This window comes from Natrix helvetica, assembly GCF_964273705.1.
Source record: "Natrix helvetica genome assembly, chromosome: 2".
Taxonomy (NCBI): Eukaryota; Metazoa; Chordata; class Lepidosauria; order Squamata; family Natricidae; genus Natrix; species Natrix helvetica.
In genome coordinates, this window is record NC_138552.1 from 267,783,077 (window position 1) to 267,855,165 (window position 72,089).

At 41.9% G+C, this 72,089-nt stretch overlaps 1 protein-coding gene across 3 annotated transcripts; it reads left to right on the forward strand.

The window, feature by feature from the left end:
- The first annotated feature begins 17,254 nt into the window (after positions 1-17,254).
- LOC309387859 (uncharacterized protein) lies at positions 17,255-57,603 on the forward strand. 3 transcript variants are annotated; one of them, XM_081944771.1, is made up of 6 exons: positions 17,255-17,710; positions 28,093-28,141; positions 30,715-30,876; positions 32,490-32,556; positions 36,196-36,259; positions 55,197-57,603. In XM_081944771.1, exons 3-6 carry the CDS (start codon positions 30,737-30,739, stop codon positions 55,949-55,951), a joined length of 1,026 nt encoding a protein of 341 aa, XP_081800897.1. In that variant the 5' UTR covers positions 17,255-17,710; positions 28,093-28,141; positions 30,715-30,736; the 3' UTR covers positions 55,952-57,603. The 3 variants fall into 3 exon arrangements, with proteins under 3 accessions (XP_081800897.1, XP_081800898.1, XP_081800896.1); XM_081944770.1 differs by lacking the exon at positions 17,255-17,710 and adding an exon at positions 17,723-18,014; XM_081944772.1 differs by lacking the exon at positions 28,093-28,141.
- The last annotated feature ends 14,486 nt before the right edge of the window (positions 57,604-72,089 follow it).

Genomic DNA, 72,089 nt, shown 5'->3' on the forward strand with positions numbered 1-72,089 from the left:
TTGTAGGGATCACTGCTAACTTTGTAGGTTGTCTGAGTCCCAGGCTTGGTTGAAGCTTGCTGGGTGATGCAATGAAGGGGCTTGTTGTGCCATGAGGTGAGGTAGAGGGCTAATCATATGTCCTGAGGGGTCATGTCTTAATCCCATCACCCTGGAGCTGAAGGTCTTTTGTCTTGTAGATAGGCTTGCCCAGTCCTGCTGGGGCTATAAGGAAAGTTGGGGGCTGCTTTCCAAGATTATGTTTCTCCTTTAGGGAAATATAATATTCTGCCTTTTTTAATATTTCCCAAAATATTTCATTCTTCTAGGAGAGGGGTGGGCGCTAACTTTCTACAACTGGTTAAGTTTAGCAACTGAGTCAAATTATTCCTTTCTCTACTGCAGTGTAACATCTTTCTCATTTATATATACATAGAGCAATCTTTTTTTTTAAACAGTGAAATCTTGCAAGGCTTGTAGGCAGCCCATTTTCCCATCTGTGGAGGAACTCTAGCTTTTCCCTGAGCTCTTGAACTTCAGTTGACTTAGCAGATAGTTTAAGGGAATGATGATTTGTGACTTATCAGGGTGAAATTAATTATGTTAATTCCCCCCTCCTCTGTAGAAGGGAGGACTAGGAAGGAAGAGTGCCAGTATATGTGGGTTTTTTTAATTACTTGTTCCCCTTTTGTATAGAGTAGTTATTGAGGGGATTTTGGTTATTCCAGGGAATGGAAATATGCCATTAGTAAATTATAATCCTGCAGCCTGCATTTTGTTGAGGATGTGTTCCTCCTCTCTTACTATCTCTTAATTTGTTGCTGCAGCAAAGTGTTGGTAAAAGCCCTGGAAAAAGCTGGGAACAAAACTAATATTATAGTGTCCTATCATTTTTGCAGCAGCCACGGGATTTTTAATATAGGAGGAATTAACCACTAGTTATCTAGGCAGCCTAATTCTATTACACAGCCTTCACAATTGCACAATAATTATCATTATTATAAAAGAACGCAGTAAGTGAATACTGCCCTCTGTCCTATCACAGGACAGCTCAGACATGCTTTTAATAAGCACAGGCTGGGAGATAACAGCTTTCTCACTGGGAAGGGGAAGTAAAAAGGATTTTTGATTTGTTGACGGGAAGAGAAAAGAGAGTTAAGACTTGGAGTAGAGGCAGAAGATGAGCCATGTTGGACTAACTAGCTTTTGAAAACTGCTGACGTATCCAGAGCAGTCCAGAAGAAGACCACTTAGTAGCCTGAAAAACATAAAAGGAAAGAGGGCCAAGAGACATGATTTATTTGCTTAGTTGGCCCAATGGAAGGTGAAGAAATAAAGAAGTCAAATCCTGACAACTCCGAGAGATTTCCAGCTGTGAATTTAATGCCCTTACTTAAACCTATGTGATGGGAGGGCAGCTGTAAAACTAATGGCACAGATAATGGATATTGTTCTGCATATATTATATATATATTTTTAAAAAATCACAAGGTTTTAGGGCTAAATGTCTGATTACCTCCCAAGACTCCTCAGAGGCCAAGGTCAGTTGTTATTATTAGGATGGTGCAGATGACCAAACAATCTCACAATTTTTGAAAATGTGGATTGAGGGGAATCGAACTGGTAATTTGTGTAGGATTTCAACTGTGTGGAATGTACTGAATGTCAAAAAAGGGGCATGGATAGCCTTTAGGAAGCTTATAAAGTGCTGCAAAAGGGGGGCAAAAACCGGGCCCTTTTTCGTTCATTTCTGCCCTGCCCAGCCCCCAGGAGCTCTTTGAAAGCCTCCTATAAGCTATGCACAACCATTTTGGTGAAGGAGGCAGAGTTTTGGGAGGCAAAAAAATGCTGTATTCAGTGTATAAGACGCACCCAGATTTTCAGCCTCTTTTTTGAGGGAAAAAGGTGCGTCTTATACTCTGAAAAATACGGTAAATCTTTTTGGGATGTTCCTGTTCCTCAGCTGGAGGAGAAACACTGACTGACTTGTTGTCTGTCAGCATTTCAAGGTGGGCCATTTGAACAGGGCCATTTGAAACAGTCCAATGACAAAGTTCACATGAAGTAAAAGGCAGAAGTTTGTTTGATTTTGGCTTAGTGTGTTGAGAAAACCTTATCTTTCTAATTTGTAAATGATTATTTATTACTTAAGCGTAATGGCAACTAGCCAGTTACTCAATAAAGTATAATTTAAAAATTGTGGTGTAGTGCAATGTATGAATCCGGCCAATACATTTTTGTCTGAGGCCTCTCAGAAATTGTTTAATTGGGCACTACTTTGAATCTTGTATTTTCCCTATAGCGTAGCAAGCAGTGATTCACGCTCTCTGTTCCCCCATTTGTAAATTTCAGAGATATTAAACTCCACAGCTGGGTGTTTGGACAGGGAAGAAAGCATGGGAGGGGACAAGTGGTAAAATATGGATAATAATATCATCACAAAAATATGGCAACTTGCATCAGATCACAGGACACAAGTACACAATAGCAGTGGGATGACATTACTATGCCTGTGTAATCATTTGTCAGTTCTGTGGCTTGTGGTGGATAGTTGGCAGTATTTTGAGGTAAACTTCAGAATTCAACTTTTTACTTTCTCACATAAAATATTCCAGTTTGCAATCTTTCTTCATGAGTGTACATTTGGCTACATATATCAAAACATCATGTAGCCGTAGAACCACATAATTGGAAGGATTACAAAAGAAAACACCCACTTACTTCTACTGTTACCAGTTGCAAACTTCCCTGTTATCCCTGAAGGGACCTCCATGCCAGTGGTGGGTTCTGGATCCCGTTCCAACTGGTACGGTTGGAACGGGCCTGGCGGCATCCACATGGACGCACGCACATGCACTCAGCGTGCACGTGCATCTTACCACCTCTGCGAGCCTCCGCAATGCTCCAGCTGCTCAGCGGACCGTCGCGCAGGCGCTGTATGTGCTGTGTACGTGCGCAGAAGCGCTGAAGACTTAAAAGACTAGTAAGGCACTCAGGCGTGCGGGTGAGCCCTCCAGAGCACCATACCTGAACGGTATCAGGTGCTCTGGGCAGGCTCCGGTATGCCCGTACTGGGGTGTACTGCCTGCAACCCATCACTGCTCCATGCTGATTGTCAGCCTTAGAAGGTATTTCCAGACAGGATACATGACTAGATGAACTAATTCTGACTTTATTGTAATCTTGAAAGTCTGAAAGTACAAACGTCCTCCTGCCACTTGTAACAACTCAGTCCATCAGGGCAGGTTCTTTCTGCCTAAGGTGCTGGGGGCTCCTGCCTATCCTGAGTGATCATTTCCTAGACAGCATCTCTTTCCCTCGTTCCTCAAGGTCGCCCACACGTTCCATTACATCACTACCTCAGAAGGATATTAGAACATCTCTGCTCTATTGTGCATTAGGTCCTAAATTGAAAACAGTTTAGTTGCTACCATTGTTCCAACTGCAATGTTTTTATCTCAATAAATTTTGCTTAAAAGAAGTCTGTGAAAGTTGTGCTTGGGAGAAGAGTCACTTTCAATTTAGGCAGCTGCTAAAGATCGAGGCTTATACTGAAGCTGGTAATTTTAATACTTCAAATTAGATAGAATTGCACATGCCCCATCCCCTGCGAAGTGCACGTGGCTCCCCCACTCGTGCCCCATCCCCCCGCATGTGTGCGTGACCCCCCCCCCACGCCTCCCACATAAGCAGCAGAGATCTGATGACCAGCAGGCCGGTGGGTGTCTGCACATGTGCTGTGGAGCTGAATTAGGGTGATGCCACACGTGTCATAGGTTCGCCATCATGGCTATAGAGCAGTGTTTCTCAAACTTGGCGACTTTAAGTCCTGTGGACTTCAACTCCCAGAATCCCCCAGCCAGCATAGCATGACAGATTTTACATTTTATTATTCAGTAGTTTTTAGCCATGTGCTTTCAGGGGCTGCAAGCCCTGGATAAAATTTGGCATCTGTCATCTAGTGGTAAATTCCTCCCCACCCCAGTTATTCAAATCATGAACAGTGATGGAAACAGAGTAAAGACAGGCAGTTTGAGCCATTGAAGTCAACCTTGTGCCATGCTAAGCACAGGAAATGAGATGAAAGCACCTTCCATGGATAGCTTTCTAACCTTTGCTCAACCATATTTGGAGACTGGAGTTCCACACCTGTTCTTCTGTCAAACTGCTCTTATTGCATAACAATATTCAACCAGAGCTTCTCTTCCTGTAACCTAAACCCAATATTCCAGGTCCTGCTTTCTAGGATAATAAAGAACAGACTTGGCATTCTGTGTGGCATATTTTTAGGTATTTGAAGAGTGACATTACATTCTTCCCATTCTCTCAAGGCTAAAATGCTCTTAGTTCCAATCTCCGGATCAATCTCGTTCCTTTTCTCTGAATTGGTTCCAGTTTATTAGACTTTGTCTCAAAATCTGGTATCCAGAAGTGAGCATGATAGAGAAGTGGCATCTGACTAATGCAAAATAAAATAAAACCTTTGTGTTCTGTGATTTGGAGACCATGAATACAAACTGAAGTTGCCTTTGTCTTTTACATTACATTGTTGACTCAATTGGTGATGATTTGCTGAACGCCCTGAAGATCTTGGACACTCCTTTGAAGCAACACAAATTTAAGCAGGTTGAGCTACTTATTATCAATCCTGAATTCTTATGCACAGTGCTGAGTAGAGTACATCTGCTTCCCCAAGCTGATGTCTCCAGATGTTCTGGGATTATAATTCTCAAACCTTACCCACCAGCATGATGCATGCAATACATATGTGTGCAAGTTGAACACATCTGGAGGGCATCAGATTGGGGAAGGTTATAGTAGGCGATTTGCTTGGCAAATGACAAGGAAGAGTGGGTAGGAAGGCTGCCTCTCTCCCCCTGCTGTTCTTGGCTCTGCAGCTCATCAGAACATCTGGAACTATTTCCTCCCCCCTTCAACTCTGAATGGAATTGAGCAAATCTGTTGCAGATGCACTTTGGAGACAAGAGTCAGCATTTCACTCCAGCCCCTTTCCCTCCCTTCTCTCCTTCCTTTCAGGAGAAATCCCCAAGCTGGCCTCTATGAAAATGAACTTCTGTCACTGGGTTGAAAAATGGAAGGCTTCTGCTCTTTCTATTCCAGAAAGAGAAACTAAGCAGCCTTAGAGAAGTTACAATGTTAAGTTGGAGTTGGATTTACTCTAACCTGCCCCTGATGCTTTTGCAAATCAAACTTCAGTGGTTCCTTTTTTTGCATTTGACCCTTCATTCTTATTTTGACTCCACAAAAAATGCTTGGAGGCATAGGAGGCAGCATATAAATACTGATATATAATGCAATCAGTGAATCTTACAGTCTACAGATTAAAGCAAGCAGTTTCCCCCTTCTTTGGTTTCTTCCCTTGTGGAAATGAAAAAAGTTGGGAGAAAGAAAGCAAAGGAAAAAGCAGATGAAGGAATGGATCCATGTATGCAATTACAACTTGTAGGAAGTTAGCACCCACCCCACTCTTAGAAGAATGAAATATTCTAGGAAATATTAAAAAGGCAGAATATTATATGTCCCTTGTTAGATCAGCGAGAAGCAGCAGGTGAGGTGCACGAGTGAGTTTCAGCACTTTTTATTGCAAGAGTAAGTGGCTGTGCTCTGCCGGCTGAGCTGCTGGAGCTCGCCTTTTAAGGAGCTCCGGCAGACCAGCCGGCCAATGACAGTTGTTTAAACTTCCGGGGTTTGGGCAACCAATTCTTGGTGAGCATGTGAAAACATGTAAATTTAACAACGTCCGTACATACGTAACACCCTTCCCCTCCTAGAATGAACAATTTCCAATCCCCAGCCTACGTAGGTGACATAGTCTTTCAGGTAGGCGGGGCATGCCGGTCTCCTACTTGACCTGTGCAGATCATTTGTCCCTGGGAGCTCAGTCAGTGTGGTCGAACCTGCTGTTCCTCTGGCTGCCTGGGAAGGAACCTTCTGGAGCTCATGGAGCTCTGGCGTGGTTCCTTCGGCTCCTGAAATGCCATTTCTTCGCAGGATGGCTTCGGACGCAGCTACGTGTTCACGGCTCGGCTTGGACGGTCGTCTCTCGATCTCTTGGCTTGGTGGGGCTGGTTCCTGCCCATCTGCTTCCTGGCTAGCAGTTGAGCATGCTCCGCGGGGTGGAGATCTGGGGTTCTCTGGGAGTTGTTCTAAGCTGGCAGGTGCAGTCCAATCGCCGTGGTTCTTTAGTTCAGCATCCCCCAGGCAGTGTCGGAGCTAATTGATGTGCCTCCTCCAGATTTGTCCATCCTCTAGCTCCACTTGGTACAACTTTGGTCCAGTGACAGCCATGATTCGCCCTGCCAGCCAAGTTGCGTACCCGGCAAAGTTGTGGGAGAATACCGTTTATGTTGAACTCCCAGGTTGGTCGAGCGGAATCCAGGGGGTTCTCTGAAAGGTAGTCCGGGTGGTACCGGTCGAGTCTGGACCTCAGTCTTCTCCCCATCAACAGCTCTGCTGGGCTTTTGTTGGTGGTCGCATTGGAGGGTGATGTGTTGGGTGAAAAGGAATTGTTCGACCTTTTCCTGCCAGCTTCCTGGTCCCATTCGGGTGAGGGTTCCTTTTGTGAGCTCATCATTCGCTCGGCCTGTCCATTGCTCGCTGGATTGAATGGGGTGATGAGAACATGCTGGATCCCTTGCTCTGTGAGGAATGCCTCCATCATCTTGGTGGTCAGTTGTGGGCCATTGTCGGAGACCAGGGTGTCAGGTAGGCTGTGGGTCATGAAATGTTTCTGGAGAGCTGTGATGGTGGCTTCTGCCATGGTTGATTGCATAATAATGACCTCCAGCCATTTGGAGTAAGCATCCACCACGATCAGGAATGACTGCCCTTCCACTGGTCCTGCGAAGTCAATGTGGATGCATGACCACAGTCCCTTGGCTGCTTTCCACTCTCACATGGGTGCCCGGAGTGGGGCTGGTTGTGTCTCCTGGCAGGGTCTGCAAGTGGCTACCCACTCCATGATGTCCTTATCCATATTGGGCCACCAGATGTAGCTCCGGGCTAGTGCCTTTATCCATACTATCCCCGGGTGACCCTCGTGGAGGGCTTCCATGGCTCGCCTCCGCAGCCTCTGGGGTACGATGACTCCCCCCCCCCGCACAACAAGCAACCCTTGATAGTTGATAGTTCTGCTTGCTTACTCTGGTAGTTCTGGAACTCCTCACTCAGCTTCTCCTGTGGCCACCCCCTTAACACCCAGTTCAGAACCTTTCACAAGCCCGTGTCCTTTTGTGTGTGCTTGGCAATGTACCAGATGGTGACCAGGCTGGCTGGGTCGACATTGATTAGCAGTACCGTGGCGGTGGGAGCAGGGTCTCCACCAGCTCCAGTAATAGGCAACAGCTGAGTGCATCGGCATGGCTGATGTCCTTCCCTGGGTAGTGGATCAGCTTGTAGTCGTACGCTGTGAGGAAAATGGCCCGTCTGGTCATCCTTGGGGACACGTACGATGGGGTTTGTTGATTCCCAGCGAGAAGCCCCAGCAGTGGCTTATGGTTTGTGATGAGTTCGAAATGTCTGCCATACACATACTCATGGAATCTCGTGATCCCTGCGCCTGCAGCCAAGGCTTCCTTGTCGATGTGGCTGCAGTTGCATTCATCCGGGGACAAGGTCTTGGAGTAATAGGCTATGGGAGCCTCCGATCCATCTGGTAGGCGATAACTGAGGACCACTCCAACTCCGAAGGGGAAGGCATCACAGGTGATCCAAACCAGCAAAGTATGGTTGCACTGGATGAGCACCCTGTTGGAGGATAAGAGCTCTTTTACCGCTGTGAAGGCCCGCTCTTCCTTCTGTCCCCAGGTCCACGGCGCTGTCTTCCCCAGGAGCTTGTGCAGTGGCTCAGTAATGGTGGCCTTCTGTTGTAAAAATATATATTATCAGAGTTCAATAGTCCTAAGAAGGCTTGGAGCTCTGTCTTGTTCCTTGGGGTGAGGGCGTTTCTAATGGCCTTTACTTTGCTGTCAGTGGGGTGGATGGTAGACCCGTCTATGAGGTATCCCAGGAATTCTACCTGCCTCATGTCGATTTTACATTTCTTTGGGTTCACTTTAAGTGCCTTCTCCTTGAACCTCCCCAAAGTCTTGCACACGCATTCCATCAGCTGCTCTATGGAGTCCCCTGAGATGAATACATCATCAAAGTATGGCACCATCCCCTGGATTCCTTGCAGTAGCCATTCCATTAAACACTGAAACAGTCCTGGGGGTATGCTGACTCCAAACTGAAGTCTGGTGCATTTGAACCCCCCCCTTTTGTGGGTCACAATCGTCTGTGCTTCTGTGGTGGCTTCGTCCACAGGCAATTGTTGGTGTGCCTGGGCCAGGTCCAGTTTGGCGAATATTTTCCCACTTCCTAGGGAATGCAACAGATGTTGCACAACTGGCACCTAGTATGCGCTTTGCTGTAAGACCCTATTCAGTGTACACTTGTAATCTGCGTAGAGGTGGACAGAACCATCTGGCTTCATGGGGGTGACTATTGGGGTTTCCCATACCGCGTGGTCAGTCGGCACAAGGATTCCTTGGACAATTAGTTTGTCCAATTGCTCATCCACCTTGGGCTGTAGAGCAAAGGGGACCCTTCGGGATTTGAGCCTGATGGGGGTTACATGGGGGTCTAGGTTAAATGAAATGGGTTTCCCCATATATTTACCTAGGCCCCCGTCAAAGACGTCAGTGAACTCTGCTAGTAGCCGATCCAGGTCGTGGGTTGAGATTCGATGTAGGCCGGTGATGTCTAGCCCCAGGGGCTTCAACCATTGCGCTCCCAGTAGGGATGGTCGGTGTCTGGCGACAACCGTGAGAGGTAGACAGCCCTGGAATTTGTGAAACACCATCTCAACCTCCATTCTTCCTAGGACTTGGATCTGGTTCCCCTGGTAGTTGTTGAGCCAGATGTTTGGTGGTTTGAGGAGCTTCTTGCTTGCTGTCGGGTTCAATTTCTTAATTTCTGCCAGGACACAATTGTAAAGTATGATCCTGTGACCAGCTCCTTCTTGCATGGTCCCCCTTCAATGGTCACCGTGGCTTGGAACTTTTCCCCTTTGTAGGCGTCTGAGTGGCCCACAATGGTGTGATGGATCTCCCTCTGGGCTTAGTAGTACTCCTCTCTCCACCTATTCTGCTGTTGACTGAGTCGTGGGTTGTTTTGTCTCCCCTGCAGAGCCATGGGTCTTGGATGGACAGGGTGGGCTGGGATGCTCTGCACGCCTTGGCAATGTGGCCTTTCCGCTGGCATCTGCGGCAGATGACTTCCCGGAAATGGCACGCTGCTCTTGAATGGAATCCATGCAGCCTGGGCAACATGGCTGCCTGTTCTCTATGTCCCTTGCACTTTGTCTCCTCTCTGGGTACACACGGTGGATGGAGTTGGCATCGTCCCCTTCATTGTCACACTCCGGAACTTCGGATGCCCAGTTGGGTTCCCTGAACATTTGGTGTACCCCACTGGTTTTCCTTATGTTTGCTGCCGAGTTATCTGACAGCTCAGCTGCCTGGGCTTCCTCGACCACATCGAGGAATGAGACTCACTCCTTGAATGAGACACACCTTCTGATTTGTGGCCTTCCCAGCAAGCGTCTGACAAAATCAGTGGGGAAAGCCAGTTCATTTAACAACCACGTGATTCACTTACCATATTTTTCAGAGTATAAGATGCACCTTCCTCCCCTAAAAGAGCATGGAAATGTTGGTGCATCTTATACAATGAATGCAGCCATTTTATTGGTTTCCCAAAGCTCTGCCCCTGCATCCCATTCTTGTAAAAAATGGGCAAAAACAGGCCATTTTTGCCAAAACGGAGGCATTTTTACCTTCCCCCAGCCCCTAGAAGCACTCTGCAGGCTTCAGGCGGGCTGGGGAAAGGCAAAAATGCCCCCATTTTTGCAAAAAAAGGTCCATTTTTGCCTTCCCCCAGCCCTGCTGAAGAGTGCTTCTAGGGGCTGGGGAGGACAAAAACTTATTTTCTTACTTACCTCTTTGAAATCTTGATGCATCTTATACACCGGTGCGTCTTATAGTCTGAAAAATACAGTAACTGCAGTGATCTGCTTAACAACCGTGGCCAAAAAAAATCATAAAATTGTGCACAATTCACTTAATTGTTACCTTGCTTAGCCCCAGAAATTCTAGTCCCAATTGTGATCCTAAATTAAGGACTATTTGCAATAGGCATATACTGTATTTCCTTCATCTTTTCTTCTCTCTACCTATCTTGTTGGATGTCTTTTGAAAACATTTAGGCTTATTATGAACATATTGCTTGCCAGACAGGCTTAGGCATACCCAGAATGGAGAGATACTCTTGCTTATGGTCAAATTAACCCAGTTCCTCCCTCTGCTGAAGATCAGAAAAGTTTGCTCCTTTTAAAACTAGAAAGGTAGACCTCAGGGGAAATCAAGGGAAATTATTTAGCAAATCAGGTTGGTAAAAAATAGGGTCTGCCCATTTTTCCAGTAGCCTTCAAATTAATGTATTGAAGAAAGAAACGCCCAAATAATTGAAGTGTATGTAAGACCTGTTTCAAAAGTCTATTCTTTTCGAAGAAATAAAAACATTCTACCCAGGAATTTGTGCTATCAGGTTGGTTTATGTTCAGTGTGTTCAGTTGTGCTAAGTTTAATATTCTTTATTTCTTTGTACAGTATAAATTAAGCAATTGCATGTAAATTCATTCTTTCAGATATGGTATATCTGAAAAGATAGGCTTTTTCCTTTAAAATATTGTGATTCATAGTAATAATTTTGAAGTTCTGAAGAAACTCTACAAATATTTTGTAGCAAAACAGCACTAAGTTTTTTTCTGCACAGAGCATTGGATTCTCTTCTAGGTTGCTTTGGGTTCCAATTTTTAATATTTTTTTAAATAAAGTTTGCTTTCATTTCATGTGAGATTAATTTATCTCCCAAAGAGGACTGAAATTCTTTAGATTCAAATGTCTATGTTTTGTAGCCAAGAAACTTTCCATATGTTTGCTACTTAATTGCTGGGAAAGCAGTCCTATCACACAAGATGATCGGATATGAAGGGGAGGATGCTACTTGAAATTCCCCTGGGAGATAGATGTTAGCAGCAGAAACAACCAAGGACTACCCCGAAAATAGGAGGGATGGGGCAAGATGTGAATTTCCACAGGGCTTCTGTGCAAGGAGGTTTGAGACCCCCAGCCTTTCACCCTTGGAGTTCAATTGTCTGCTACAAGGTAATAGACATAATTATTTCTAATGAGTTTGCTTCAAAATAGCCCCAGGTGATATGAAAGAACTGTGGGAATTAAAGTGGCAAAGTAGCTGAGTTATCTCAAGTTCACTGAAATACAGTATAAATTATGTACACTACTGTACAAATTCAGTACAGAGCCCATTTGGGTTATTTGATTTGCTTATATTTCATTGGTAAACTAACATCTAGCAGAGTTTTCCTGGGTAGTTAGATCTTTGAATTACTTCCATGTTAATCTTAGTCCTGGAAACTGTCTGATTGTAAAATTTTAATGGGTTCTTGTCTGATATACTATAGTTACATACAGGAGTGAAATTCAGCAGGTTCTGACAGGTTCTGGAGAACCAGGAGTGGAAATTTTGAGCAGTTCGGAGAACTGGCAAATACCACTTCTGGCTGGCCCCAGAGCGGGGTGGGAATGGAGTTTTTGCAATATCCTTCCTCCAAGAGTGGGGAGGGAATGGGGATTTTGCAGTATCCTTCCCCTGCCACGCCCACTAAGCCACCCCCACAGAACCTGTAGTAAAAAAAAATGAATTTCACTACTGGTTATATAGTTATTTAAACTATAACAAAGACTTTAGCCACCCTGAAGTTAGTTGGCTTCTGTGCTGTCAGTTGCTATTCTGAACTGCTGCAAAATGTTGGCTTTTCACAGTCTTCCAGGCTGTGTTGGGGGAGAGCAGAATTAAGAGTCCCTTTGGGGAGAGGGGGCGGTATAAAAGTCCAAATAAAAGTAAAGTAAATGTAAAAGATGCCTGGGATAGCTGTTGGATGTTAGCATCCCTGCTGGAATGGAGGGGCTACTAGGCTCTGCTTCTACTTCTAGCTCTTCTGCTGTTGATTTCCTGGAATTCACACCCACTCCTCCTACACCATCAATCACCTGCTGAGCCACACTTTATCCTGATCCTCTCATCAACAAATTCTGCCTCCCTGATGTTCCACACAAGAATCCACTTCTATCTCATACTCACTCAGCATCTTCCTTTTATCATTGTAAACAGGGCGTGGGCCAATACCTCCTTTCTAGCAAAGGAATACAAGTCATGCTGACCAGAGGTGGTTCCAGCTGCTGCTATTGCTGGTTCGCTCAGGGACATGCTGCATACGCCCGCTGTGCGTGCATGCGCAGTACTTAAAAGAAGTAAAAAACAAGATGTTGCCACCTATGGCACCGCTGAGAGAACCGGTTCAGGGGCGTGGCAGGGAAAGTTACTACCTACTTGGCCAAATCGGTGCGAACCAGTAGGAACCCACCCCTGATGTTGACCACTGGATGGCTTTCCCTCCTGACTGGCCTGAAGTCACCTATGTGGCTTCTGTTCCTAAAGTAGATCTACGACTCCCCATTCCTGGTTCTATATCTTAATCATTCGATCAAACATGTATTTTTAAAATTCCATTCAATCGTGTCCAATTCTGGGAGGCTGCCAGGACAAGTCTCTTGCATGTTTTTTTGGCAAGGTTTTTCATCAGTGGTATTGCTTCATTCCTAAGGCTAAGAGAACGTCACCCAGTTGGCTTTGTACTCAAGGCAGGACCAGAACCCATGGTGTTTGGGTTTCAAGCCTGATGCTTTAACCACTACAGCTCTTGTTATTTAATTACTTAGCATTTTTTCATTGTTGTTTGTGTTCAGGAGCTTATCTTTTCACAAGGGCTCCCGAGGAACTCAAATATCGAACAAGCTGTTATATGGGACTTGTCAGACTTTCCATTAAGTCATCAATGCTTTTTAACATCTCTTGCGGTCATCAAGTGATTTGGTTTGGGTGACTATCAAAATGCTACCAATTCCCAAATTTGTTTTTCCATTGTTCTCAGATTACTTCAATCTGTCTCAAAGTGCCTATCTATGGGCAATAATGGGTTGGATCAGGATAATAAATTAAGATAGAAAGAGATGCTTATCATGGGGAGGGTATTGTTATGGCATTATCTGGTATCTCAGACTGAGGTCATGCCCAGGAGCCCAGCTGCAATTAACCTTAACAGCTCCATTGATTTTCTGAAGACAATGACCTAAAACAATGGTACATCAGCTAGTAATTTTGAGAATGGAGAAGTATTGCAATCTGCTCTATATAAAACTGATGCAATATATAGTTTGGACTTTTCAGTTATTTCAAAAAGTAGTAGCCAGACTCTTAAATAACTGCTCTGGCCGCCAATATGGGTAGTCCTTGAGTTATGAATGGAATGGAGCCTTCAACATCTTCATCAATGATCTGGATGAGGGAATAAATGGGGTACTCATCAAATTTGCAGATGACACCAAACTGGCAGGAATAGCCAACACTCCAGAAGATAGGCTAAAGATACAGAAGGATCTTGACAAACTTGAACATTGGGCACTATCTAATAAAATGAGATTCAATGGTGAAAAGAGTAAGGTTCTACATTTAGGCAACAAAAAAGAAATGCACAGGTACAGAATAGGTGGTACCTTGCTCAACAGTAGTAACTGTGAAAGGGATCTTGTGGACAACCATTTAAATATGAGCCAGCAGTGTGCAGCAGCTGCCAAAAAAGCCAACACAGTTCTAGGCTGCATCAACAGAGGGATAGAATCAAGATCACGTGAAGTGTTAATACCACTTTATAATGCCTTGGTAAGGCCACACTTGGAATACAGCATCCAGTTTTGGTCGCCACGATGTAGAAAACATGTGGAGACGCTAGAAAGAGTGCAGAGAAGAGCAACAAAGATGATTAGGGGACTGGAGACTAAAACATATGAAGAATGGTTGCAGGAACTGGGTATGTCTAGTTTAATAGAAAAAAGGATTAGGGGAGACATGATAGCAGTGTTCCAATATCTCAGGGGTTGCCACAAAGAAGAGGGAGTCAAACTATTCTCCAAGGCACCTGAGGGTAGAACAAGAAGCAATGGGTGGAAACTAATCAAGGAGAGAAGCAACTTAGAACTGAGGAGAAATTTCCTGACAGTTAGAACAATTAATCAGTGGAACAGCTTGCCTCCAGAAGTTGTGAATGCCCCAACACTGGAAGTCTTTGAGAAGATGTTGGATAGCCATTTGGTGCCTTCTGTGGTCATCAGAGGTGGTATTCAGCAGGTTCTGACCAGTTCTGGAGAACCGGTAGCAGAAATTTTGAGTAGTTCAGAGAATCGGTAAATACCACCTCTGACTGGCCCCGCCCCCATCTATTCTCTGCCTCCCGAGTCCCAGCTGATAGGGAGGAAATGTGGATTTTGCAGTATCCTTCCCTGGGAATGGAGATTTTACAGTATCCTTCCCCTGCCATGCCCACCAAGCCACAGAACCAGTAGTAAAAAAATTTGAATCCCACCACTGGTGGTCATCCCAGTATTTTGTGGTTCAGATATAGGAGATATATGGAATGTTGAACTTTCTTTCCCATCCTAGCGAAAGCTGTATCTGGCAAGCTCTTAAATGTTAAGGGTCAAAGATAAGATATCAAACTGCACATGTGTAAAACTTTTGTGGTATCTGTAACCATAAGTTGCTTAAGGTACCTAGCTAGTTGTTATGGTTTCAGACCTTCACTTAATTTTGATTTAAAACCTTTTGTTTAAGCTTTACTATGGGCTGCTGCTGCTGCTGTTGAGGGCCAGCAACACTTCAGGAAATTATTCACACTATTGCCATATGTCAGAACGATGCTTTTTTGCAAAGAAGATTGATAGCTGTTAGGCAGAATGGCCAAGTCTTGCAGAAAAGCCTCAAAGGGAAAGAAACCCTGCTTTTCTCTCTTGCCAAGCATTCACTTATTCCAGGATGCACCTGGGTATTTCCTATTCCAGTCTTGCTTGGCTCACAGTATCATGGGTGTGGTGACTACACATTGATCTAATAAAGTTACATGCAAGATAGCTCTTATCCCTTTTGCCTTGTTATAAAGTACATGAAACTGCTTACTGTTTGTTTAGTTATCATTTGCATTGGCAGCTGTAAATATTACATAATGCAAAAACAAAATAAAATGTGTTCGATACCTGTTATCCAACAATAGGGGGCAGAAATCTATGGCTCTCCAGATGTTCCTGGACCAAAGTTCCCTGCAGCCTGCCATTGATGAATGCTGAAAGTGGTAGTTCAGCACTCTAACCTTGGCAACTTTAAGCCTGGAGGACTTTATCTCCCAGAATTCCCCAGCCAGTTGCTCTAGAGGACCATAGTTTCCCCATTATTGTATGCTGTTTCTTATCTATTAATTTTATAACTCATTAATATGAAATTTTCCATTATACTTTGATTTTTTTAAAAAAAGAATATATAGCCATTTGATTTCCATGATTCACTGAACTATAAAATTATAAACACATAAAGTTGGAATAGAGAGCCAGTTTGTTATAGGGGTTAAGGCGCCAGGTTAGACTGCAATTTCTAGTCCCACTTTAGGCATGAAGCCATCTGGATGATCTCAGGCCAGTCATTCTTTTTTAGCCCCAGGAAACAGACAATGGCAAAACATTTCAGAAATCTTGCCAATAACTGCAGGGACATGCTGTTGCCAGGAGTCAACACTGCTATCATGTCTCCCCTAGTCCTTCTTTCTGTTAAACTAGACATACCCAGTTCCTGCAACCGTTCTTCATATCTTTTAGCCTCCAGTCCCCTAATCATCTTTGTTGCTCTTCTCTGCACTCTTTCTAGAGTCTCCACATCTTTTCTACAGCGTGGTGACCAAAACTGAATGCAGTGTTCCAATATCTCAGGGGTTGTCACAAAGAAGAGGGAGTCAAACTATTCTCCAAGGCACCTGAGGGTAGAACAAGAAGCAATGGGTGGAAACTAATCAAGGAGAAAAGCAACTTAGAACTGAGGAGAAATTTCCTGACAGTTAGAACAATTAATCAATGGAACAGCTTGCCTCCAGAAGTTGTGAATGCCCCAACACTGGAAGTCTTTGAGAAGATGTTGGATAGCCATCTGTCTGAAATGGTATAGGGTTTCCTGCCTAGGCAGGGGGTTGGACTAGAAGACCTCTAAGGTCCCTTCCAACTCTGCTATTGTATTATTGTATTATACCAGTAAATAAAAATTTGCATTCTTCCCTTTCTTCAAGAAATATGGGTAACATACATAAAAGGAAACAGAGGCAGCATCAGTTTAATGATGTGCTGTTTAATTCCTGCCCCCCCCCGCCCCCCAAATGTTCATTTTTATTTCACAACATCACCATCTTTATTTGCTCCAATGCATTTAAGGGAAAAAAAATCAGTGCTGCAAAAATTCCAGTTTTCCTGAATTATTTAAATCATTTTCAATAAGAACTAAAACACTGTATTTTATGGACGTTAATGATAAATAAAGAAGGATCTCTTTTTACTCCATGTTCCACTTTCTTGCATTTGCTATCACTGCCACTTCCTTTTTGTTTGTTTTATCTGTGTGTGTTTGTAGTGTAAAAACATCAAAATCTCTATTTTCTTTTTTGTTCTTTGTGAAAGAATGATGGGTGTCTATTTGCAGACAGATGTTACATTTCTGCCTGATATTTATCCTGCCAAAATAATGGTGACTGTTTTCCAAGATAGATTTTTGGCAAACCGAAAAACTAATGTTAATATAGAAACCTTATCTAGGGGGGAAAGGTGACTGTGGGGGGAAGGAAAGGGGGAAAATACATACACACTACTGGACTAAATGTAAACAGCCCAATAATATTTATTGCTTTAAATTTAGTTCTTCTCCCCATCAGTTTGACTTCACCTGATGAACAATTTCGATAAATTAAAATAAATACATTAATTAATTAATTAATTAATTAATTAATTAATTAATTAATTAAACAGGAAACTCCCTGGGCAAATAACTTGCGGCTTCGCCCCTCCATGGCTGAATTCCAGGGATGACTCGACGGCGGGAAGGAGAACATATTTTTTTTTTTGAACTTTAGCTGAATCACAGATGAAACGAAGACTGCCGATTTCACGCCTTCACAACCAACAGGGCTGGACCCTGGGGGAAAAAAATCAGGGCGGAAAAGTGAAACCGCAATGCAAAGCGCAGCACCTTGCTCGGTCCCAAATCTGCCCGCTCCGTCGGCTGTTAAAGGCCAAGGCGAAGGCTCGCCGGCGAAGTCACCCGTCAAAGGCGCAAGATTCGCCGGCGCCCCGCTGCCTTTAACTCGGCTGCTGGCTGGGACTTTAAGGTGCAGGAGCGCGTAAGTAGCCTCCCTTTCCCTGCGCCCTTCACACGAGAGCGGCCTACGGTACCGGGCCGGAAACGTTTAACCGCTGCTCTTTCATACCTGTCTGGAGACGGACAGGTGGATCCTCGGAGCTTTCCTGAGGTAGAAGTCTAAGTAACCAGGAAGTAACTTCCGCCTTGCGCTTAAGAAGAGGGAGCCTGCTGCCCGCAGCCACAGCCGTCTCTCTGATTGCTGTGGGGAGAAAATTTCAGACGTGGTCCTCGGAAGAAAGCACTTTTTCCTCGCTAGCAAAACGAGACGCTCGGGGAGCCCGGAGAATCCGTCGCCTCCTCCCTCGTGGTGAGTGTGAGTGTTGCCATTTCTTCCGGCACCTGCAGCTTCCAGGGAGATGAATGAACGCCCTGGGTTAACAGCCCCGGCCACTCCAAAGTCAGCTTTTCCCTAACGGGGTCACCCTCTAAATATCTCGGTCAGCTTCCCAACCCGTAAAGGGTTGTGACTAGTTTGGGGAGCGGCTGAGTTGGATAAAGCTCCGTCATGGTCTACTACAGCTTCTGTACCAGCTGAGAGTTGTTGGGAATCCAAAAGTGCTAATTTAGGAAAGATCATGCTGAAAGTTCTGTCTGGATGAGAATGATCTCCAGTGAGCCCAGGAGTTGCCTGAAGCAAAAATAGAAAATTTCTCCTTTCCATTCCACTTCCAGAAGAGTTTGGTCATTTCAGCAATTTTCAACACTGGCAAAATGTTAGAGCTTTCACTGGAGACAAAAAGTTAAGGAGGTAGTTCAGTGAAAAATATTTCAGTTTCTGTCCTTCCAAGAGGCAGGAATGGCTGAAATAACCATGGGACTTTTTAAACTACTTAGTTTAAATTCACTCATTCTGAGTCTGCAGAAAATCAAAGTACAGTAGGACAAATTTGGCTATCCTGGTTGTTGACATCTATCCTGCTTCTTGTTCCAGCCACTACCTGTGGCTTGATTTCTCTCCAAGGGAATCTGTGGTAGAACTCAAGTAACTTTGTGTACTTTGAGTTGGCCCTTAGGCATTACTGGAGCAAAGAGGAAAAGCACTACAGCAAAGAATGACTTAAGCCTGTCTCAATCATGGTTTAAGGAGGAGATGAAGATGTAGGAACAAGCAGGAAATAAGTATTTATTTAAATTAACCTGATTTGCCCTCCCATCTCCTGTTCGTTATTTCCTTTACAATATCTATGCTATAGCAGTTATAACATGCCTCCACTCCCATCCCTTGAGTTGTCCAGTTCCTGGTGAATTATAAGTCAGATGCATCTTGATATTTGGCAATAAATACATTGCCCAATTTTACCTTTTATTTTCCTGTTGGATCAGATGCGGAGTCCATAAAGTCCAAAATTCTGTTTCTTGCAGCTACCAACTGTGGGTAGAGGCAGGTGATACCTTCTAAAGATATACATAATTGTTGTTAGTCGCAAAGTCATGTCCGACCCATTGCAAACCCATGGACAATGTTCCTCCAGGCCTTCCTGCCCTCTACAATCCCCTGGAGTCCATTTAAGCTCATACCGATCGCTTCAGTGACTCCATCCAGCCACCTCATTCTCTCTTGTCCCCTTCTTCTTTTGCCCTCAATCGTTCCCAGCATTGGGCTCCTCTCCAGTGAGTCCTTCCTTCTCATCAGGTGACCAAAGTATTTGAGTTTCATCTTCAGGATCTGGCCTTCTACAGAGCAGTCAGGGTTGATCCCCTCTAGGACTGACTGTTTTGATTGCCTTGCAGTCCAAGGGACTCTCAGGATACATAATAGATATTAGTAGATATGCTGCCAGGGTGTGAAAATGTGGTAGGTTTGGATAGATTCATGAGATATGCTGTTCACAATCTAGCCAACTAATCAGAGTGTAGTTAGTATTTGTATGAACCTGGCCTGGGTAGTTGGTTTACATTTCAGATTGTGCATACTTGGAGTAATTCTATGGCTTATTTTATCAGATTTGGATTAATTTCATGAGAATAAACCTTATCTTGGCCAATTGCTATTAGTCAACTGTTTTTCTGCCTAAATTAATTTTCCAATCTGCCAGGGTATGGGTGGGGTTCAGTACAGAAGACACCAAGTTGTAGTACATTAAACTGTTACTAGTTTTAAAAAAACTAGCTAATAACATGTTTTGGAGGAGGGATTTTCATGCCTAACAAAAATCACAATATGGAAGGGTCATAAAATATACTTCTCCCCCCCTCCTTTTGCAGATGGGTTGCTTTGTCCCATGATTTTCTTAGCCAAAAACTTGTGGAGAATGTGTCTGAATCTTGGATAACTGTCACAACTGATGAAAGCTCCATGGGTTGAGCTAATAAAGAAGTGTAAATGTGCAGTGATTTACAAATAATAAAAATGTAGTTAATCCAAAAATTACTTGCTGGTGTAGAGCAATGAATAACAGCCTGAGTTTCTTATTTTCCTGCAGGTTTAATCTAAATTAAGTTAAATATTCTGTAACTCAACTTTTCTCATATACATAGGGACCAGTTATTCCCAGAATTCCCATGCTGCTTAAGGAATCTTTGAAGGGTTCCTTCAAACAGCTACTTCATGTGCTTTCCTCCAATTGTTAGGTTGTGAAGAAGAGAATATACATGCACCCATAGACTGTGTTTACTGTGATTTAGGAATAGGGCTCTGCTGTTGTCCAAACAAGGTTAGCATGGAACACTGCAATGAGTGTAGTGAGTGGCTTTTTTTGGCTACATTTCCACCCCTGGCTTATGTCATCAAACCAGTTGAAGAAGCTGCCACCGATACATATAGCAGCACTGGCACTGAGCTAAACTAATGTTTTAGCCACAAGATAATTGAACTCCTTCAAGATTGACAATGATGTGGGAAAGTAGAGTAGTCCCATGCAATTCTGGAAAGGGAATCTCAGTTGAAAAACTCCCATCTTGGGGATAGGGATGGGTAAGGAAAGCCTGACATTTTTTACACTATTGTTCAACTGTTGGCTCATCTGTTCTTTCAGAAATTAAGAGGACTGTATCATTCCCACCTAAGGAGTGGAACATTGAGACAATAACTTCTGCATTTTTTTGAAGAATTTTATTGGCTTTTAAACATTTATGGGGAAAGGTAAAAGGGTACATAGAAAATTTTGGCAGCTCCCGTGTTAGTGGTAGAAATCCCTCCAAATCTCACAATTTTTACAATGTTAAAGACAACGTATAAAAGATAAGCAAAAACAGAATCTTGTTCTACATTATATCAACCATGTGTTCAATCATCTCTTTTTTTGTCACTTTCTAGTATATCAACAATTACAATAATATTTCAAATGCATTTATTTTTGTGACCTGAGCCTTTTCGCTATTGCTCCCTCCTCCCTATCCCCAGATGGAGCCACATCCCCTCCCTCCTTCATATCTTGTACATTACTACCTTTTTCACTACCTCCCATATTTTCGTCCTCTATGAGAGAACTGTGTTTTTTAATGAAGGCTTCTGCCTGTATTAATTCTAACTCTATTTCCCTCCCAAAAGATCAACATTCCCTCTGGCAATAACCATCTAAACCAAATTCCTTTAGTATATAATTTCTTTGATAAGGAGGAGTACTTCCTCCTTCTCTCTCTTATTTTTTTTTTGGAATTTGCTTAAGAATGGTAATTTCTTTGTCTTTATATTTTAGAGGTCCCCCCCCCCTTTGAGCCCCTAGCACCTCATCCCTCGTGGTCCTCCCAAGAAATTTAACATGTACCTCCCTAGGAACATTATGTATTCTAACATATGCTGAATTAATCCTGTAAACCAGATCCATTTCCCACCATAACTGTTCTTTGTCTCTCTTAATATATTCTGCTAAAATTGTACTCATAATTTCCTTAAGGTCTTCATTTTCTGTCTCTGGTAGGTTCTGGAATCTGAGAAAAAAGGACATTCTTTGAAGTTCTATTTTTGCCATAAAGTTTTCCAATTCTAAATTCCCCTTCCGGACTGCCTTAACCTCCTCCCCCAGCCCAGCCACTCCCTCCTCCAACACCTTAATTCTTTGTTTGTTTTCTGATATATGGTGTTGTACACCTCTGAGTTCTTCTTTGAGATCTGACACCTCCTTTTTCAACTCATTTTGACCCCTCATAATTTCCTGAAACATTTGGGTAATGGATAAGTCTTTTGAGCTCTCTCCAGCCCCTTCTGGTTGTAACAATGAAGTAATTTTCGTCTGATGCATACTTGGGCTGAGGTGGCAGATTGGGAGCTGAAAATGACTTGCCCATTGGTGGTTTTTTGGGCCCCATTTTTCTGAGTTCAGAGATGGTATAAATCTTTTACAAAAGAAATGGTGTCAGTGGAGTGTGCAGCTGTGCCGATCCAAGGAGATAGGCAAATCCAAAAGTGAAAAGTTAGTTCTGCATCACAGTTCCAAGGCACGGAGGCACACCAGAAAGGGGAAAATCAAATAGTCAATATCGAGGAAGACCATATAACAGGAGAGGTCCAGGGGTCCTTCAGGGGCGGTAATAATACAATGCCAGCAATTTTTTCAACAGTAGTTTCAAAAGGCAGACTTCATTTGCAAGTACAAAGATGAAGACGGAGGGGAACCAGCTTGGCTCCTCCTTTCACAGGGAGAAGAACAAAGGTTTCCATAAAGTTTTTTTTTCCCTTTAAGAAAACAGCTCAGCAATCACCTCTTGCAGTTGTGATGTGAATCTTTCTCACATAGTTAATACAGGTGACAAGACAGCCTTTATTCTCTCTCCATTCCGATGTAGAGAGAGATAATTCAAATGTTGCTTTATCCGAGGGGGTAGAGAGAAAGAACCCCCCCCCTCTAATCTTCCAGCTTCAAATAGATTGAACACGAATTTACAATAGTCTGCTGCTTATCCATTAACGATGTTTAAAGAGATTAGGATGGATCTCCCCCCACCAGCATTCCAGCCGCTCCTCCTAAATTAACTCCTTCCTCCCGGAGCCCATTCAGCGAAAGGGCAGACAGCCAGATGCTGCTCCATGCCCCCCCTCTGCTCCCCGGCTCCTGAGGCGAGGCTGGAACACCCCCCCACCGGCTGCCGATGAATCCTGGGGGGTTCCAGCAAGCCGCCCTGCGGCAGGTGGCCCCTCCGAGGCCCCCTGTGCTCCTAAAAGGAGCCCACCAGAGAGACGAACAGCAGACAACAACGTCCGTCAACTTCAGTGACCGGAAGTCAACTTCTGCATTTTTGTTTTAAGAGTTATCTAAGCTGTTGGAGTCTTTTCCTGAATATTCATTCTGAAATTCTTTCAAATTTCACCAATTCATCAACAAGGGTCACTCTGCATCCTAGAATAGATGGCCTTGCTCATGTTCCTCCATGTCTGTCATACAAATTTTGATATGTAGGAAGGTAGGGAGACTTTCCTCGAACATATTAATGCATCATTGCTATTTAAATATATTAGAATAGAGCCAATTTAAAAAAGATTGCCAATTTTGCATTGCCCTGTGGACTCATGTAAATTAACAATAATCTAGAAAGTTTAATGGTAAAATAATTAAGGTCAGATATTCACGTCTTGGTTTGAAAAACCAGAACCTAAAAAGCTAGCACTTTGGCTCAGCACTCCTTTGAGTTTTAGCACGATGTAAAACCATATCGAGTTCATTCCTGGGGAAATATCAAAAAACAGACTCGGGACAGCCTCCTCAGTAAAGAGGCCTTGAAAGCATAAGCCAAACTGGTCATCATTGTTTCCTGTTTCTTCTGCCTCTCCTAGCATCCCTCTATGACAGGGGTGTCCAAACTTGGGAACTTTAAGACTTGTGGACTTCAACTCCCAGAATTCCCCAGCCAGCCGGCTGGCTGGGGAATTCTGGGAGTTGAAGTCCACAAGTCTTAAAGTTCCCAAGCTTGGACACCCCTGCTCTATGAGCTTCTGTAAGGGTAGATTTAATTGATTAGTTAGTTTATATTTCCGCATACCTGGCAGTGGTGAAAGACATTTTTTTACTACTGGTTCTGTGGGGGTGGCTTGGTGGGCGTGACAGAGGAAGGATACTGCAAAATCCCCATTCCCACCCCACTCCAGGGGAAGGATACTGCAAAATACCCATTCCCACTCCACTCATGGGTGAAGGATATTGCAAAATCTCCATTCCCACCCCACTCTGGGGCCAGCCAGAGATGGCATTTACCAGTTCCCCAAACTACTCAAAATCTCCGCTACTGGTTCTCCAGAACATGCTGAATTTCACCCCTGATATCTGGGGAAATTCATAAGCATCTTAAGATCCCTCCCTTTCTGTATTCATGGTTCCATTTTGGTGTTCAGTTGGGAAGTAGAAGGAAAGATGACTGTATGAATGATGGGGTTTCTCCCCTCCCCCAATGTTGGAGTTCTAACTTATTGTGTTTCTAGTGTCAAGACTGTGTCCAGGTTTCAGGGACTTTTTAGCAGAGTTCCTAGCAAGTTCAATTGCTTAGAGGGATAGACTTTCTGTTGAACTTCTGCCTAATTATATGATGATGCATACTATCACATTTTTTTCATTTACATTTACAGTATATGATCAAGATATTTTATGTGACAGAGCCAGAGGATGTTTACGTAGTGATAGAGTTAGCAAATGGCATTTGTAGACTATGTACCTGTTGGATGAACTTCTGGCAAGACAAAAGGGGAAAGGAGATTGATGTTTTAATCTGAACGTTAAAGGGGAGTAAAGTATTTAAATGTTGTTCTTCTGAAAGCAAGAATAGGAATATACAACTCAATAGTTGCAGTAAGGTTCAATTCAGTGCACTTTTCTTAGAAATAAAGCTTGGTGTCAAGGATCAGCTTGTTCATAGATAATTCTTACTTTCTGTTTTGTATTATAGAATGTTGCATTTGATCTAGTAATAGCAATAGCTATTAGACTTGTATACCACTTCACAGTGTTTTACAACACTTTCTAAGTGGTTTACAGAGTCAGAATATTACCCCCAACAATCTGGGAACTCATTTTACTGACCATGGGAGGCTGAGTCAACCTTGAGCCAGTCAGGATTGAACTGGCAGTCAGCAGAAATTATCTGCAATACTGCATTCTAACCACTGCGCCACCACAGCTCTTATCAATGGAATTTTCTGTTTAGTAAGTCAAAATAACATGGCACTCTACATTTGTAAACTACCTTTCAGCATAAACTGTGGTTCTAGAAGGGAAATTGATTAAATTCCACTTTTTAAAATTATAACTCAATATATAAAGAAATCATCTGAATATTTTAAATGATTGAATTGCTAGTTTCGTTTGGTTATCCATTTTAAACCCAATAGCCATTTATTATTTTTAAAATTCTAATTAGAATACATGTTTGACTGCATTTCTTATCCATTTAAAGTGTACCTCTAAAACATTTAATGTGCATCTTCAAATAAATTTATGATTACCATTAAAAATCTGTACTATTAAGATTCATCATGTGAGTTGACTTTCAAGAAAGCAAAATCAGAAATATTAATCGAAGAGTAAACCCACCAATTGTGTATGACTAAATTTGTTTTTCAGAAACAACAGCTCAGTGAGCATAGGTATGTTTGGTTTAAGGGCTGAGTCTTCAGTTGGTTCAACATTGACAAAACCAGGAAATGAGAGGCTATTGAAACCTGAATGCATATGCCCTCTGGCCAGTAAAGAAATTGTGCAAGTATAAATATATATAGAAGATAAAAGGACTTGTTTCTTGAAGGACTTCCCGTCTTCCATTGTATTTTCTTTCAGTTATACATCTCGGCTGTCAACACCTTCTCCTGTAGCAACACCTGCCCTGTAGAACAAGGTTTCCTCCAAGATGTGAATCATCCTTCTCAGCTGTTGTTTAATGTGCCTTAAAGTCTTAGCTCTTCCCTGGGATTTTTGGCAAAGGAGAGTGAAGACTGTTTGCTAAATTCTTCTCCAGTTGGTTGTCAGTCTCGCCATCTCCTGTTTGTTACATTATTAACATTATTTTAAATTGGTTATTATATTTGCCTTGTTTTAGATATGAGCTATCCAGAGGCATAGGGAATTGGGCAGCATTCAGATTTAATTACTAAATAAAATTAAACTGCCAGATTTATCTTTCCTGTTTAGGAAAGATTGGATTTCCTAGGACGAGTAAAGATGCCATAGATTAAGAGTGTCAAACTCAAGTACTCGTGCTTAGATCTGGCCTTCGGGGCCTCCCTGGAAACAGCAGAGGACCGGCCTGCAGTGCTTCTGCCAGTGAAAACAGAGCTTGTGAGGGCCGCACGCGGCCTCCCAAGTTCCATTTTTGCTGTCAGAGGGTTGCAGGAGGCCGAAACGGAGCTCAGGATCCTGTTTTCACTGGCAGAGTGCTCAAGCCACCACAGGTGCCCCCCAACATGAGTAATGTCATGTTGGCCACGCCCAACCCGGCCTCCCGAGGTCAAACACAACCCTAATGCAGCCCTCAGTGAAATCAAGTTTGACATCCCTGCCCTAGATGACCATTTCTCTCTGCCGTGTGAAATAGCCAAAACTTACTATAGAAGTAGTTGGAAGATAAGAGGCTTGTCAATCTTTTAGAAGAGGAAAATGGGGACTGGGAAATCACCTCAGTAACAATATCTGGGAAGATCTTAGTAGAGATCATCATGCAACAGGAACCTTGACATTTAGTAGATCAAGGGAATAATGTGAATATAGTGCACCTAGATTTCAGTAGGGCATTTGATAAACTTGACTACATTCTCCTTTTTGATACAATAGAATAAATTAATAAACTGGTGGATGATAGACAATATTTCTGAGAAAGATCCAAGGTGTTCTGGTAGATTCTAGATTAAGCATAAGCTGGCATGTTGCAGCTGCCAAAAGAGCAGTGTAATCTTGGGCTGCATCAACAGCCATAATACAAGGATACTGAGGAACTGGAAAGATTGCAGAGAGGAGCAAAAAGGATAATAAGGGGTCTGAAGGCTAAATCCTATGAGCAACAGTTAAAATAACTGGGCATGTTTAGCTAAAAGAAGAGAAGACGGCCAAACAACATAGGCAAGAGGGTGTAGATTTATTCGCCATAGTGCCCAAAAGTAGGACAAGAACTAATGAGCTTTACAGAGACAGATATATATATATTATATATAATCTCCCCGTGTGTGTGTATGTTCCAATATAACTCTGGAACGCCTTGAGCAATTTTAATCAAACCTGTTACACAGATGACTTACCCTCTGAAAACAAATAATGTGGAGGTAAGACACCCCTAAAACCCCTTGGGAGTGTGTTCTGTTAAGATACAGTCTGTTGTGCCTTAAAATGGCTTCTACAGTACTGCCATAAAATGGCTTCTGTACAGCGCACAGTATTGCTGTACAGTACTGTACGGTATTGGCTTCACGCTCCTCTACAAGGGGGCTCCCTCTGGTAAGGGGGAAAATCTATTATTAGAAATTACTTTTGGTCCTGACATTTTCCCCCTATAAATAAATACCCGGGCAATGCCGGGTTATCAACTAGTTCAAAATAAAGAACTTCCTGACTATGAGAGTTTTAAGCAATGGAACAGCTTATCTCCTGGATTCACAGGTGCACTCCATCATTGAAGCTTTTTAAACAAATGTTGGATAGTCTTTTATCTGATCTAGTCTGATGATTCCTGGCCACTGTCAAACAAGATCTGTCTATCCCAAGTCCTTGGGTAGGTGCTAGTATAGAAAGCTGCTCAGAGATCAAGAAGAACAAAAATAGATGCTGCACCATCATCCTGGCTCCTCCATGGGTCATCAGCAAGTATGACCAAAGCTTTCTCAGTATTAAATCCTGGTCTGAAACTAGTCTAGATAATGAGTTGCAAGCCAACCGCCTTCTCAACAACCTTTGTCAAAAAGGGGGTCAAAGACTGATTGATAGTTATTGAAGATTATTGATGCTATTCAAACAGAGACTAGATCGTAGGTGTCAAACACTCTGCATCATGTTGCCATCACATGACATTTTGTGACATTTTCCCCATTTGCAGAGGTGGGGTGGGTGTGGCCTGTGAATGACGCATCTGACCCATGGACCACCCCTGGACTAGATGATAATCTATGAGAAATACACCAGTGAATCCTGCACAAGCAGGGGATTTGACTAGATAACTTCTAAAACCCCTTCCATTCCTGCAATCCTAACTTCTAGCAGCATTTAGCTCCATAGACCTGATTCCACTTCCTCTTACTGACCTTATGTTTGTGAAACAGGAAAGAGATTTTGAGAGCGTGCAGGGTGCTGAAAAGTTGATATCTCAGTACACAAGTTCTGTCATGGGATTTCCAATTCCATCCTGTTTGCATTAAAGGTAAAGGTAAAGGTTCCCCATGTACATATGTGCTAGTTGTTCCCAACTTAGGGGCGGTGCTCATCTTCCTTTCACAGCCGAAGAGATCTATCCGAAGACATCTCCGTGGTCATGTGGCCGGCATGACTAAACGGTAAAGGCGCACAGAACGCTGTTACCTTCCCACCAAAGATGGTTCCTATTTTTCTACTGTCATTTTTACATGCTTTCCAACTGCTAGGTTGGTAGAAGCTGGGACGAGTAACCAGAGCTCACTCCGTTATGTGGTGCTAGGGATTCGAACTGCCGAACTGCCGACCTTTCTGATCGACATACTCAGCGTCTTAGCCACTGAGCCATGCACTCTTTGCATTACATTTTGCTGTTCCTTTGATCCACCTTGTCATCTTTCTGAGTGGAAATATCTCTTTCTTTTTTTCATCCCAGATTGCAGAGAAAGGGGTAAACCAACAACTGCTGTCACTCTTGGGTGCAGGTATGTCAGGGATTAAAACAGAATTATTTTCTGAAACAGAAGGGATCTTTTTTTAGTGTTAACTTTACTCATTAGTCACACAAAGGATGCCTACTTTTCTACTAAGTTTTATGGCATAGAAAGCTTCATTTGATCAAGTCATTCTAGTGGATCATTTGACTCCAGATTTTCAACACTGATTAGTAGCAGCTTTCTAACTTTACTTAGCGCTAAGCAGGGTAGAGTATGAGCCATTCTCTTCTAAAGTATTTGTTTTTCCACTGAGCTATAGCCATCTATAAATCTAATTGATTAATTTGCACTGGATGCCAATAAAAAGTTCCTTCTCTTCCTTGCACTTTCCTTCCTTCTCAGCTTGCTGCTCAGCAAGCCACAACTGGGAGGGACAATTAAATCAAGTCTGTCCTGCTGGGGTTCCTGCATTGCTCCCTCTGGCTCAAACCCAAACTGGATTGTCCTGTTTGTCATTTACAACACATGCCATTAGGGTGACTCCAGCAGCTTCTTCTTGGTGGTCTCTCACTATTGTACTGCATTCTGGCATGGAACATTTGGACAAAAAGTGCCTCCCCCCCTTTTTTTAAAAAAAGAAGAGCTTTTTAAAGCAATGCCACTCCCCCAGGAATGCTGCTTGCCCTAATGTATTACATCTGTGTTGCCTTGTTTCCATTATACTTCCAGTACTAATTTTCTTAATTGTCATTTTTAAATTAAAATGAAGAAAGCTAGCTAATGGAGTGTTTAATCTCTTTCTTGGGAGAATATGCCACTATTTTTGAACAGACCAGTGGTGGGACTCAAAGATCATCTTCCTAGCATTGTCTCCTGGGTCTTTTTCATCCTGATCTCAGGTGTGAAACTCTAGGATCCTGTTACTAATTCCTGACCATGAGACTGGAAAAGTCTCATTCTTTCATCACGTCCATGCCTTTCTTTTTCATTTTAAGTGGATGGGCATACGGGCACACACATTTCTCCAGATTGCTGTAAAATCTCTGCAGTCGCATATATTCTAGGCAGCCCTGATTTGCTGGGATTGAAGTTTTGCTGGTGGATCCCAATAAAACATTGTTCTTATGTAGTTCCATATTTACCTTGTGGGGAGATCTTTAGGAGAAGTGGGTCCCCACCCCCATATATAAAAATGAGCATTAGGTAAAGGTAAAGGCTCCCCTCGCACATATGTGCTAGTCATTACTGACTCTAGGGGACAGTGCTCATCTCTGTTTCAAAGCCGAAGAGCCAGCGCTGTCCGAAGACTTCTCTGTGGTCATGTGGCCGGCATGACTAAATGGTAAAGGCGCACAGAACGCTGTTACCTTCCCACCAAAGTGGTCCCTATTTTTCTACTTGCATTTTTTATGTGCTTTCGAACTTCTAGGTTGGCAGAAGCTGGGACAAGTAATGGGAGCTCACTCCATTATGCGGCACTAGGTATTTGAACCGCATTGCTGTAAGTGAGCATTACTGCTTTGTTAAATAACAGTATCTCACCACCCATACTGCAACTACCATTCATTATTCATTCAAATCACAGCTAGAATAATATCATTATAGAAAAGAAGGAAAAATAGTACTTTTAAATCCAGGGTAGGAAATAAATGAATAGGGGATACAGAGAAAATAAATTATCAGTGGATAAGAGGAAGGAGCCCATCAGAACTTTTGGTGTTAGAATTGAATTGGAGAAAGATGCTTTACAGGTAATCCTTGATTTACAACAATCCATTTAGTGACCGTTCAAAGTTATAGCAACACTGTAAAAAGTAAGTTATGACTTTTTTTCACACTGACGAACGTTGCAGCATCCCTGTGGTCACGTGATCAAAATTCAGATGTTTGGCAACTGATTGACGACCGTTGCAGCCTCCTGAGGTCATCTTTTGCGACCTTCTGACAAGCTAAGTCAGTGGGGAAGCCAGATTTACTTAACAACCATGCTACTAACTTAACAGCTGCAGGGATTCACTTAGCAACTGTGGCAAGAAAGCTCGTCAAATGGGGCAAAATTCACTTAACAAATGTCTCACTTAGTGTGAGATTTAAACTTCTCAGTTAAAAACACCAGGAGACTCCACGAACAATAAAAAGAGCTTTTTTATTACTTTTGCAATAGTAAAAGGGTGTTCTCTTGTGAGCAATAGGAGGGAGTGAATAAGCCATATGAATACATGATTTAAATACAGTTTCAAAGCAAAAAACAACCACCCCTACCTGAATATCCATCTCGATGTTTTCTCTGTTGAGCCCAGGAGTGTATCCTGATTGGCAGAAAGCTCTTTGTCTTATGTGTAGCAGTGACTGTTATCAAGTCCTTTTTCATGAAGGTGCCAGGAGCTGAATCATACCTTTCTGTGTGCAAATGATGCTGTTCAGGAGACATGGGCCTCCTGAAAACTGCAATGGGGAAGGTCTTAATTTGTGATCCTTACTGTGAGAATAAATTCTGCAAACATACAATAGTGGATTTCTATGAATTTCATTTGTTCTTGTAAAATGCACCATGTACTCCCATACACACACATACTGCCATACAAATCCTTTTGTTTATTTTATTGTTTTCTTTCTTTCAGTTTCACTTCCCTCTGTGGATTTATGGCTGCTCATCTGACAGAGAACATGGAGCTCACATCATTCTTCAAACTCCCATCTTCCCAACTCATTGGAAGTTTAGGATCTGTTGCTCCCATCGTACTCATGATCCTTCTGCTGCTTCTCTGTTTTCCCTTTAAAAAGTATGTGACTTTCTTGGGATGTCCTGGGTGGAGAAGGGAGAAAGAGACAATTGGCAGGCAGGATGTACATTACTGAGATAATGGGTAGGTTATTTGCTTCTTAACTTGCTTTCATTTTTTTCCCCTTACCAGACATTCATTCAGCTTAGAAGCATGGAATGGGCATGCATAATCACTCTTTGGTCCCATTCAGATATTCATATCATGAGTGAAACCAATTTTGACTCAGATAATTAGTTCCGTATTCTCTGCTTACCCCAAATTACAAACTAGAGGACTCTCCCTTCTTGTAACAATTATTTGTATACCTTATTAATAATATTGTTCCAGTCCATTGAAAAGACCCCAGGAGTTGAATTCCAAGCAATAAGAGTGCAGCCTAACAGCAAATCAGTTGGAACATCCAGAAAAAAACAAAAGCAAATACACATGTCAATTGGCAATTATACTATAATGCGACAAATGTTGCATTAAACATATTTTGTTGCATTAATATTTCAATAGTGGTCTGAATGAAAATAAATGTCCTTAATTGTTAGTTAAAATAAATATAAAACCACTGCTGGATGGTCCTCTCCTCAAGACACTGCATTTTCGACCATGTTTTCTGAGAGTTCCATAATTAGAATCCTCTTGTTCATTCAGGTGATGTGGAGATAGGAACTGTATCGCCTTTCCCAATAAAATTATTGTACAGAGTTTGTGCATTCTGATGTGTATCCCACAAATAAGGAGGGTTTAGCCCATTAAGAAGCACACTTCTTTGGGCCACATTTTACATTAGAAACAGCATGTGACCTTAAAGACCAATGAATTGTGGTATAAGATATTGTAAAAAGATGTTGCATCTATGATAAAATAGATCTTAGCACAGTTTTTTGTTTTCTCTGAATGTGTTGGATTAATGGGCCATGCTGACTGGTAATTGTGGAATCTGCACTTGTAGAAACCATTAGATTGGGAAGTTTTGCTCCAGACTATGTAACTCTTAAAAGTCTTAACAAGACCACAAGAGTCACTTGAATATTCATGTGTATACACTGAAGACACTTTAGTGCAGAGGTCTCAAACTCACGGAGTCACATTGTCATCACGTGACACATCATGACTTTCCCCCTTTCGCTATACCGAGGGTGGGCGTGGCCAGTGCGTGATGCATCCCGCGGGCTGCAAATTTGAGACCTCTGCCTTAGTGGATTGCCACTGAGATGAAGTATCTGCCATTTGGTTTTGCTAAGCATTGTTAGCACACTTTCCAGAATTCTTTTTGTGGGCATCATGCAATTGACTAAGCCTGTACAGTAAGTAGCCCCTTATTTAGTTGCTGGATATTCTGAGTAAGACCAAAATGCAGCAGTAGGGGGGACTCTTTGCATGGAGAAAGTCTGTACTTCAGTTCCTGAATCTCTTGTTAGGCAGTAAAATATTCCAACCTCAAATTATAAATTTAAATTTAAGTAAGTACATCAAAGATTCACTGTTTGCTCAAGAAACAAGTTGGACCAGTGCTCTGACTTGTATATTACAGCTTCTTATGCTAAGGTCTGAAGTATATTTTCTCTGTAATTATGAATGCAGTCCCTTCGCAATCAAACTTTTGTGTTTTTATTCAGGAAAAAGCATCGCTTCTCAATCAGAACCAGGAAGAAGGACTTAAATACGTCTGAACTCATCGATCTGGTGAGTGTTTCTGAGACTGGTGTTAAAAAGCTGATTGAACAAATCAACCAATTACTTCTAACCAGTGTAAGATGAATTGGGGTATTTATACTTATAAAATGATGACAGCTGATTCTTACATTTATTTTACTGATTGGGAGCTGTTCTCCATAGTGAGGGGAGGAGTATCCTGGATGGGTTAACTTCGTCCTTGTTGATTCGACTGAGTCCAATAAGCTCTTTAGACCACACCCTAGTCACCAGGTAACACCCAGTTATCGACTCAGTCCCCAACTGGACAGCTGTGTCATCCTGTTTTCCTTGAAAAATTGCTAGAAAGAAAGAAAGACTGATTTAAAGTGCAACTTGCTATTCCTCAGAGACGTGAGTACTTTGGCGGCCAGCAAAAAACCCGGCGGGGGTAGCGCCTATCGCCATTAGCCTGCAAAGGCGGCGGACATTTCTCAATGCATTTCTTATATATCTATGAGTGGAATGAAAAAAAATCCTTCAGAATAAAATCATAATAAAAATTCTTTGCAGAATAAAACCTCAATAACAAGAGTTGGATGAACCAGTTCAGCAGATACATTTTAAAAATTGTGGAGAACTAAAATATACATATGGCTAGCAAATATATTTGGGGAAAGGATAGACCCGTGATGGCGAACCTATGGCATGCGTGCCAGAGGTGGCACACAGAACCCTCTCTTGGGCACATGCGCCATCGCCAACTGCTGTTATGGTTTCAGGCACGCATATGCATGCCAGCAAGCTGGCCTTCAAGTGCACCAGAATGCCAAAAAATGGGAAGTCAGCTGCCCAGTGCACATGTGCACCCAGGAAACACAAAGATCAGCTGGCTGGGATGTGCATCATCCAGCTGGCCTTCGAATATGCCGCAGCACCAGAAACCCAAAGACCAGCTGGCCAGTGCGCATGTGCACACAGGAAACCCAAAGACCTGCTGGCCAGCATGCGCATCAGCCAGCTGGTCTTCAGGTTTCCAGTGCTCGGTGCGCGTGCATTCCGATCTCGGTGCTCAGTGCCAAAAAGGTTCGCCATCACTGGGATAGACCATCGAAAAGGCTCCTTTTTTAATAACCATTTTTGTAACTCCAGAAAATAAAAACATCTGGAGAAGGTTTCTTGGTGGAAATTTTATTTCCAGGTCTCTTAAGGAAAGCACCAATCACATACCTGTGGATATTTCAGTATTACAGTATACGTACTGTAGATTCTTAATTAATTTTGTAAGCTGATCTTCCCTTTGGAGCATATGGCCGTATATAGTGAAACTGTTCAGTTGTTCCTTTGATCAAAACAGTAGTCCTGATAGCTCTTGTCTTCAGAGGTTATGGATGCTTCATCACTGGAGGCTTTTAAGAAGAGACTGGACCGCCACTTGTCTGAAATGGTATAGGGCAGTGGTGGGTTCCAGATCCCGGTGCAACCGGTATGGTGCAACGGGGCCTGGCGTCTACCACATGAATGGGCACATGTGGCCTTACCTCTTGCAATGCCTCCGTGATGCTCCAGCTGCTCGGGGGAGCGTCACGCACATGCCGTGTACTCCGTGTGCGGATGCGCCGAAGAGCTCAAATACAGGTAAGGAGCTCGGGCAGGCGGGTGGGCCCTCCAGAGCACCATACCGGAACGGTACACAGTGCTCCGGGCAGGCACCGATATGCTCGTACTGGGGCGCACCGCCTGCAACCCACCACTGGTATAGGGTCTACTGCTTGAGCAGAGGGTTGGACAAGAAGACCTTCAAGGTCCCTTCGAACTCTATTATTATTCTGTATTCTTAATAGTAAATTCAGGCTTCATGGACAGCATTCCCTGTTATTCTTTACTACGAGCCTGCAATCTGTGCAGTCCTGTATTTATAACATGTTAAATGAAGAGAAACATTTATTTCTCCACAATGTTTTGGTATATCCAGTGAAATGCATGAGCCAAGAAGGTCTCAGAGGTGACCTGGGTGTTGCTAAGACTAGTAAGCTCTCTAACATAAGGTGGCTGTGCTCAATTTCCAGGATGCTCCTCTCATTGGCCGAGTAATAGCCAATGTAGACTCTTCTAAAAGTTGCTCTACTCTTCAGAAAGGCATGTTGGAACTATTAGTAGCCTCTAGATGGCAATAGAAACTCAACAATATGACCATCCTGCTTACATCAGAGCACAGGAAGAAAGCCTCCAACTTTTTAAAAGATATCATAGGGATATGTGCAACTAGCCAACTAGCTTATCACCATGTGACTCTGGAATAAAACAGCAACATATCCATTTCAATTTTATAAGGGCCATCACCTCTTCTTTTCACAATTTCATTGTTCTCATACTTGCCACTTGTCCATAGGGAGCATAGTGGTAAAAGAATGGATGTATAGAATGCAGCAATCATGGGAAATGTTGTTGGGTTCACTGTGGTTTGTCCTGATAGATGTTGGCCAGAAGAATTCTAAGCTGATCTATCTTGGGCTCAAAAATGCTTCCCAATTAATTTCAGGTAGAATTCTGTCCTACTATTTTTTACTGAATAATTGTTCTAGGATGGGGTGCTCTTGACCAGCAGTTGACCAACTGCTTAGCACTTCCTCATTGTCTAAACATCTAAATATTATCATTGTTATCTCCTCTTACATTCTTGCAACTATTAGCAGCAAAGGAGTTGGTGTCCAAGTTCTCTTGATGCTGCTGTCAAAAAAGGCTGGAGTGTGATTAGGACTTAGACTTTTTCGCTCGGGTAGCAGTCCAAAAGCAATCACAAGAAGGCTTTTTTGACTGTTTCTTGCAGAGCTGCAGTCCCACTCAACAAACCTATTGGGATTTATTTATTTCCTTAAAAAAAGGAAATGTTTTGTATATATGGCTTTGTTAAGCCCTTTGTTTAGCCAGACTGTTGCTTGGCAATGTCCTCTTATTTTATTGAGTCTGTCATCTGTACCTCTATAACTGTCTGGTTTGGCTCTGCAACCAAACAAGACAGACAAAGATAATGTCTGTCAATGGATAATTAGAACTGCAGAAAAAACAATTGCTACCAATCTGCTTTAAATTGGGGACGTATATACTGCACGAGTCAAAAAGAGGGCTGTGAAAATATCTAGAGACCCCTCACATCCTGGACATAAATTGTTTCAACTTTTACCCTCAAAATGACATTATAGGGCACTGCACACCAAAACACCTAGACACAAGGACAGTTTTTTTCCTGAATGCCATCACTCTGCTAAACAACTAATTCCCACAACACTGTCAAATTATTTACTAAGACTGTATTACTCTTATTCTTCTCATCCTTCCTAGTACCTATCTCTTCCCACTTATGACTATAACCATGTAGCTTGTATCTTTACAATTCAGATTGTTTTATTTGTTTCCTAGTATGATTTGATTGCTTATTAGTAACCTATGACTATCACTAAGTGTTGTATCTTATGATTCTTGGTGAATGTATTCCATTTTATTTTTCTTTATGTACACTGAGAGCATATGCACCAAAGACAAATTCCTTGTGTGTCCAATCACACTTGGCCAAAAAAGTATTCTATTCTATTCTATTCTATTCTATTCTATTCTGTTCTATTCTTTTCTTTTCTATAGGAGCTGAGCATCTATACCTTGACTCATCAGTCTGTTTGGTTTCTTATGTAGACAAAGCTGGAAGATGGGTTGCCTCCAGAAAGGGAGTCTCTTTCAGATCAACGTTTACACAAAGGTAAGGTGGCTGGACATGGACTCCTTTGGATACTTAAAATAGGCTGTGTGTGTAAATAAGTACTTTTTTTTGTAATACACATTGCACAAGGAATCTCGTTGACTTTCAACTTCTCTCCGAAATTATTGTTACGATTCAAACATAAGAGGTATCCACATTTTTTCTCTTCCCAACAGGTAAATAAGTATCCCCCATTTTCTCAGGAGTTTTATTTTTCTCTATATTAAGCCTTCCTTAAAATATAATAAGAGGATTGTGAGCTTTGTTGAAGTTGGTCACCGGAAAACAGACAGTAACTTCCCCTGAGTGAACTTTGTCCCTTATATGAGTAGATGTCATTCACTCAGGAAAGCACAATGTTGCAAATTTCCAAAGATTTATTTCTGATAAAAAATGAGTGTCTTCCTTCTCTAGGCTACAATCGGGAGTATTAAGTTAAAATTCCTGTGTGTTTTGAAACAGTTACTCCTTTTCAGCCTGAAGTTTTTAAATGCAAATGAAAAAGGCAGGCACTAAACTGAATGTGGGTGTGTCTTAAGGAAGTGAGGATTAAAATAACAAATCAAAGATTGCAACAAAAACACACGTGATAGATTTACTTCTGCATTAAGCATGCCTGGGATTGAACTGCAGGTGGGAATATTTTGCAATGGCTAGAGCAAGAATAGATGCCTCGCTCTGCTATCTAGTTGTACACAAACCTCAGTTTTATTATGATGGAGGGGATTTTGATAATTTTAGAAATCTCTATGAAGTTGTTGCACACAGATAGTGCCTGGGTTATGATGGCAATTGGGACCGGGAGCACTGTCACTGAGCAAGGTAAAGTGTAATATTACAAGACCAAGTTGCTTAGCAACAGCTGTTTCAGCATTTCCCAATTACCAACCTTGAGCAAGGATGGGAGGCTGTTACACGAGGCCCTCACATGACCGCAGCTTTCTGCTGGCTTCCCCATTGACTTTCCTTGTGAAAGTCACAAATTATGATCATGTGACTGGAGCTGCAACAATCAGAATTCTGAGCTGGCGACAGAGTGCTTGCTTCACAGTCATGTAATTGTGGGGTGCAGTCACAGTCAGCACTTTGAGGACCCGTTGTAACTACCACTTATTCAAGCTGCAAGTTTGAATGGCTGCTGAATGAGTAGTCATTAAACGAGGAACATCTGTACTATGCTTCTTACTGAGTTAAAGGCATACTTTTTCTTGACTACGAAAGACGCTAGGAGCCCCATGTAGAATATTTTGGTCCGTGGCAATGCAAAGAACGTAACATTAAACTAGTTGTACAGATCAAAATTATTTTTGGTAGAGAATGTGTGATTCTTCAGAATAGCCAGAAGTGTAATTTTCTGAAAAATATTGGGCCATCTGAACCGTGATCTCCTATAATGGGGGTTCACATGAATCTTCTCTTAATTGGTTGGACAGCCTCTGTGCCGTTTCCATGCATACCACAAGCATGACCTGTCCAGAGAATTTTCTCCTGTTTAGCATATTTGTGCTCCTGAGATGTCTTCAGCTTCATTATATGACTCCCAGGAGTCATACAATGAATAGGCAAACCATACAGGAATATAGGAATAGACATACCCTTTATTTGCAACTGCAAGGCAGCGGACAATTGGAATGTGCCTGAGCCTTGACAGAGGATCAAGATTGATTATCTCTTCCTGTTGTTTAGCAAGCAATTGTCCTTTCTATTGTTAATCAAGTGTAATCTCTTTATAATGTTTGTAAAGTACAAAACAGTAAAAATGGATTAGAGTTTGTGTTGGGTTTTGTTGTGCTGTTGTAATTAGGGCTTCTTCCCCATGAGCTCTGGAAGTGGAGGATCCAGAGTGGGCAGGAGGAGAGTTAGACCTCTCTCCGTAACAAGAGGCAGTCTTTTGGCCACCTGAATGAAAGGTTACTTACCCTTTTGGTGTCTAACTATGACTTTTACTGAGTTGCTCACATGTTTGGAATCCTTGTGCACTGTGTGGCTGGTTTTTTTGAAGGGAGATCTGCTAGAATTTAAATTCAAATGGCCTCTTCTCAGAATCTTTTTGCTCCCTTCCCTTCTCCCACCCTTCCCCCAAAGTCATTGGGATGCAATTCTTCTATCTCCATGATGGCAAAACTATGACACGCGTGCCACAGGTGGCATGCAGAGCCATTTGTTAGGGCATGCAAGGTATTGCCCTGTCAGCTTCAGCCTTCATTTTCAGCCATTTTTCGCCCTCCAGAGGGAGAAAAACGGTTCTACGGGCAACCCAAAAGTTCAGGAATGGATAGAATTGTGATTGTGGGCATGCCCGTGCACGACCCCACCGTGCTCCCCCCACTTTTGGCACGGGATGGCAAAAGGGTTAGCCATCACTGGGAAGTAAGATCAGGATAAATATGTGCTGCTGTGGACTCAGCCATGCAAAGGCTTAGTAAGGAGTTGAAAACTAAAACACTGAAGATTAGCAGGCTGAGTTATCTCTGTATTAGGAACTGCCCACTGCTTTGGCAGAGTTTCAGACTCCTCCATTTAATCTCCCTAAGGGCTTTTCTCTCTTTGTTTCTTAGCATCATGCAAACATCTTCTGGCAACGTCTTTATTCTGCCACCATGCCTTAACTATCACAAGGAAAAGCAATCCCTCCTGTTTTATCATGCAGTACCCAATACCTGCAAACCTAGCACTTGATTTGTGTGATAGGTTGGTTCCCCTCACACATATATGTTAGTCATTCCTGACTCCAGGGGGCGGTGCTCATCTCAGTTTCAAAGCTGAAGAGCCGGCACTGTCCAAAGACGTCTCCATGGCCATGTGGCCGGCATTACTAAACACTGAAGGCGCATAGAATGCTGTTACCTTCCCACCAAAGGTGGTTCCTATTTTTCTGCTTGCATTTTTTACATGCTTTCAAACTGCTAGGTTGGCAGAAGCTGGGACAAGTAACGGGAGCTCGCTCTGTTATGCGGTGCTAGGGATTCGAACTGCCGAACTACCAAACTTTCTAATCGACAAGTTCAACTTTGTGTGGTAAAGGAGGCCAACTAGTGAGGAAGGAGTGTTGGTTTAGTGGTCTAGTGGTTTGAAAATCCACTGAAAAGCCCACCCAGCAGCTGTTAGGCTGGAAAAGCTGTCTATTAAAAACTAAAGCCATTCTGGCTTTACAAACAGCCCTGACACTACATATGTCAACTATCCAATGCCTGTAGCTCTAACAGAGTATGATAGCTGGCAAAACTGAGGTAGCTAGGCATTTGCCAAGCCATCCACTAATCACAGCAGTGTTGTGATGTTTCTTTCTGGCTAGTGATAGTGATATTAAGAAAAGGGGAGGGAAGCAAAACCACATTTTAACCAACAGCTGCGCTCAACGTGCTCTGGCACACCCAAGACACTGTTATTTGGCAGTAAGTCAGAACCATAGATAACGACGGGCAGCGTAGAGAGTAGATTTTCATGCTGGTTTAGTTCTTTAGGCTCAAGGATGAGCAGAGAGCAATTTAAGTGATCTGTGGAAAAAAGCTTTCTGAAAGTTCACCAAGAATAGTTGGTGACCCAGAGGGTTTTGGTGACGCTTCCCCAAATTGATTCCTTTTATTGGCTTCTAAAATAAATGTTGGTTGTGTTGGACTTGTATGACATTTCACTTTCCATAGGAGCGTGAGAAAGAATTGTTTTCCCTCCTTGCCTTTGGCCAGCAGTGCAAGCCAGCAGTGAAAGGGGAAATTCACTTTCCTGCTGAAACAATAGCTTTTCATCCGTGAATAGCCTTATGCCTTTAAGGCAATGCTCCACAGAGATATGTATCCTTCCCTTCCAGGTCTCAACTGGGTGTTCAGTTTATACGCTTGCCAACTTTTGGAAAATGAGAAAGTATGATCTTTAGGAGCTTTCCTCCACTATTGTTGCTTGAAGCAAAACTCCTACATAAACAAGGTGTGTGTGTGTGTGTGTGTGTGTGTTTCATATTTTTAATGGAAATTAAAAGCAAACACATTTGAAGGCACACTCAAATCTCCAGGCTAGTCAGTTGGTATGATCTAAAAATGAAGGCATCTCCTATTAAAGCTTTCAAGGGGAAAAAATTTAATTAAATTAATTCAAAAGAAAGAAAGATGGCTAAACCAGAGCCACAAGATAGCTGATCTATGTAAGTAAATAGATCTGAACTATTTTAGATAAACTTTGTGGTATCCTTGTTGCTACATGAAATGCTTAACTTTACAGCTCATGTTTTACAATGCTATTTTTATAGCATTGACCGAGGCTGCAGCCCTCTGAATCTCTGGAAATAAATTCTGTAGTATCCACTGAATAAATACGACATATAAATTACATTGCTAACTTGAACAGTGGTCTGCTTTGATTGGACAGGTTTTTCAATAAGAATGAATAATTCACAGCTTACAGATACTTTGATGCAACATTCCTACTTTTTCTTCTGTCCTATCTGCAAACAATATTGTATAGCATTCTTTTTCAGTATAGTGGAGAAACGCAAAGGATTATAAGACAAAATACAATGGAAAAACAGTAAAGTGAAAGCAATGCTAAGTCAATAAAAAACAACAGCAAAAACTAAAAGCAACCAGCAGGTTCTTTTAACCTGTTATTGAAGAGCAGGTGGCAGTTGTGGCTAGGAGAGCCTTTGTGCAACTTCATGTTTTGAACCAGTTACATCCTTTCCTGGATTGTGAGGTTCTGTGCAGAGTCACTCATGCCCTGGTCATCTCCCAGTTGGATTTCTGCAATGTGCTCTTCATGGGGCTACCCTTGAAGAGTATTTGGAAGCTACAACTGGTACAGAACTCAGGAAGATGGAGAGGTCCGGAGGCTCCTTGGGTGGCACATGTGACATTGCTATTCTTCACTTCATGAATATGTTACAGCATCCCCACCATCATGTGATCAAAATTCAGACCCTTGGCAACTGGCATGTATTTATGACCGTTGCAGTGTCCTGAGGTCACGTGATCACCTTTTGCAACCTTCTGATAAGCAATGTCAATGGGGAAGCCAACTTAACAGCTGTCTTGTTCAGCCATAGAAATTGTGGGCTCAATTGTGATAGTAAGTCAAGGACAATTGTATTGGTCATCACCTTTAATGCCCTTTATGGCATGGGTCCAGAGTATCTGAGGAACCTCCTTATCGCTATGGAACTAACCTGCCCCACTCATTCTAGCAGGAAAGGCCTACTTCAGATCCCGTCAGTCACAACATTTCAACTGGCAGAGTCCAGGAGAAGAGCCTTTTCTGCTGTGGCTCCCATCCTCTGGAATATTCTCCCATCAGGGGTGAGGTCTGCTCCTATACTCCTGACCTTCCAGGAGAGCCTAAAAACGTGGCTCTGCTGCTTGGCCTGGGGCCCTGACAGTGGTCTGCTACATTTGGGGTGGCCAATGGAGAAGAGTAAATTCAACCAAGAACCAAGATGGGGGCTGCCCATCATCTTGGTTCTTAACTTTTAATCTTTTTATTCTCATTTTAATGGGTTTTTTTTAGCACTTTTTAACTTCTGATTATATTGTAAGCTTCCCAGAGCTGTTGTGAGATGGGTGAGATATTTAAATGAATAAATAAAGTAATTTTTTTCATGCTTCCTTATACTAGGTATAGGGATGATCTGGATATGTACTTAAATGTGTTTGTCAAGCCTTCTTAACACCTTTAGGCCTTGACCACATGGCATGGTACTCTTCCTCTCCACACACACACATTCCCCTGTTTGGTTATTTCAGCAGTATACTAAAGGAGAGGCCACCACTTGAATCCCTAATGCCACCATTAGCCGGTTCTATTTCCTGACTCTTGACTAATGGCAGAACTGATTCTGAGACCTGCATTCCTTTATGGAAGAAAACCTGATGCTGTAGCATGCCAAATACTTTGTTAGTAGTAGAAGAAGGATAATTTCAAAATGTGTCGCTGGTTTGATGTTGCTAGAGAAGAAAGTCATCAAGAAGGTAGGAGAAGGTTTACTCCTTTGGTAAGCCTTTCCAATCAGTTGGAATCTGGGAACTGATTTATGTCTCTAACCCTGCTACTCTGATTAGATCTAAGCTGTGGAGTTATAACTCTGGCTCAATATCCCAAAGTCCTGCATTTGAACTTTGTCTGGGCCGGAAATACAGAAATTAAGTAGTTCCCCTTTCTCAGGTAAAAGAGAAAAATACAACCTAACCCTAGGCATTACTTGGGAGAAAGTCTTGCTTTCAGTGAGGTTTATCCTTTAACACATACAGTATATCACAGAAGTTAACATTAGTGGCTGTGTGTTGCGTTATTTTGAAGGGACAGCACATTTACACTGTTATACAAGCTGTCTACTCACTACTTTACATTGTAGCCAAGTGTCATTTCTTCAGTGTTGTCACATGAAAAGTTATACTTAAATATTTACAAAATGTGAGGGGGTGTACTCACTTCTGTGATATACTGTATGTATGAAACACATTTACTGCAGTTTTAATAACATCCTAATTATTCTGTCTGTTGCATCTGCCATGTTCTGCTTATCTATTATTTTATTTATTGCATTTCCATTCAACTTCTCTAAAAGTTCAAGGCAGAATGCTTGGATATCTCCCACAATGTTATCTCTATGATTAGAATAGGTTAAGGGAGTATAACTTACTAAACTCAATTATCAGGCAGAGAATTGTGGGTGATTGTTGTTCCACAGGGGATCTGAAAGCCATTTTAAAAAACAAAATTTTACAATGTAAAATTGTAAAATTTAAAATTGTACAATTTAAATTCTCATCCTGCAGATGCCTTTCAAAAACAACTTAACCTAACCCATTTCTCCAGCTGCTTCCCTAAGCTGGAAGTCAGAGCTGTTTTGCCCCCCCCCCCATCTCTCATGAACTCTAAAATTAGTTTGCCACCTTAGGTGCAGTAAAGAATCCAAAACCATCACTAGTTTTGAAATTAGATTCATCTTCCAGTTCAAATATTAAGTGGAATATACAAAGTCCTTCCTTCCTTTTCTTTCCTTCCTTCTTTCCTTCCTTCTTTCCTCTTCCTTCCTCTTCCTTCCTTCCCCTTCCTTCCTTCCTTCCTTCCTTCCTTCCTCTTCCTTCCTTCCTTCCTTCCTTCCTTCTTTCCTTCCTTCCCCTTCCTTCCTTCCTTCCTTCCTTCCTTCCTCTTCCTTCCTTCCTTCCTTCCTTCCTTCCCCTTCCTTCCTTCCTTCCTTCCTTCCTTCCTTCCTTCCTTCCTTCCTTCCTTCCTTCCTTCCTTCCTTCCTTCCTTCCTTCCTTCCTTCCTGGATAGAAAGAGTTAATGTTCTACTCCAGGGCTGAGCATGTTTCTTTCTTTGCTACTGTTTCCCCAGAGACTTCTACATGTCCAGCGTAACTTAACACCAAACTGCTGTTGGCTAAACAGCACAAGGCCTGTGAGACCAGGTTTGCAGCCAGCTCAATTCCCAGCCTTAAACTACAAGCACGGACAGCTACTCCGCAGCAGGGCAGAATCCCCAACTCCTTGTTCTGCATGTGAGCAGGGCAGGGAATGGGAGAGAAGTAGGAGACAGGGTGGCTCCAAAGCCTGAAACTGTAGTGTGTCATTTGTGAGATTCAGATGTGGGGTGGACTCTGTCTGTGTATGCGTGTGTGTGTGAGCGTGCGCTTGTGTGGATTTGGACACCCAAGGCACAAAACTCTGCCAAGTCTGATGAGTCATTGCGGTTTTCTTTGCAACTTGGCTGAGAAGACACCAGGTTGTTGGGAGAGTTAAAACGGCAACAAATTTAGGGCAAATAGTCCTGGCTTGGACCAGGTGTTGTGTTTTGACATGACTTCCCCACCCTGGCTGCAGAGCAGGAATGAAGACTTGGCACAATGCACAGCTCACCCCTTTTAACTGAAGAGGAAAAAGTGCAAGCAAAACCAAACACCCCACTTGCTGCAGGAAAATGAAGAAAAAAATCCCATTGCCATAAAGAAATATAAAGGATACCATTTGAGTGCAAACAGGCAGAGGAAAGAAGACAGGCTGATACTTGTGATCCTAATAAAGGGAGAGGCACGATTCATATGGAAGGGCTTAGATGGAGCTGCACTGTAGGGACTGTTCCAGAAAGGAGCCAGGAAGGAACTGAGGCAGGAAGTCAAAGTCAAGGAAGAGATCAAGGCGGAGAGCTGAGGGAGATTCAAAAACTGGCATCAAGGATCAAGGCAGGAGTCAGAGCTGAGGTCAAACCAAGAAGAAAGGACACCCAGAAAAAAACCCGCTTGGAAAGATTTTGCTCCTCAGCAAAAGTTAATTCATACTGGAAGCCCTTTAGGTATTCTGGCTTGTCCAAAAAATCCACGGGCCAAACTGGAGAAGAGTTGAGGGCTGGATGGGAGCTGAGGAGATTTAATAGTGCGTTACTCTTCCCTTAAGCCAGGGGTGTCCAAACTTGGCAACTTTAAGACTTGTGGACTTCAACTCCCAGAATTCCCCAGCCAGCTGGCTGGGGAATTCTGGGAGATGAAGTCCACAAGTCTTAAAGTTGCCAAGTTTGGACACCCCTGGCTTAAGCTCTAACGCTCGCGGCATAGGGAAGTTACAGATTCAGAAGTTTCCGGTTTGAATGTTAACTGTTCCTGACATACACCGGTTTGGGCTTTATTTTGGCAGATTAAACCTCTGCAGAGAAGTTGGTGCTAATAAAGAAAGATTGATAAAATAACAAACAGCATGGGAAAAATTGTTCAAAGACATCTTTATTATGCATGGGCAGTAAAGGAGAAGACTGAATCAGAGGTGGGATTCACTTCCCTGCTGGTTTGCAAATGTGAGCGCGCTCGCGTGCGCACTGCCTTCTGCGCATGCGCAGTGCTCGCACATTATGTTGGGGCGGGTGGGTGGAGCCTCCTGCAGCCGCCGCTACCGGTTCGCTCGAACCAGAGAGAACCGGCTGATTACCACCTCTGGACTGAATGGTATGCTTCAGCTTTCACAGAACAAGTGATTGAGGTAACAGAGATGCAATGAAGAAAGGGCTGATTTGTACAAACAAGGCATTATGCCAGTGTGTATTGTTTATTTGTTGTTTATTTATTAATTTAAACCCCCGTCTTGTTGTTTAGGGCAACTCTGGGTAGCTTGTATTGTTGATCTTGGTTTTACAGACTTTGTGAATCCAGCCACTGTGGATTATCAACAATGATTTTATGGTTTAGCAATATATATGAGAGTCAGCTTGGTGTAGGGGTTAAAGCACCAGGACAGAAACCGGAAGACCATGTGTTCTAGTCCCGCCTTAGGCTTGAAGCCAGCTGCGTGACCTTTGTGAGTTGCTCTCGATCAGCCCTAGGAAGGAGGCACTGCAAGCCACTTCCGAAAACCTCTGCCAAGAAAACTGCAGGCACTTGGCCAGGCAGTTTATACAATAATACAATAGTAGAGTTGGAAGGGACCTTGGAGGTCTTCTAGTCCAACCCCCTGCCTAGGCAGGAAACCCTATACCGTTTCAGACAAATAGCTATCCAACATCTTCTTAAAGACTTCCAATGTTGGGGCATTGACAACTTCTGGAGGCAAGCTGTTCCACTGATTAATTGTTCTCACTGTCAGGAAGTTTCTCCTCAGTTCTATGTTGCTTCTCTCCTTGATTAGTTTCCACCCATTGCTTCTTGTTCTACCCTCAGGTGTCTTGGAGTATAGTTTGACTCCCTCTTCTTTGTGGCAATCCCTGAGATATTGGAACACTGCTATCATGTCTCCCCTAGTCCTTCTTTCTCTTAAGCTAAACATACCCAGTTCCTGCAACCGTTCTTCATATGTTTTAGCCTCCAGTCCCCTAATCATCTTTGTTGCTCTTCTCTGCACTCTTTCTAGAGTTTCCACATCTTTTTTACATCGTGGCGACCAGAACTGAATGCAGTATTCCAAGTGTGGCCTTACCAAGGCATTATAAAGTGGTATTAACACTTCACGTTTCCAGGAGTCAAGATTAACCTGAAAGGAGAACTCAACAAATTGTAATGTAGTGAAAAGCCATGGTTAAAACAAACTGTAGCCTAGTGCAATATGCGAACCTCCCTCCATGTCTTGTAGCTGTTTGTGCATAATTAATTTATAAAAATCAGGTCGTGCTTAATCCAGTGTAAATGGACATAAACATCATTTTGAACAATTACATTTTGTTTAATTCCATCTTCTTTTAAGATCTAGAAGGGGAGTGGGCAGGAGGGGTTAGGGAGAACCTCTAGCTAAGATTCTGTGCAGTTCGGAGAATCCCCAAATCCCACTTCTGGCTGGCCCTGCCCACCCCACCCAGGAGTCCTCATGCGGCCCATTTTGGATGCATGTAAGTGCAGGACCCAAGTGGAGGCTTGGGGAGGGTGAAAAACGGGCCTACCAGAAGTTCAGGAAGGCTGGAAATGGGCTTGGAACATGGGGAGGCCACTTTTGTCCTCCAGGGAAAGCCTCCAGAGCCCGGGGAAGGCAAAAACACCACCCGCCCCCCGGCCATGGTGCAGGAGGCCGACTAGGCCACGCCCACCATGGCCACGTCCACCCAGCAACCGGGCAGAGAACCCCTTGCTAAAAATTTTGAAGCCCACCGCTGTGAGTGGGTCTCCTTATTTTGAAGGTTGCTGGAAGAGAGGGACTAGTTCAAAGTCATTTAGAAGAAGAGTAAGGTTTGCACTTGTATCTGCCCAATACTATAATGTAGGGCTCCTCAGCCCCCAGTACGTGTCCCAGCACTGGGCCACAGCATGCCAGAAACCAGGCCACGCAAACACACAAAGCCCCATCTGGATTCTGGCAGCACATGAAATCACGCTCCCTCCAGTCCACAGAACAACCTCTCTCCACAGAACCAGTCCCTGGTCCCCAAAAGGTTGGTGCGGGGGCACTGCTATACATTATCAGCGTGCTTAGCCATAGGACCAAGTGAACCTCAGTTTCGAACCTAAGCAATAGCACTTATAGGTTTCAGTTCTTGCAGCAATAAAGCAGTTTTGGAGCAGGAATTTTCCTTCAGGAATGTTTCACAGTGATGAGAAGGGGACATTTAGTGAGCAGGCAGAGGGGAGACAATGATGTTGGCCAGTTGGCACAACTACTTCTTGGCCTTCAAGGAAGCTTCTGAGCCTCTTGGCCTCTCTGCCTTCCTTCCGACATGGACATCCGTCTCCTGTTTATATTCTTAATAACGAGCTGGGTCAATCAGATGGTGGGAATCTATTTTGTGTTCCTCTCTTTAAACCTATGAAGATGGTTTGTGAATTCTAGGGCTAGTGCATTCTCATTCTGCTGCGCAGCAAGTAGTTCTAGATTTTAAGAGCCTTGCTCTCCCAAATTTTATCATTTGTGCACAGAATATATTATTAAGTAAATGATTAGGCACAAGTCCTAAGGGTGGGAGACAGATCATCATCACCTATAGAATTTGTGTAGCTGTTACTCATATCAGTGGTGAAAGTTAAGAGATAGGATTGGGCTCCCTACTAAAATTAGGAGTTTTTTTTCATATTTGTTTGTGTCTTGGCAATTAACTTTTTTTTAAACTATTCAAGTGTATAAGTGTTCTAAGTAGTGTACAAGTTTTTAAAAGTGCAAAAAACAAAATAGCATTATACAGTCTAATATTGTGATAGAATAAGATGCTGTGATTTGGAAGAGAATTGTAACATTTGTCTGTTGTCCAAAGCATACAAATCCTGCCTAATTATGATGCTGAGGAGTGGGCCTAATTGCCTTTTTATAAAAGCAGATTAAAGTACAGATCTTCCAGATAATGGTAGAGGTTGTTGGACGTAGCTGGTGCTGTATTTGTGCTATGCGGACTGAAATGCTATGTGAATTCAGGCGCTGTTGGAGGAGAAATCTGCAGCTCAAGATCTGATAGGCACAATCTGGTTAAATACAGATTAAATACATTCAATATATTTATTTATTTTATTAAGAAACATAAAATACACACAAACAAAACTTAGACGTACAACACATTTACACAATTTTTTAGAATAAATAAAAAAGAAGATACCTCAATTCAAAATCTCTGGGACACTATGAAAGCATACATAAGAGGCCTTACGATTGCCTATATGGCGAGAAAAACGAGAAGACAAAAAAGAGCAACAAGAATGTATGCAAAAGGAACTTATGGAAGCCGAAGATGAACTCCAGAAAGACCCAAAGAATAAAATTAAAAAAGAAAAAAGAGAGATAATTAAACATTAGATTAACTTAATAAATCAAAAGGAATTAGCGCAGAAAATTAAAGCAACCAGACAAAATTACTTTGAACAAGCCAACAAACCTGGACGATGGCTGGCATACAGACTGAAGAATGAAAGAGAAAAAAGGATGATATATCAATTAAAAGATGATGAGGGAAGAATTCAACAAAAGCAGAAGAAAAGAAGAATATTATTCATAAATACTTTACAAAACTATATGCACAAGATAGTATGGAGAAAAACAAAATAAAGCATTATTTAAACACAGAAAAGATAACACCAATCTCAAAATAGCAAAGGGAGGCGATAAACAGGCCAATAAAGTTAGCTGAAGTGGGACTAGTCTTGAAAAACCAGAAACATTAAATATATTTATATTAAATATGTTAATATATAAAATTAACACATATTCAATTAATAGATTAAATATAGATTAAACCTGCCTCTTGGAGGCGGAGCTTGGAGTCCTAGTGGACAATCACTTGAATATGTGTGGCAGCAGCCAAAAAAAGCTAATATAATCCTTGGTTGTACAAACAGAGGCATAGAATAAAAATCACGTGAAATATTGGTACCACTTTATAAAACCTGAGTAAGACCACACCTGGACTACTGCATCCAGTTTTGATCATCATGTTACAAAAAAGATGTTGAGGCTTTGGAAAACATGCAGAGAAGAGCAACTAAAATGATTTAAGGAAACTAAAACTTATGAAGAATGGTTACAGAAACTGGTATGGCTAGCCTAGAGAAAAGAAGGACTAGAGTGACATGATAGCAGTATTCAAAAATTTCAGGGGCTGCAACAAAGAAGATGGGGGTCAAGTTATTTTCCAAAGCACTAGAAAGCAAGGCACACTAGAAGACCTCCAAAGTCACGTGAAGTGTTGATGCCGCTTTATAATGCCTTGGTAAGGCCACACTTGGAATACTGCATTCAGTTCTGGTCGCCACGATGTAAAAAAGATGTGGAGACTCTAGAAAGAGTGTAGAGAAGAGCAACAAAGATGATTAGAGGACTGGAGACTAAAACATATGAAGAACGGTTGCAGGAACTAGGTATGTCTAGCTTAAGAGAAAGAAGGACTAGGGGAGACATGATAGCATTGTTCCAATATCTCAGGGGTTGCCACAAAGAAGAGGGAGTCAAACTATTCTCCAAGGCACCTGAGGGTAGAACAAGAAGCAATGGGTGGAAACTAATCAAGGAGAGAAGCAACTTAGAACTGAGGAGAAACTTCCTGACAGAACAATTAATTGGTGGAACAGCTTGCCTCCAGAAGTTGTGAATGCCCCAACACTGGAAGTCTTTAAGAAGTTGGATAGCCATTTGCCTGAAACGGTATAGGGTTTCCTGCCTAGGCAGGGGGTTGGACTAGAAGACCTCCAAGGTCCCTTCCAACTCTGCTATTGTATTGTATTGTATTGTCCCTTCCAGCTCTATTCTGATTGATTGAAGGTTCAAAAGGGAAGCTCTATAGAGGGAATTGGCTGATGAGAAAGATTGCAATATGTGGGGGGCGGGGAGAGAGACTGGGAATGAAATGAAGAAAGCTTGACTAAGAGGCAGGAATTCCAAGGAGCTCAGGAAAGAGTTATTTTTTCTTCCTCCTCTGTAGGCTTCAAAGCAGGCTTGAGAAGCGAAGGTATTGAAGCTGCCAAATGAAATGAGCATATCAAAGTAATGTTAGACAGACACACATTGAGTCAGAAAAGGTGAGACAGCTAAGAAACTACCAAAAAACTCCATATTGAAATGCCTGTCTAGTTTGTTCAGCTAAGACCATTATATATTTTAGAAATAAACACAAAACACAAGTGGGAAAAGGACTTTTGGCTTTGGCTGGTTTGCATGGTGTCCTGTATTTGTCCGTGGAAAGAAGCCCAGAGAAAACAAATCTTTTCCAGTCAAGTAAGAAATCGGATTTGGAGGAGAGAGAAGAATCCATACACACAAAGGAAACAAATGAAAGGGGGGGGGGAGTAGAAAGTAAGAAATATGATCTTGACAGAAATGTGCAAGAATCATTACCTAGGCAAAAGGGATTGAAATGTGCTTTTTTTTTAAGGCCAGAGCAACAAGTTACATGCCTCCTTGATTCACTGGAGTATAAGAAGGGGGGAGGAAGTAAAGCCAGTCAGACTGGCAAAATTTTGTTGTCATAGCCCAGGGGTGGCGAACACGCGGCTCTCGAGCCGCATGCGGCTCCCGGCCAAAATGAATGCGGCTCTTTGCCTCTTATCATTATTTTGTATACTGTGGCTCTTTGCCAAGTTTGGATTTTGTTATGCTGCTTCTGAGGAGGGACCTCTGAGGAGAGATCTCCGAGCGCTTAGTCCCGCCCCCAGGCTGCGTCATCACGTCTCCCATCCCTCGGAAACAACTGCACGGGCCAGAGAGCGGGGGGACCCGTGTGCAGTGGTGGGTTCCTGCCGGATCGCACCGGATCACGCGCGCTCCCTTTCGGCACTAAACCCGGATCGCGCGCTCCCTTTCGGCGCTAAACCCGGAAGTACGGTCTTGCCCCGCCCCTGGCGACGCGACGACGCTTGCCTGCGCTCCACCAGCTCAGCTGGGAACGGAGACGTTTCTCTGCTCAGCAATGTCTTCAGTGGAGTGGTGGCAGCCTGGCAGGCTGAGCCTGCGTCCCTTTCAGGCGCTCCGCTCTGCTTTTGTGTGAGTGTTTGTCTGTTTTGGCAGGTCACTGTGTGGTGTGGCTCTCTGACTCTCACAGTTTAAAATTTTGGCTCTTTTTGTCGAACTTGTTCGCCACCCCTGTCATAGCCAATCTCAATAAAAGTAGCTTAGCCTTTATGTAGAGTTGATTATCTAGTCTGATCTCCCAAGTAGAGCTGACAACAACAAAAGACATTCAAGTATAAAGTTTGAATGGACTTTTCAAGTCTTAATTTAAGAAAAGGTGTTTGTATAGGGGGGTGAGGTACCCTGATTGATAAAGCTTTAAATCTCAAAATTAATTTTTTTGGGGGGGGGGGTCTGTTTACCAAATCCATCCAAAGTGTCACATAGACCTCTAGAACAAGGGTCTCCATCCTTGACAACTTTACGACTTGTGGACTTCAACTCCCAGAAGGAATTCTGCGAGGTGAAGACCCAAAGTCGTAAAGTTGTCAAGTTTGGAGATCCCTGCTCTAGAAGCTTCCTGCTCTAAAAATGAATAAAAGGCAGACATGTTATGAATAAGTTGTTGGCTATTACTAATGTTGCATTTGTGCTGTGTGGACTGGAGGTGTGATGTGAATCTGGAATGTAGAAGTGTTCCCCCCCTCCTCTATTCTGGATTGAGGCCCCCTCTCAAGATGGCCCCCACCTGTCTATTTGTTTACAAGACTGGCTCTTCACTGAGGCATTCAGTGTGAGAGCATGAGATCCCTTCCTTCATCACATTTGCCATCTTTTATCTTTTATTTTTCTATGTTTTAGTGTTTTTATTAGAATTTATTTGATATTGCCTCCCAGAGCCATTGAAAGGTGGCCTATGTACACTCTAGAAATTCCAAGATATTATAAAGGCCTTTCAAATACATGCTGGAAATGCAAACAATGAGAAGAGACATTGTACCATGCTTGGTGGATGTGTAAAAAAAAAACCCGCTAAAAATTCTGGATTCCAATGCATACATTCAGAAGATTTTAAAGATTAATATACAATTGAAACCAGAGGTCATTTTTACTTTTACTTTTTTTCCCTTGCACTTTTAACTTTCTCTTTTTTTCTTTCTTTATATCAGTTTGTATTATTGGTTTTTAATGTTCTTTCATAAAACGTTTAATAAAATGATAAAAAGTTGGGTGACATAAGTAATATATTTGTATTATTAAAAAATAAAACAGCATTTTGTAAAGTCTCAATTGCTACACGAAGACGGGATATCTGATGTGACATTTTGCCACAGTATCTGTTTTTAGGACACTTAGAAACCTGTATGGTGCAACATTATTTTACCTTTTTTTTAAAAAAAAAAAGCCACCTGTGATTTCCAGCACAAATAAATATATGAATTTTTCTTTTTGTATCTTACTGTTTAAGATACCTTTTATGAAAGGCAGCTAGCTACTGCGTTCGCCTCACATAATAGTTTTAACAGTTTGGGAAGAAGGACATTTTTGACATTTGTGGAGCAAAATATAGAAATGCTTGCCGCCTTTGATGTACTGGGGTGTGCGCGTGAAATCTAAGTGTTAAGTAACTAGAGTCAGAATGACAGTAGAAGAGTTTTACTATGCTTTTGCGTTTTCACTGTTTCACACGTAAAAATCAATATTATTATCAAAGATAGAAAACAAGATACCGTCCCAGCAAAAATGACGCATGGTAGAATCTTCTCAAATGTTGTGTTGACTTAAGGAAATGTCAAATTCTGATTTTTATCGGAGCTGCTGGACTGGAACAGAGGGTTAAGCTTTCCCCTTGCACTATTTCCCTATTCCACCCCCCACCCCACCCTCCACCCCAGGCCAGCTGCTGTAAGCTTGTGGGGTTGAGGGGGGTGGGGAAGGAATACAGGAACAGCCTTTAAAGTCTTACTGGTTCAAGGCCAGCCTGCTAGACACAAATGCTCTTAGTTGTTTTATCTTTAGGAGAGGAAACCTGCTCAGCAAGTCTCTTGACAGCTTCTGCAGACAGTGTTGAAACCTGCTCTTTCGCTTAAGTACTTAACAAAAGGAACAAACTCATTACAAGTGTTGGCATTCAGCCAAATGTGCTTGGCCGCTGTAGCGCAGGGAAAATTGACAACCTACAAAAGGTGCCCAGATTCTGCCCTGTGCTGATTCTTTTGCGTGCCTCCTGAAGCATGTGTTAACTGGCACAGAAGCAAAATGTAGGCAAGACCCCCTCTCAAGTTGGGAAGGATCACGTGGCTTGCCTCATTGGATTTTAATCCCCCCCCAAAAGCCCCTTAAATCATGCTGCTCCTCTTCTCAGTGGGAGAAAAGGTATATGATACTTTACAAGTACATTAGTTTAGAGGTCTTCAAACTTGGCAACTTTAAGACTTATGGACTTCAACTCCCAGAATTCTCCAGCCAGCTCTGCAGAATTCTGGGAGTTGAAGTCCACAAGTCTTAAAATTGCCAAGTTTGGGGGATCCCTGCATTAGTTGTTCCCAGTGGTGAAATTCATTTTTTTTACTACCGATTCTGTGGGTATGGCTTGGTGGGCGTGGCAGGGGAAGGATATTGCATTTGCCGGTTCTCTGAACTACTCAAAATTTCCAGTACCGGTTCTCCAGAACCTGTCAGAACCTGCTGAATTTCACCCCTGTTTGTTCTGATCTGAGCTTCCCTTCTACAGTTATGCTCTGTGCCTCAGTTTCCTGGATGATGCCCATCAGAACAGTGCTTTAATGTTTTTTCCCCCTTAAGGGCCATTGTTCGCACCTCCCTATGCATTGCTAATTATTTATAGGTACCTAAACAGAAAGTCAGTCAGGAAGGAAGGGGACACTGTGGCTCAGTGGCTAAGACATTGAACTTGTCGATCGAAAGGTCAGTAGTTTGCCGGTTCGAATCCCTAGCACCGTGTAACAGAGTGGGCTCCCATTACTTGTCCTAGCTTCTGCTAACCTAGCAGTTCAAAAGCATGTAAAAATGCAAGTAGAAATACAGGAACCACCTTTCTGTGTGCCTTCAGTGTTCAGTCACGCTGGTCACATGACCACGGAGACGTCTTTGGACAGTGCTGGCTCTTCAGCTTTGAAACGGAGATGAGCACTGTCCCCTAGAGTCAGGAACGACTAGCACATATGTGTGAGGGGAACCTTTGCCTTTACCTTTAAACAGAAAGTCAAAATGTATATATCTATTTTTGATAGTAGCTAACTATTTAAATGGCATAGAAAGAGGAAGACTGGTATCAATTTGAAGATTAATTATTATTTTTTATTTGTTTCGATATTGTAATTTCCATAAATTCCTGGTAATTTCTATTTTAAAATAAACTTGTAAAACACATTTAAATAATCCAAAAAATAATTACATGAAACAGTATGATAAAAATGTAGACAAGATTTAAAATAAAAGTAAAAGCACAGTTGGTGGATATTTCTATATCTGTCTATAACCACTGATTGTGCTGCCTCTTCTCCTGTCTTACTACTATGGTGACATTACTAGGCAGCGTTGTAATAATATAATTTCCATCCTTGTCAATTTCAAGCTCTTTCTGCCAACCTCAAACCTTTCCTTATAGCTTCCTTCTTCTAAGCATTCCATCCTTTCCTCGTGTATCATCAACCTATCAACATAGTCCATATCTGTCCACATTCCTCTTCTCTATCCAGTTCTCTAACAGAATCCATATAAATCCATCCCAACTGACTCTGAGCCTAAAAATCAAAATCTTATACTTGGGGATTAGTCATCTTTTGAGAAATGCTCTTAGAAATTACAGCTTGCTGAGACTTTGTAGTAGGAGGTCAGTTCTCATCCACTTTACTGCTCCCTCCTTTTACTTTGCCCGTGCCATATCCTGAAGCTTTTCTCGTTCATGGCAGCAGGACTCTTCTGGAGCTTATCCTACTGGACAGCCTAACAAGATTTTTATTCATTTTGTACTGATCTCTTGAATGTGTTTATGAGAGCCAACCTGCACATGTCTGCTGACTGGGTTTGTTGCAAGAGAGATCGATCCTTTGGGACAGAGGACAGTGCCCTTCTAATGTGTATTAAATTGCCTAACCAATCTCTTGTAAAAGCATCTCAAGCAATGTATAATTAAAGTAATATTTTTTCTGTACAGGTAACACTTTGCCTAGCCGCCAAGCACAGGAGCAATCAAATGGATTTTCTTCAGAGCTTCAGCAAGGAAATGCAGACTCTCCAAAACAGAAACAGGTAGTTAACTCAAGCCAACAAACGATGGAGAAACTGAACATCAACCAACAAAGAAACTTGAGTCCACAAGCACCAGGTTCCAACGTACCATCCCCAAGCCCAATGCAGTTCAGGAGACTCCCAGTGACTCCCAAAGAAGCCTGCCTATCTAGAATGTTACCCTTGACACAGAACCTGGACAACCTAGTTTATGAAAGCATCGGTATTAAAGAACAGGAATTATATAGCAAGGATGGGTTGGAAGGAAGGACAGGCTGTCAGATGGCAGTGAATGATAATTTGATCATTGCCGTGACCCATGGATCTGGAGCAGGGCCTGTGGCACTTGTTGGGAAAGATTCTGAAGTTGCAGGATCCAACAATGTGCATGTGCCGTTGTCTCCAGCTCAACCATGCCAGGAGTCATATGGCCAGTTGCAGGAAATGGCACCTGAGAAAGAGGCCCTCCAGGCTCAGCTTGAGCCTGACTCAAGGACACTAAGTGCCATGTATGCTCGAGTGTGCAAGCGAACCAAGGCATCTCAGCCAATGCAACCTGAAAATCGTGATGAGCCTAAGGAGCAAGAAGAAGAAGAACCCCCACCCATTCCAGAAAAATGTTTTGAGCACATCTATGAAAGCCTGAAGGTTTATGACAAGCTGCACGATGGGGGCTTGTAGATGCATCTCTTTCTAAACTGGAAGGTGTACTGTATGTTCTAATCGGGCAACTTTAAATGTCATCCATTGAGCAGAAAAGTCAGTTATGTACATTCATATGGTATTCATGAATCTCTGTGGGATATATGTGCTAGTAAAGAATTGTCTGAAATGTAAGTTTTTTTAAAAAAAAGAAATGTTCAAACTGCTACTATTTTCCATCTTCCCCAAAATCCCGGTACTGGAAAATTCTAGCCTTTTCTTCTGAAGTGTTTTGTAGCAAACACTCCCCCCCCCCCATTCTGACATCAATTCTGACTTCCCTGGGCCTTTTTTCATTGCCCAGCCAATTTGGAAGCACTCTTCTGGCAACGGCAGGGCCAATGTGAGCTGGCAAGATGGTGTCCACCAAAAAAGATGAAGAGGTCTTTAGAGTTGATAAACTCAAGACTTCAGTTGGTTACAAAAAGTGTTAAATATGTACTTGTATATAAACACTCTGAAAATGATTTTTGGCAGGGCAAAGCCAAGTTAGTTATTCTAATCAATAACTGCCCTGCTTTGAGAAGGTCAGAAATTGAGTGCTATGCTGTGTTGGCCAAAACTGTTGTGCATAACTACAGTGGCAACAATATTGAACTGGGAACAACTTGTGGGAAGTAGTGCAGAGTAGGTGCACTTGATATAATTGAACCAGGTGACTTTGACATCATTAGAGGCATGCCGGAACAACAGTGAGAAGTAAAATTAATAAACTTAAATTCTGTATAATAAAACTGGCTATGAATCTATGGTAAAATGATGTCCATCATATGATAATACCCCTGAACTTATTTCAACCCCTCATTTGATGGATGTGCAAATTGTGTTTTAGAAGAAAGTTGACAAAGACTGAACAACTATGTGCATAACTGACTATATGGTCTTGATTCACCTGTCTTTTATCTTGCAATTAAGCAGGATTGTTATCAGTAGTGGGTGGGACTTACAGCTTCATAGAAAACAAAAGTGAACTGTACATTTAAGATGGGAAGCAGTCAATTTAAGGTTTTTTTTAGCAGCTTGGTACTTTCTGTGACTACAACCCTCTATCATTTCCACAAGGGAGGATGCTGTGAAGGATAACATTAGATTTTGGACTTCCCAAAATCTGGGTCCTTTCTTGGAGAATACACTGGGAATGATAGGTTTTATAATCCCAAACCTTCCATAATCTGTAAACATAACCCGGGTGATGGCACTGGCATACAGAATGCCCCCAAAACATGGGAAAAGTAGTTTTAAGTAACTCTAAACTGGGGTTTTTAACGTGGGATTTTACATCACTATTCAGTTGTGGCTCTCCTGTTTGAATATGTATGCTCAGAATTGTCCTACACTCTGCCACAATTTAATTCCCAGAACTCTTAAAGAGGGGAGAGGGAAGAAATCATTTCTGAGTCTTGGAACATACATTCAACTAACTACACCTTTGGGTAATTATTTTGCTCAAATGAGAAACTGCATTATACAAATGATAGGGGACATTTTGCATTCTGTCAAATTGTAATATTCAAGATACACCAAATCTATTACATGTGTTTTAAATATGTATTTAATCTATTTTTAAAAATAACTTATCTTCACTTCTTGCATTGACAAAGGAATCAAGGCAGCTAATAAAATTAAAATGGACTTGTTTTCCAGCATCAGTAACTTGATTGTTGCTTGTTTATTCATACAGTTTAAAGGCCACACAATTCCCAATTATTATGGGGTGGGGGGGGGGTGGTATCACCAGACCAAGGAATTCATAAGTGTTCCAAAGTCCAAATATACCTACTGCACAGGGAAGGCACATTGCTTAATTACTTAATGGGACCTGAAGTACATCCACTTTGTCCAGTGTCACTGGATCATCAGAAACAACTGGAGACAATTGGTTGCTCTATCAGGCCATTAAAAGCTTTATGGGAGAGAAGCAGCTCCCACAATGTGACAAAATTTTTAAAATTGGCAGTATTGCAAAGACTCCGCTACCCGAATCCCAAGGGCAAAACCAACAGGTAAGTGTTCAACCACAGCACAGAGAGCAACTTTCCAGCACCAGTATGGTTTTAAGATAGATGAAGGAGTCCCACAGATGTCTCCACCCAGCCTGGTAGTGCTGCCAGGTCACTGGAAGTCTCCAGCTCCTTTTCAGGGACCTCTTCACTGCCCCCCCCCCAGACAAAAGAGTTAAATCAACTACCTCTGGCCAAATATCCTGACCTGGTACCAATGGAACAATAGAAAGCCCTCTTAAGTCTCAGATAGACCCACATCTCACAAAACTGGCAATCCTGCTGTAACCAGCCACACAATTCCAGTTGATGGCCGGGAACCTTGTCTGATCTTTTCAACTGTAGCTCACCATATATTCAGCTGGCAGGGAAACCAAGCCATCCTCAGCTTTAGACCTCAAGCCAGTGGCTCACCAGCATGCTCCCTGCTCAACTTCACAAAGTGGCTGCAGTCCAGTGCAAACCCAAGCATGGTCTCTGGCATTACATGCTGGTTTCCAACCCATCTCCTTAGTCTTTCTGACTATCCATACCGAAGGTGCTTTTTCAAGAGGCAACTGGGCTTTCTGTTTTTTTTTCTTTGAAAACGTTTTGCTTCTCATCCAAAATACTCGCTTCTTGGATGAGAAGCGAAATGTCCTCAAAGAAAAAAACAAAGTCCAGTTGCCTCTCGAAAAAGCACTTTTGGGAGACTACTTCCGGTCCCCAAAGGCGATGGATGTGCGCGTCCGCTGCTCGCTCTTTTGGTGGGCTCCCCTTAAGTTTGGGGGGAGCACAGGGTGCCTTGGAGGGGTGCCCTGCCATAGGGGCGGCTTGCTGGGACCCCCTGGAATGGCGGTGGCCGCGGGGGGGGTGTCTCCAGCTTTGCCCCAGGAGCCGGGAAGTGGGGGGGGGTGCACGGCGGCGCTGCATGCTGCTGCACGTCTTCACCGAGCGGAGCCTGGAAGGAAACGATTAATTAGAAGGATAGAGCTGAAGTGCGGTGAGGTGGGAAGTCTCTCCAAGTCTTTTACCGTTTTATTCAATTAATGAACTGCAGTTTTCTTAGAACTTTATTTCAACCTTTGGAAGAGTTAAGATTGGAGGGGGGGAATTCCACCCCCCTCGGAAAAGCGGCACTTGCAAAATTTCTCCCTCTCATAGGAGCGAGAGAAAGTTAAAAAAAAAACTTACTTTCACTTCCTCTAAACAATGGAAGAATAATTTTTTGACCACAATTGCGGGAGAAAGAATGGTTGAACGGACTCTTCCTTAAACTATGTATGGGAACTTTGGACTTGTTGTTTCCTGACCACCTGTAAAGGCTGAGCCAAGATGGCCAACTTCCTCCTTCTTCTTTGTCTTTATGAATGAAATTCCTCCCTTGGAAGATTTTATGGCTCTGAACTAGTCTCCACCCCAGAGATCTCCAGGAGCCTCTCTAAATACGCTTTTCCCTTGGATTTGGAATATTTTGATTCACCTATTTGATCTAGTCCTTTATTAGAAGATTTATTCTCTCTTGGATTTGCCTGCCTTGTGATCTCTACCAGCTGTGCTTCTGCACAGACACCATTTCTTTGCACAGATTAATAACTATCTCTGAGCTTCATGATGGGTCCAAAAAAATTACCGCCTGGCAAGGCTTCATCAGCCCCAACATCTTCTACGTCTAGTCCGATTACTCAGCAGTCACAACTGGGGTCATTTCTACAACCTAAAGCCCCTGAAGAGAGTACAAAGGACTTATCTATTCACCAGATGCTTCAATCTATCTTAAAGGGACAGGACAAAATGAAAAAACAACTGAAAGACTTAAATGATCAACTCAGAGAAACGAAACAACAAGCCACATGGAATGAACAGAGAATAGGTGTTCTGGAGGAGGGTACGGTCGGGATGAGGGACGAGGTTAAGACAATCCAAAGGGGGAATGTATTCCAAAATTTGCCAGAAGTTGAGAACGAAGATCTTAAAGAGATTATGACCACAATACTAGCAGAATACATTAATAGCGATAAACAACAGCTTTGGTGGAATATTGACTTGATTTATAGGATTAATTCAGCATATGCAAGAACACACAATGTTCCAAGGGAAGTTAAATTTCTTAGAAAGACTACAAGAGATGAGGTTCTAGGAGCTCAAAGGGGAGGACCACTAAAATATAAAGATAAAGAAATAACCATTCTTAAACAGATTCCAAAGAAAGAGGGAGATAAGAGGAAGAAATATTCCTCTTTAGCAAAAAATATATATAATAAAGTGGTCTGGTTTAGGTGGTTATTACCAGAAGGCATGTTGATTTTCTGGGAGGGCAGCAGAATTAGAATCAACACAGTTGTGGAGGCGGAGGCTTTCACTAAAAAACATAGTGCTCTCCTAGATGAAATGGGGGATGGTACACAAGAGATGAGGGAGGGAGGGACTGAGGCTCTGCCAATAGACGGGGGGGGGGGAGGATGCAACAACTAGAAGACTCAGGTCACAAAAGTGATTTGAAACATTATTGCAATTGTTGTTATAATGTACCTTTACGGAGTGATACAAAAAAATGATTGAAATATATTGATGACTTAGTGTTAAACTTAAAACTGCTAATATCTATTCAAATGTTGATGTATTTCTATTCTTGTCTGTAAATGTTGCGAGACTTGGGGGGGACTGCTCTCCCCCGCACGATGTAGCTGTCAAAATTTTTTATACCCTTTTTAACCCTTTACAAAAAAATTTGTAAAAACCAATAAAACTTGTTTAAAAAAGAAAAAAGCACTTTTGGGACAACCATGACCTGGATGACTGAGAATCTCCATAGAAATCCATATTGATAGTTACCAAAAGAAAGGAAGCTCTATGTGCACGAGAGTTCAAGCATTATGGTTCTAAAGAACTGGTTCTTTACTGGTTTTTCTTGCATATAACAGCACTCCAGCATGTTCCTGGTGGTGCTTTTGATTAGAGCAGGATATTGGCTAGTCCTCTTCAACTAAAGAAGGTGACCCAGATTTTGTAATTTGAGAATTGCAAGGACTAAGGGTGTGATTTATGCTTTCTCAGAAAGCCTAGGTCAGAAAATTTTGGGGAGTGAAAGAGAAGACCATGCTTTCTCAACCATAGCAAGATATGCCTTATTCTATGATCTTCTCACATTGAATTGGCAATGTGATTCCAATCTAGCAGAGGTGTGGAACCTATTGTAATTTCCAGAGTGAGTTGCACAAATGTATCTAGAAAACAAGAACAGCCTGGTTTTAACAACTTCAAGAGACTGGATGCCTTTTTATCTCCCTCCCCCTTTTCCCTCAGTGCTTAGACATATAATGTAATTCTTCTAATATCATGACTAATTCATAATGTGGAAATTAAATAGCAGCCAGCCAAATATTCATCTTTGTCGGCCATGTATTTGGGAATTAATGTTTTTAATATGACTAATCTCCTGAGCTTTGTGTACTGATGTACTCTCACAACAGGTGTCAGCGATCAGCTGTTCGAGGACTAATTCTCATTGATGTCCTGGTGACCTGTCTTTGAACTGCACCACTTCAGATTATAGGTGGGGGCTTATGTAATTAATTGAATCATGAATTTTTGGTCATGGTTTTATTCCTTTCGAATAAAACTTCTCAGGGAAAATCCTTCTCATTCAACATGCTAGGTCTTCTATTATTTGAGAAAAAAGGCTACCTCAGAAGGCCTTTGGAAATACGTTAGCACTGGCAATGAATGTGGGTCATTTTTATGGAAATGCTGACATTTTACGTACTGTTTTATTGAGATTTGCATTGGTAACCTGTTACTGTTGCTCAGAAGCACCGTTTGCCATTTTGAGCCAATCAGACTGATGAGCTACATAAATCTTACAAATAAATAAAACACGGCATTTTACTTGAACATTAATCTTTGGGACTAGTACCTGAAATCTGCAGTGATACACTGCAGAGAAAAAATGACTTTAACGAGGATTAGAAAATTAAAAGGGAAGAGCTATTTTCAATGAAGAATTTAATCTTTCTTTCAGCTGGATAGCTAACTAGAAGATGTCTGGCTAGATTCATGCATAGGTCAATCGAAATACTTTTAGTAGAAAAGAGATAACTCAGTATCTCATGGCTATAAAAATGAAGAGTTTTGCTCTTCGTATTGCTATGGTACTATGCCTCCTAAAGCATAATAAACTGGCTCCTTGCTTAGTTTTCCTGAAATAGTGCATCACATGTAATTCCATTTATAGAAAAGCAGAACTGATGAAAACTAGATTATGTATTTGTAATTCCTCCAAAGTCATAAGGAAGGTGCGGTTAGTCCCCAAATAATTTTTGTTTTGTTGGCCAGACCCAGGGCAACACAGACAAGTGCAATTGCTATAAGACAGTGAACAGTCACTCTTCCCCAAAATGTTGCCTTACATTTACATCCTTCTCTTTATATAAAATGGTGGATTCATGAAACTGTGGATAAATATTCAAGAGGAAGAAGGAACATGGAAGATCTACCTAGAAATATACAACCAGGAAGTCCAAGAGATTAATCAAAGAGGTAATCAGTAATTAGTTTAGCTAATTCTGTGTGATTTTTTCCCCCTGTGATTATTTTCCCTATTGCTAATGAAATTTGTCTTTGGCTCCCTTGATTTTAGAAGGGAATTTTGGTCTTTTTTGCTTGTGCAAGACTACATGGTCATACAGTTATCTTTTGGGTTTCATGATTTTTAAGTTCAGTATTTCTAAGCTCAATATAGGAAGACCACTATCCTTTCTATTTTCTAGAGCTGTGCTGGAGGGACAAGTCTGGAGTACAAAGTTCAAGACGCCTCCAACTTGGAGGGTGAAGAGGATCTTTTCCCTAGCACTTTTGGAAGAAGGAATGTGCCTGAGAGATGTTAAATAAGTCCTTACCAACTTGGGCAGCTTCAAGATGTGTGGACTTCAATTCCCAGAATTCCCCATCCACCATGGCCATTGTTAAGAAATCTGGGAAGAGGCTTCCTTCATTATGCACCGTTAGGCTAGAGATCTACTGGAAATCATAAGGAGACCTCTCATGCTAGAAAACAGTGTGGGATTCATTTTTTTTTACTACCGGTTCTGTGGGCGTGGCTTGGTGGGCGTGGCTTGGTGGGCATGGCAGGGGAAGGATACTGTAAAATCTCCATTCCCTCCCCACTCCAGGGGAAGGATACTGCAAAATCCCCATTTCCTCCCGATCAGCTGGGACTCGGGAGTCAGAGAATAGATGGGGACAAGGTTAGTCAGAGGTGGCATTTACCGGTTCTCTGAACTAATCAAAATTTCCGCTACCGGTTCTCCAGAACTGATCAGAACCTGCTGAATACCACCTCTGCTAGAAAGCCTCAAGACCTCAAGATCCCACACAAAAGGGATTCCTATAATTTTAACAAATGCCACAATTGTTATAATTGGCCAGTAACAATGATAAAGTTCTGGGAATTGAAGCACACACATCTCTAAGTTCACCAGGTTGGGAAATACTGTTTTACATTACACATGCCCCTCCCCCATGTTATAGGAGACTGAAAAATAGCGCCCATTATTACTTCATTATTATGTAAAGTCTATAATATCTGGGTACTTAGAATTTGAGAAAAATACAATGAAAAAAAAAAGTAAAAAGGATTCACCATTACCCTTTCAGTGGCTAGATGGACTTCAGGAATAAAATGTGTGTAGAAAAACAAACTGCTTTCAATTTGCAGTGTTACCCTTGTCCCATCGCTCTGAGATCAAAGAGGACATTGTCTTCTGCCCTAATTCCCCTTCTCCCTCCCAACACTTCTGAATACTGGCTGCTATCTGTCTTCTAAAGCAACAAAAGAACACGATGTTAATGTACTGGCCAGCCCTGGGCTAGAACAAAGGGAGATCATTTAGAATTAGGGCTCCGGGAATAACCCCTGGTTGGGGGCTGGCTGGCATTGAGAATGGAAGAAGAACTGAAAGTGAGACGAGAGGACAGCCTCTTCACCTCTGCCCTAAAGGTTGGGTCCCACCCCCACCCCCTACTGTTTTTCTCTGATTAAAACAGACTTTGCAGGTTTGGGAAAGCGTACAGAAAATTCTATCCCCTCCCCATGTTCTGACAATGACCATGGGACAAATACTCATATCCAGGCAATCTTTGTCACTCTGCAAAACTTTGGGCTAAATCTCCTGCTTCTAATGGGAAGAATCCTATCTTTATTTCACACGACACTCTTGAAGTCCACTGCTTTGACAATAAAGTAAGATTGGATGAGTTTACACACGTATACCTGCAAGAGGTATCTTTGCCTACTGTTTGCATTCTAGCCTTCTGAGTCACAATTCTGTCCTGATTGAACAAGGAAATGACTCCTTCCAGTTGTGCTCAATAATTGTTGATTTCATGGGGCCGGTCCATGCAGTGTTCTTGGAAACAATATGGAAGGTGGTTTTTTTTAAATTGCCTTTTTTTCAGGCTGTTTTTCAACTTCCCATTTTAGCCTACAGCCTTAGTATCCCCTGATAGTCTGACTTCTGAGTATTAACCAGACCTGACTCTGCTTAGATTCTGAGCTGAGAAAAAAACCCAGCCTCTCAGAGATCAAGTAATTAGTCCATTTTCCTTTGATGTGCACATGCAGCAGAATTTGATACTTTGAGTAAGAAAGAGATTGGGAAGTATTCAAAGATGCAGTAGAACATCATCTCAGTGTGCTCCACTATTCGGGAAGTATTAGAGACCCCTCAATAAGTCACAAAAGTCCTTCAAAGTGCAAATGCAGTCCATCCGTCTGTCCCCCCCCCCTACCCCCGCCCCCCGTCCTATCCTCACAGTCTATGGAGCAGAAAAATGATGTTGTGTCTCTTATATTACTTCTGTCTGAACAGATCCATTGAAGTCATGAAACCCAATATCAGGGCAGGAATCCTGATTAAAACATCCTTGTAAATTAGCTTTCCAACCACTTCTTAAACAGATCCAGTCAAGGGTTGCTTACCACCTCTTTCTATTCCAATAAGAAAGGTTGCAGGAAAGATCATTGGGCCGCAGCTTCAGCACTGGGAATAATACTAAAGATAGTAGAATAAACTCTGTTTCCATCAATCAGCCTGAAATTTTATTTGGTTCTTTAGCAATCCATTCAATTTGCCAGCTGCCATTCAGTCTGTGAATCATCACAAATCTAATCACCTTTATACAGATACTATCCCTGAGTCAGGTTTCCTGTATCTTGATTTCTTTTTTAAATGAAGAAATTTGTATTTATCTCTATTAAATTTCATTCTGCTATTTTCAGCCCATTTTTGTAATACTTTTGTAATTATATTTTGTAATATAAAAATATATTTCTGAATGTTATTTTTGTTTCCGGGTATTAATTATTCTTATAGTTCTTATTAGCATTCTCTTGAGTTCTCCATCAAGAAATGTCCATGAAGAAATGTTGAAGAGTACCAGACCCAGATCAGAATCCCAGGGCATCATACTTTACCTTACTCCAGTTTGATGAATAACACGATAGGTTTTCTTTAAACATATTTTTTCTGCTAGTTATGGTTCCACTAAATCTACATACCATCTTCCCTATAATTAAATAGGTTGCAAATCAGAATGTTTTAAACTTTTTATTTTATTAAATGCTTTGTTAGTCAAGATATATTACATCTACAGAATTCCAACTATCTACCTGTATTAAAAGTGAAATAAAATCAATTTGACAGTCTTGTTCTTGACAAATCCATCATTGAATTGTTTCTGAATGCTTACAGATTAATCCATTTTATGATATAAGGTATCAATCCTCTGAGTTATCAAGACTGACTGATATTTCTAATTCTCTTCTGGAGATAGGAATAACATTTGCCCTACGCAAATATTGGTACTTCACCTGTCATCCAGTACTTATTATAATTATTTAATACTTTATTCTTTGACATGTATATGCAATATACCAGGGGTGTCAAACTCAAGGCCTGAGGGCTGGATACGGCCCACGATGTCGGATTAGGCCCACAGGGCCACCCTTGAAAATGTAAGGGGCCAGCCGGTGTCGCTTCAGCCTGGTCTACTCATTGCGAAGAGGAAACATGCCACCAGTTTGGGGAGTGGTGTCAAGCTCGCCACATCCACCCAGTTCATCATGCCTGTCCAGTCGGCCATGCCCAGTGAGTGGCATCAAGCTGTCCACACCCACCTGGGCCCCCAAGGTCAATCCCAGCCCTGATGTGGCACTCAATGAAATTGAATTTGACACCACTGAAATAACCTAATCTTTCTATGATCAACATTTTCAAGAGGCAGATAATTCCAAAAAAAGAAGAAATATAATCTCCGCAGAATTATCTACTTCCTGCAAATGTTGATCATAGAAACATTAGATTGCATCAGTATATTGAATGTACATGTCAAAGATTGTATTTCTTCTTTTTTAAACAGATTCTAGAAAGTGAATGGGGCATGATAGATATGACTTCTAGAAAGATTATGTTATGTTTTTTTCTGGCTTGCCAGCTTTTGAGCAGCACATATCAAAAACTGAACATGACTGTATATCAGTCATCACTTTCTGCAGGTGAGTTGGGTAAGCATGCTGCAGCTGATGATTGAAGACAACTTTCTGAGTGGTGACCACTAACATACCTTGCTAGCCATACTGTATTTCTCTCTTTGCTACGAAGCTATAAAAATAAAATATTATTATAGGAAGCACTATTACACCAATCAATTTAAGAATTCTTAATCCCCCAGGTTGTTTGGCTGCTTTTCATTTGCTGCTTCTATATTATTGCCAATGTTTCTTTTCGTAATGGATTCAGCTACTGAGTGCTAAGTGGATTGTGATGCTTCAGAGATACAGAAGGAAAGATACATTAAAAGCTGCTGAGAGGAATTCCCGACTTTGCAGGACTACGTCTCTGTGAATCGTAACTTGTCTCTTGATGACCTGAAGACAATGAGAACTGAACATGCTTCCCTCGTCAGAGAAATCTGGAGAGAGAGAGAAAAGAACAAAAGAAAATGCAAGCGAAGAAGAGTCTGGAGAAGAGCAGGTAGTCACACCTTCTCAACAGAAGCATGTCATACACGAGCAATCTTTTGCAGCAGGTTTAGACCTGCTTCTGTTAATCATTTTATTATTATATTTTACCCTGTCAGCGAGGTATTTTTTATTTCTAGGGTGGGAATTACAAACACATATAAAAACAACACGACATTAATTTGAGTCCTCTTTCATTCATACATTTGCAACATAATTCAAACTTTGGAAAAATCCTATTGCCCTGCAATTAAGATTGGCCAACAAGTTGCTGAATAATGAAATAGGAAAAGAAGATGATATTCAGCCATGGCCAGTTCTGCATTTCTTGTCACTGCCCATGGCTTTTGCCTTCAATCTGCCCTTCAATTTGCTGGATCTAAGGCGATGGATCACAGTCAATTGCTTATATTAGATATCAGTGGTGATTTTGTATGCATATGTATGCTCTGTAAAACAATATTTGCTGGGCTTCTATTTTTGATGGCAGGTGCAGGCTCATTGTCTGATGGATAATTTTTCAAATAGATAAACAGCACCTCAGGAAATGGGAGGGGAAAGCCAATGAAATTTGAAGTGAGGCAATATTAAACTAGTGTTTCTTAAACCACTTTAAGACATGTGGTCTTCAATTCCCAGAAGTCCCATCAGCATGTTCAGGAATACAGAAGGGGAAATTTAATTTACAATATTAAACTCCTTGGGGATTCTTTTTTCTTACAATATCTTTCTCAATGTGTCCCTTCTGGGTGTGCTGAATTGCAGTTATAGATAGCATTGAAGGCCACAAACATGAAAAAGATGGCTTAGGATCATTGCTATACCTCCAAGTTTGTCTTCCCAACAAGACCGTTTCCCCTTGCTTGGATGAGACATACTACTATATCTGGAATATCTGGTCTTTCCTAGCATTGCTATAGTCCTTGGCCAACCACTTGCTCTCATTATCTGCTTTAGCTTTCTTGCTCCATACAGACTTGGGATATATTGAGAAAACACAGTCAGGTTTGTTTAAGAGCTTTGCCCATGAAAACATTACGCAAATATGGTAAAATAAGCAGTTATGTGGGGAGCTGAGACAGCAAAACACATGCAAGAGCGTTGAAGTGTATGTGGGCTGCCCATTTGCACAGTTTCCTCAACTCAAACATGAAAATGTGCAGAATGTGACAAGAGATTGTTGACTGGCTGCAATCATATGCACTCTTACAGGTAGTCATTGACTTACAATCATTCATTTAATGACAGTTCAAAGTTACAAAGGCACAGAAAAAAATGAGTTATGACCAGTTCTCATGTTTATGACATTTATGATTTATAACCCTAACTCTAACAAATCCAGGTATGTTCAAAATACATAGAACCCCCCTCCCCAGCAAAATGTTCATCTCTCTCTCTCTCTCTCTCTCACACACACACACACACACACACACACACACCGCAAGTATTCATATCCTTTGGCTGAGTCTTCTCTCCAAATCAGGCAGTTGACTGAGGAGGCAGGATTGTGGCTTGAGGTTAAGAGAAATATAATTGGGAAATACTGCAAGTTTAAAACTACATCCTGGAGTAGCTGAAGCCACTTGCTGATGGTCTACTAAAAACCTCTGAATGTTGTTGTTAAGAACTATGGGGAACTGGTGAAATGACAGTTAAATGGAAGGAATCAAATATCCCTATTTTCACAAAGATGTTGACTTCCCGGTCCACATTATAAAGTAATCAGAGACCTTGAAAGTAGTATAATATGATGATTACCAGAAATCAGCATTAATTTTTTGTCAGATTCATCTTGCATCTTCCTTAGTAGATTATAGTAATGATGTGGACATACTAAATTTCGATTTTAGTCAAAGATTTGACAAAGTACGTTTGTCTGATTAGCATGCTAGTTAAGTATGTGCTGAATGATATAACAATTGTACATCTAGGTGACTAGAAATATAATGAACATTAATGATTTAGAAATGGCTGAAAGTAATAGCATTATCAGTAATTGTAATAGAGATAATAATGTATTAATACAAAATGAGGGATGTTTGGCTTGACCAAGTATATATGTGAAATATCTTGGAATTTGAGTTGATGAGTAGGAGTCGATGAATTTGCATAAAACGTCATATGGAATTTTAAGCTGTGTCATCACAGTATCGTTTCCATACGGGGAAGTAATCACTCTGTTTGCTAATAAAACAAATATTATGTCCACTTCTAGGCATTATACTTTAAGAATGATCCAGGCAACTAACACAATGCAGAGAAAGATAAAGAAGGTAATCAAGATGTTAGAAATAAAGTCTTCTAAGAAGACATTGAAAGAAAAGAGAAGTGGCATATGAGGTCTATTTATTTCACTTAAAATATTACAGGCTACCCAACGCATTGTTGTTGTTTTTTTGGGGGGGGGGGGGAAACCTCTTTGGAAGCATCTGAAGGGATGTCATGCAGAAAAAGGTTGAGACTAGTTCTTGATCATCCAAGAGTATCTAGAATAGAACAATGGATTCAAAATTACCAGTAGGTGGCTTCCAATATAATGTTAGAAGAACTTCCAGATAGAAATAACACAATAGGTTGATAATAGTGACCGAGAAAGGTATTAATAAATGAAGCACTGTGCAAAGAAAAAAGCTGTTATGGGAAAAGCTTAAATTTGTATTCCAGCAGAAAGCTGGATTTGACAGCTTCAATGTCCTCTTCCAATTTTGTGATGATGATGCTTGTATATCAAACCCGGAAGGCAGAGAGGTACCTACTATATTCTTTGGACATGAATACCCATCATAATTCATGTGGAAATGCATAGTTTTGTATAAAACTATATTTGGCCTTTTGAAATGTTTCACTTGGCACAAACAGACCTGTATTTACTCTGGACAGAAGATGTATTTTGTACATATTGCCAGCTGCATGCCAAAGGTTTTGGCAATGGAAACCCTGAATGGGGTTTAATTTGCAAACTTTTACCAACCATTGAGTTGCAAATGAAGAAAGGTATTGAATACAAGTTAGGCAATCTGAGTTATGTTATTGCAAGGACGGAAAACATAGCCCTGTCATACAAACAGAGATGGCAAGGATGTCTTAGCCTGCTGTTTTAGAGATACGTTGTGCCAGAGGTGGTATTCAGCAGGTTCTGACCAGTTCTGGAGAACCGGTAGTGGAAATTTTGAGTAGTTCGGAGAACAGGTAAATACCACCTCTGACTGGCCCTGCCCCCATCTATTCTCTGCCTCCCGAGTTCCAGCTGATCGGAAGGGAATGGGGATTTTGTAGTATCCTTCCCTTGTCATGCCCACCAAGTCACGCCCACCAAGCCATGCCATGCCCAAGCCGCACCCACAGAACCGCTAGTAAAAAATTTTGAATCCCATCACTGCGTTGTGTCTACAATTCCCAGAAAAATCCAAGAATAAGTGGGGCTTTCCCCACCCTTCTCAGAATGCTCACATGAATACATGTGGTTTTTCTCTCCAAGACAAGATTCTTTGTTTTGAAAGAGCAGCTTTCATGGGCAATTTTAGAACAAGAGGATATCTTGTTACTGTTTTTTGAGATAAACAAAGAAGGAAGAGGATGGAAAATGAAAGCAGAGAAGAAAATCGGGTGATATGTGATCAACAATGTAAAAATATACAACTTTGTGCCGGACTTCAACTCGGGAGAGAGCTTTGCAGCAATGCTGGCTTGCAAACTAGTTTGTGCCTGTATGCTATCCACAATACAGCATATTTTAACATCTGCTCTATAAAGTTCCTAAGTTCATTCCCTCAGCATCGTAAGATAAAACTGAAATGACTCATCCGAAACCTTGCAGAATCCATATAAGCTCACAGATTTGAAGGGTTGAGATATGTTGTTTGTCTGTACCAGTTTCATTTAAAACGAAATGACAACTAGATTTTAAACATAAGTTTGTATTTCTAATGGCATTGTTCTTCCTTCATCCCCCTGTCCTAGGCATAGACGAGTGAGGTCTAACTATGGGTAGCCAAGGAAGTTATATGCTGAAAGGTGACTTGGTGATGTACACTCCACCTCTTACATCAGGGGTGTCCAAACTTGGGAACTTTAAGACTTGTGGACTTCAACTTCCAGAATTCCCCAGCCAGCCATGCTGGCTGGGGAATTCTGGGAGTTGAAGTCCACAAGTCTTAAAGTTCTCAAGTTTGGACACCCCTGTCTTACATACTTGCATGTAACATCATAATCCTGATGTTTCTATAGCTAGCAATGGTGCCTATGATGCTAAGGAAGAACTACTGGTAATTTTAATCAATAAGACTTACCTTAACCTTTCTAAGTCTAAGACTTAGGCTTTAAAGTTCTTAAATCAGTTTAAAAAATCCCTTTTTTAAGTGCTTGTTTTCTCCTGTTTATATAAGCTGCCACTCCTTCCCCTCTGTGATGGTCAATCAGATATTTGAAGATTATCATATGTTACCTATCTTTTTTGTACTTAAACATACCCAGATCCTTTAATTAGTCTTAATTCTGCTTGGTTTCCTGATTTTTCATTATCATTCATTCATTTATTCATTCATCCATTCATATTTCATATTTCTCAACTGCCCACCTCTCTCATAGAGGGGCTCTGGGTGATGTACAATGTAATATAATCAATAAATAAACAACATATAATAACATTAAAATTAAATTAGGATTAACCACTTTAAAATTATAGATTCATGACAATTAAGCATCGAAAGGTTTAAAATCCTAAAATGACCATTAACGCTGGTTATTGCAAGGCGAGGGGGCTCTCATAGGATTGGCCAGTCCCACAGATGCATGGTCCACTGTGTCCTCCACGTAAGGCCACAAAGCCAAGATTTGACCACTGTGCAGAATGTCAAGAGATTGGGGGCTTTCCTCACCTCTATTGACAGGAAGGTACAGCTAGTAGTAGAGAAGGTTCTCTTCCTAGACCCCACCAGCCTGATAGAGTGAGATAAACTGATGAGATTAGGTGAATCTGCTTCTGTAGGTAACCTGGCTTTATAGGTGATGATCAGCACCTTGAATTGAACCAGGAAGCAAACTGGTACCCACTGCCCAGGGCAGGTCATGGAGCAAGGGTGTTATATGTGCCCTTCTTTGGCACCTGGGTAGCTGAGTA

Coding starts and splice junctions, on each gene's coding strand:
- LOC309387859 (XM_081944770.1), top strand. Junction 28,142..30,714: donor GCTGTCACTCTTGGGTGCAG/GTATGTCAGGGA, acceptor TCTTTCTTTCAG/TTTCACTTCCCTCTGTGGAT. Junction 32,557..36,195: donor CGTCTGAACTCATCGATCTG/GTGAGTGTTTCT, acceptor TTTCTTATGTAG/ACAAAGCTGGAAGATGGGTT.